Below are 71,083 nucleotides of genomic sequence, written 5' to 3'. Positions count from 1 at the left end.
AAAGCTAATTTATAAAACCAAAAAATTTAGAATATGGTTCGGGTTTTTGTCAAAATGAAACTAAATATTCCGTCCATACCTTATATCCACACAATGAAATTCCACAAGTTTAATTATAAACAAAAACTGCAATAGATAAGTTATGTTAGCAATTAATGAAATTCATTGTAATTTTAAGTTTCTCGTTCCTTCTAAAAGATTATTAATTAATTAATAAATGCGTCAAGTTTCAAATCCTTTCATGGAACAAAGATATAAGAAAAACTAGTCATATATATATTGCAAAAATGTAGGTACCAACTTTAGAACACGAAGTCTTATACATGGTACATACATATATATAACCTAGTACCGATCGATGTCGAAGACATCCATTACACATCCAATATCAAACCCCTAAATCGCTATGAATAACATAGATATATAAACCACGCATGCATGCACTGATCATCACAGTTTCGGATTCGCTTTTCGCCCGTCGAAGACCTTGAGCACGAATCTGGTGTTGGGAATGGAGAGCTTGTCGTGTAAAATAGATCCGATGGTGGCAATCAGTTTCCTTTTAACCTGAGAATTGATCTCGCCCATGGATACGATCTCCGCCAATGCCGCCGGTTCTTTGTTACCTCCAAATGTTATGGCTACTGACCCTTTCACAAGAATCATCACAAACTGTATATTTTTTTAACACATGAGTGTACGGATACACACACACACACACACATGTATAGTTCATGTAGAGATTGATTAGAAAACGTACGTTTTTCGGTATTCCGACGATCTGAGAAACAGCATCCGTTAGTTCGGAAAACATGGAGTCGGCATCCACTCCTCCCTCGTGGATGTTAACGTTTGTGGAGATATCAAGGCAAGGCATCTCGTTCGATTATGCAATGTTCACTTATGTGTAGGAGATACATGTGTATATATAAGCCAACTTTTTATAGATCCCTTATATTATATATTGCACAAGTCATAATGTCATCACGTTTCTTTTTTATTAATAATAATAAATATCTCAGGGTTCTCTTTTCCTTTTTATTTATTTTTTTCCTTTTTTTTTTTTTTGCTTGAAAAAAAATCTAAATAGAGTTGACACCGAAACACACTTATATAACTATATAAAATCAATATATATAATAAAACGCGTGTGTATAACTAATTGATCATGGTCCATGCACTTGATGTTTAAGTTGTTAGTTTCCCACACTTTCTTGATTTCTCGAGGTATATGTGGAATGTAATAATACATATCGGTGGGATATTTTTATTTTTTATTAATTAATTATTAAGAAAGAAAAGGGGAGCTAGGGGGACATTGGTTGGCCCCCGTTTGACCACCTTGTCCTTGCAAACACGCAATTCATTATTATTCTAAAACTTTTCTAAACCGGATTCCTTTTGGTTAGGCCAAAAGTGGAATGTAATATTTACCTTCCTTTTTCCATCAAATTACAACGTGTTTTATGAATTGGCACGTGTGTAAATCGAGGTTGAGTTTGGATTGGAGAGACGATTTGAAAGACGATGAATTTTAAATGACTCTATATCTCGGTGGATAATTTGGGATCATGCTATATTTATAAATGAAATTACACTTTAGGTTACAAAGTATATTTGAAATTACAAAATAATCTTAAATGTAATTTTGAAAGATTTTTTTTAAATAAAATATAGGGATAATTTTTTAATGTCAAATATATTTTATAACTCAATTTATAACTCTTATTGTACATATAATATTTTTCTATATTTTGTTATTTTGGATTAAAATCTTTAGTTTCAGAAAAATTTTGAACTTTTATGGAGGATTATGAAAGCTATATATATTTAGCACTCCTTTGATAATAAAATTAATTATATAGGTCACAATATATGGCGGTCAAAACCTGATAATGTTATCCCCCTTGACGAAAATCAAATATCAGAAGATTAATATTATTGTTTGCACATAAAAATTGACAAATTTTGTGTGAGTTGCGAAGGCGTGCTAGACACGTGTGTGCCGAAATAAAATAAAAATGAAAAATAAAATCTAACTTCTAAAACCAAGCGAATGTGAGCCCCGATTTCATCGTCGGTCTCAATTCTACCGGTTAAACGCCAAAGAACATAAGGAATAATGAAAAAAAATCATTAATAGCAATTGAAACTTCAAAATTATTACTAAAAATTTGAAAATGACAAGTGTTTGTCATAAAACAAAATAAAAGATGTTGCTGGAAAGCTCGAGAAACTACGAAATATGACTGAAAATATGTACTGGAAATCTAGAAAAATACAAGAACAATGATGAAATTTTGAAAATGTGCATAAATATGCTGAAGATTTCAAGCTTTTGGAGCTTGGAAGTGTTGGATTGTTGGTTGTGCTTGTGTTCTGCATGAATGCACCTTTTAAATGTTGGTTCCCGACTCAGTTCCTCAACTGCTTACCTCCACTAGCCCCACTACTTGCAGCATTAACATCCCCATTAACAACCTCACTAACTCTTAACTACTTTGACTTGGTCTTCTTCTCACTCTTTCTTAGCTTGGTTCCCCAAGTGACGAAGCCCAGTGCCCAACTTCATCATCCTACTGGAAAAATTGCAAATTTAGTAATGTATGTTAGTCACTTTGCGATTTTGGTTCTCTATGTTTTCACATTTCAGTTTTAGTCCTGCATGTTCTGATTTTTGGCAATTTCAGTCTTTTTTATTCGAAAATGCTTACGTGACACTGTACACATCAGCTCCACATCAGCACTGAATTGGTGCCATTTCAGCGCCACGTCGAAAAAAGGACTAAAATTATCAAAAAAATAAAGATAGCGGACTAAAACTGAAATATGAAAATATAAATGACAAAAATCGCAAAGTGACAAATATACAGGACCAAAAAAACAATTTTCCCCCATCCTACTACTTGTAACTGTTTTGACTTAGTCTTTTTCTCTTTCTCTGCTTGGTTTCTCGAGTGTCAATCCGATTCCCCGAGTGCAGTAGTGGGTCTTGAAGTTGTTGACCAAATCTTTGAAGTTCTTGTATCTTTATCGGGCTTTAATTCACCGATGACTACACTACAACAAATATGCTAATTAACCACACTAAAAAGACAACGGTTTTATACACAAACTGTTGTCTTTTGACATTTAACAACGGTTTTTCAAAAACCGTTGTTGTTGGCCGTATTTTAATTAAAAACTACAACGGTTTTTAAAAAACCGTTGTCTTATATGTGTTAAAGACAACGATTTTAAAAAACCGTTGTCTATCAGCGGGTTTTTTATGGCCTACGACAACGGTTTTAATTAACCGTTGTCTATGTGCGTGCTTTTTGAGCTCTACGACAACAGTTATTTGTAACCGTTGTCTTTTTGTATTGCTTTATGTAGTCTAAGACAACACGTTTTTTAAACCGTTGTCTTTGTTTTTTTTAAATATATATATATATAGAAATGATACCCTGCACCCTAGGTGTGCAGGGTAACATGAGTACCGCATACGTGGCGGTCCATGATTGGTCAGCCAGTTTTTGTAAAAAACAATTGTGTGGTTGTGGGCGCGCCACGTAGGCAGGTGCCCACAGGTGTGCAGGGTAAGGGTGTGCAGGGTATCATTACTCTATATATATATATATATATATATATATATATATATATATATAACCTACAGCGTGTCTACACTCTTTAAGGGAAGAATGAAAAAAAGAAAGAAAAGAGAAGCCCAAACCCTAGCCCCAACCCGTCGCCCCTCCGACCCAGCTCAGATCCGGTGCCTTAGCCACCGATCGATCGCCGAAAACATCTCCAGCTTCGATTTAAGCCATCTCCAGCTTTGATTTAAGCCATCTCCAACTTCGATTTAAGCCATAAATCATAAATTTTGAGCAAGGAATCGAGCTGCTCGAAGTCTTGTTCGGTGACCTACTACACGCGTTGTTCTTAATCTTTCTTGTGCGAGTTTGCTTCGATTTTTGGTTGTAAGTTGCTCTTAACCAAGCTATTTCGAGCATAGTCCAGTCTTTCTCTGTTCCATTTTTTTCTATTTTTTTTGGGTTTTTTTTCCATATCAGTTGAAGATCTTTTGGTTTTGTGTTCTTGGGATGCATTTCTTCGTCGATTTGTATGAAGTAAACTTATAAGTTCTAAACCATAATTTCTGCTGCATTCGCTAATGCCGCTAATGTGTCTGCTGAGAAGGCGTAAGAGCACAAAAATGCCTATTTTAGTCGTGTTGGAGAGTGTTTTTTTTACTGCAAAATAACTTTACATGGATCCAGGATTCTTTGTCAAGCTGGAACTCTGGACCAGAAAAGGTAAAGGGGAAATCTTGGTCTGTCTATGAGGAGAAAACGCGAGGGTCGACAAAGGACAGCAAGCGGCCTTAACTGGAGCAGCGAGAATGGTTTTAGCCAACAATCAGGCTTCTGGTTATGAAATTATTGCTGATCCTCATGTCCTACCCGATTCACATATCAATTATATCAAGACCCAAGATATATCCCCTGCTTTCATTTGTAGGGAATAAAATGAAAATTTAGCAACTCTTACTGCAGGTCTGGTGTAGCTTCTATCACCCGACCCCAAACTCAATTAGGTACAAAACCAGCTCCATCCATGGCGGCCTTTTCGTCCAAGGGTCCTAGCACCATCACACCAGAAATACTAAAGGTTTTTTGACATCAAATTAACTAACTTAATAAGTACTTCCCTTTCATATAAAAAGGGGGTGTGATACATTTTCATGTTGTAATTTCAGCCTGATATCACCGCTCCAGGAGTGAGTGTACGTCATAGCTGCCTACACGGAAGCTCAGGGACCAACAAATCAAGATTTCGACAAACAACGTGTCAAGTTCAATTCTAATGGTATGATGGTAAGATGGTTTGTTAATATTGTGGAATTTTATACTAACTTAATAAGTACTTCCCTTTGATTTGGATTTTTGTGCTACTCAGACGACAAGAGACAATTGAGTTTCTAATATAAAATTTTTTCCTTACATCTTCAGCTTTGATTTAAGCCATAAATCATAATTTTTGAGCAAGACTTTACTTGTTAATGCTAATGGTATGATGGTTTGTTAATTTTGTGAAATTTTATACTTTACCGGCTGAAAAGGACACTGATGAAGTTTATGCACAGATTACATTGCTGCCAGAAACAGATGTAAGAACCTATCTTTTTTTTGTGTTTTCTTTTATTTTTTATGTGATATTCAGCAAAATGCTTTAAGGTTAAAATTATGAAATTTACATAAGTTTTATGGTTGCATATTCAGCAGACTGGGCCAAGAAGCTTTGATAACTCCCCGGAGGAGCCTCCTAAATCTGCAGTGCACTCGTTCTGCAAGGTTTTGACTGCATCGGATACAAGTACCCATGGTGGATTCTCCGACTTGTATTTGAAAATTTTATGATAGCAATGGCATCAGTAGGTTTGCTCTATGACTAGATTTATGAAGTCTCACATAGTTTAGTGTTACTTCTGTTGTGATTGATATTCATGTTTATGTATGTTACGAGTCTTCTTATTTTTCAAAGCAAGGTTTGCTTTTGTTTTCTTCATTGTCATTCGTTTCAGCATTTAATATGATTGCTGCTGTTTCATGTTCACTTAGCAGCTCATGGCTTCCTTCATGTGCAAGATATTGGAGGGGCACAAAGGTACCTTCACTCATATTAAGCATAAGAAGGTACAACTAATCAAGTTGATAAGATTTTCAATCACTTAAAATTGGGATTTTGGAGCAGATTCTTTTTATTTTTTTGGTCAAGTGAGTATTTATTATGTTGCATAGTCTACATCAAAGATTAAGTTTGGTAAACACATTCATCTAGATTTTCTGCTTTCTTATACTATAATAATATTTTTTACACAAAAGGATTCCTCAAGATATTGTTTATGACCTTGTGGAGATCATCATTTTGTTGCAGTATATATGTTCATGGAATCTGGAGCAATAAACATCCAGGCTTTCTCTTACCATTCATGATTTTTGCCTGAATGACAAAAGCTATCATGCACCTTGGAAGCTGGTATTACTCAATTTACTGATATTAACTGTACCGAAATATTTTGTTACCCCTATGATCTGATTTTTAACTAATCTGATTGTTAAGATGCTTGGTTATTATCGCTCTAAAAAGCTTCCAAGAATGTTCTCTTCAGAAGCAGTGAAGTTAAATTAGATGTTGTGAAACCAGACCCATCATGGTCAGAGTTTCAGGAATACTTCAAACAAGAGGTTTCTTATTTTCATTCTAAATATGATTCGAGTTAATTTGTTATTTCTATTATATGAGGACAACTCTGTTCTTGATTGTGCAGGACGGAGAAAAGAGGTTGCTAGCATTCACCAAGAGAGGGACAAATATTCACTCAGTAAGTCTAATATAAAGTAACTTGGCTTCTGGAATTGTTCTGCTTGAGAAAAGATTTAAACCTTAAAGACCTACTTACTAGGTATTATGTGGTGTTCGGTACCTCGTTTAGCTGTTGCCAACTCTGCACAAAGAAGTATATGTCTTACCTTCCCACACCCTTGATAATTTTTAGAAACGACTAGTACAGCACACACCTTCGATTTCTAGACCACATAGCCTCAAGGAAAGCATATATGTGTAATGCTAACAACGTTGATTTCTATTTTATCTAGTAAAATATCAAGATGATTAAAAAGTAGGGAGTTTATTTTTATCATTAGGTTTCGCCATCACATGACAAAAAAATTATCAGAAAATTACATTTCTCCTACAAGAATTGATTCATAGAAACTTTCACGATGAGCCGAGAAATATGAGAGTTAAATGTGTTAACCACTGTATGTATGCCTTTTTTACTGCTTGTATATAATTCTTTATAATAAACGGGCTGTGATCAGGTATTTATTCAAGAAAATCTAATATCTTTTTTTAAAAAAAATAAGAAAATCTTCTTTAAGCTAATAATTGGCAGTCTTTAACGATTTTCTTGACTATAAATCCTCCTGTATGCAGGAATTTTCCTACAGAAAGGGCGATTGGGTTGTATTCGGCTCGGAAACAAGCGGTTTTCCTCTGGAAGCGCTGCTGGATTGTAAAAGCAAACCACTCGATGGAGGAACCATTCGAAATTCGATGGTCGAAACGTATGTTAGATGTCTAAATTTGTCAGTGAGTGTTGGCATTGCCTTGTATGAAGCGTCTAGGCAGCTAAATTACGAGCATATGCAGACAAATACAGGTTAACCACTTATATAAGCAGACAAAAAAGATTATATGCAGGCTTGTACTGCCTGTTTCCCATGAAGCAAAATCCATGTTGAAAAACACATTTGGTTTCGAAAACCATATAATAGACAAATACAGGTTAGTCATGAGCTTTTTTTAATTGGTCTATTAGCAATTTAATATACTTTATGCCTTAACTTCACTCTTTTCAATCTCTATGCCACTACAGCTACAATGTCTGCAAGGTTGAAATTAAGTTGCTTGGAATATTGTAGATGAATTAACTTGTGGCATGTTTATTTTTGGTTTCAGGGTCGTGGAACTGCACTGAAAGACATTCCAAAGAGTATTCATTTTTCATTAATTTCCTCATTTCTGTACCATGCAAGCACTACTCCTCATTTCTGTACCATGCAAAAGCATTAAGATCAAGAAAGTTAATTTGATCGATCTTGTAGCTGCTTTGATCTTGAGGAGGTAAAGACATGTTTCGAATTGCAGGTGTCAGATGAAGGGGGGATAGCAAAGAAGCTGTGGAAAAAGTTCAAGAACGAGAGGGCTTTAGCTCTTTACAGCCCTTTTTCAGTTTGCTTGGCTGCCGGAACTTTGGACCCCAAGTCTTTTATTCATTGCATCTCTCAAGATGTCTATTTTCTTCAGGCTTTTGCTCACGCGTAAGCCACCATGTCTCTTTATGTGTTTTTTTTTTTGAAAAGAAATCATCTGTGTTGTTCTGACTATTTGTTTCTGCATATATTTTTGGATTGGATCAATTTGGTGTATATGTGATTCGAGTGTCCTGCCGTTTTGGGCAGTAGGAAGTAGGAACTAGTTTTGTTGGTTGATTTAGGACAGGGGAAGGTCATGATAAATTATGCTTGGAATTCGAAAATTTTTCGTTGAAGGTGGTTGGATCGAATAGGAAAGGATTCTCTGGAATCTGAATCATAGAACTATAGTGAAATATATGATGGATAAATGTCTTTGAGAAAGTAAGAAGGATGGTTCGATCCTCTTTATCTTTACTTATTTAGCCAGGAGATCCATAAATTGAGATAGAACATCTTGTTTCGGGGGCAGACAACTGTTTTCAGATTAGTATTTGATCTGGTGGCCTCTATGTGTGTGTATCTTTTAAATGGATTGACTTTGAACATCTACTGCAATTGGTTGATTGAGTGAAATAAAGTGAAGGAAAAGAAATTTTGTTGAATTGAGGGGGAAGCATTTGTTTTTATGTTGATAAACTTTGCGCATTTGCAGGTACGAATTGGCAGAGCAATATGTAGATGACGAGGAGGACAAGGAGCGCCGCCAGTCAAATGATATGAATATTTGTAGTTTTATTTACGCTGATTCTTTATATTGCCACTACTCATTTTCCTAACATCGACAGGAGGAATTTTTGTTTTATGGATTCGTATTGGAACTTTACCATCAAGTCTTCCCAGCATTTTCGTTTTATGGATTCGAATTCCAGAATTTTGACATTTTTTCTACTACCTGAATTCGTCAACTTGTGCAAATAGTCGGGATGCAAGGGATAATGGTGGATGTTAATCTAGAAGGAATGTTCCAAATTAATTTATATAGATTAGTTCATAAATCGATGTATAGAAAAGTTTCGAGTTAATTTATATAGATTAATTCATAACTCGATGGATATATTTTCTAGTGTAGATTGATTTAGAATTTAGAATTAGAATGTTGATTTGTAATATTGAAAAATTGTATATTAAAATTTATTTTAAATTTTAAATTTTTGTTTCATTTATATTATTAAAAATTTGTATATTAAAATTTTTTTTTTGTTTTTTTTAGTATCCGTTGTCTTTGTAATTTCAAAACTGTTGTAATTTTCGGTGTTGTTAAAAGTTCTATATACGACAACAGATAAAAACCGTTGTCGTTTCAAGGAAAAACAACATATAAAATCCGTTGTCTTTTGAAAAAAACGACAACGGATAAAATCCGTTGTCTTTTGAAAGCAACGACAACGGATTTGTCGTTGGGTGTATTTTCGACAACACCTTAAAGTACAACGGTTTTTTGACCCCTACGACAATATCCGTTGTCGTATCCCGTTTTTGTTGTAGTTCTATCATTAAAATTCTTAATTATGATAAATTAATGACACAAATTAATTTATGGGTCAAACAATTATTAAATATAATTAAAAATATGGGATTCCGTTTATATAGTAATCTTTTCATTACATCGTTGTGTGATCGCACCAAATTATTATTAATCTAATTTTTATCTCCATGCTTTTATAGCATCTATTAATAATTAGTTACAGGGAATATGTGATCTTCATGTCGTTATCTTCTCCTATATATAAAGAATTTGTCATGTAGACATCATCTTTTTCTACCCAAATTGTCTTATGTGATATAGATATTTCACTTTTGTTTTTTTTTCTTTTGTTTTTATTTCGATATTTCAAATTGTAGTTTAATTTCTCGATAATTTTTACATCTATGATATTATTACTCTTATTTGAATATAAATCAAATTAATTACAAAAATATTATACAAACACGTAATTCATGCATCAATGCACTAATAATATATATTATTTTATTTTACCCTTCCCGCATTGGCATGAAAACTCGATCCACTCCACCTTATTTTGGGAACACTAACATGAAAACTCATTGTAAATGTAATATATATTTGATATTTATATCCCTTATCAAGTGTATAAATTATAACAAGGGTGAGTGTCAATTACATTAAGACTAAATGAAAGATGAGTAAAAAAAATGATTCATGAAAAAAAAAAAAAATCTAGATTAACAAACTTATTGAAAGTAAATACTCCTAACTTTTTAATGTTTCGTACTTGGGTCAAACCGTTAAAGATATTTCTCATACTTTTATTTGTCGAACATCGAACCAAGCAACTCATGCTAACTAACAAGGACAGCGGGTTTTATGTGTAAAGGGAAGGTTATTCCCTTTCTCTCTTTGGTTGTCAATGTAATTTTTTCAGACATGATGCAATGAAAAATAAAAAGTGAATCAAAATGGAAAAACTTGGGATGCATTTTTTTTATTTATCAACGTGCTCTAAATGATTGTAGTTTGTATTCTTCTGATTGTTTGTGATAACTGATAAACGTTTATCCTTTGAGCATAGACTATTCAAATAGTTAATTTGTCAAAATGGTCATTTTCAATGTCAGGGCATGACCATTAATCAAGTGGGTATGCAAGAAATTTCAAAGCTTGAGCTTCAAAATCAAAATGTCCATACTTCAATTGTGTAAGTGTTAAACAGCCGGTCTTTTTTTTTTTTTTTTTTTTGCCCAATAAATGCATTTATACTATATTATATTAAATACTAAAATGGATTAAGTTTCTAGAAACTCCATGAATGTTACATTTCGTAAAGGGCACTGAGCCCAATAAATCAGTCCAGGTGTAAACCGGGGACCAAATGTTGCCTACCCTTTAAGCCCAGTCCAAATTGACGAATTTTGTGCCTAAAAGGCCCTACATTGATATGAAATTTGGTTTAAAAGAGAGGCAAATGCAGTAAAGACATGGTGTATTTATGCATCGTATTTTCAAATATGTTACTTTTTAGTTCAATACCTTTTAGTCTAATTTTGAAATTGTTTCAAATACTGAATAATACACACACGTTCATAACAATTTATGATTGGCTTAATACTGATGAGAAGACATCTTTTTTCCAAGCAAAACAACATAAAATATGAATTATATAGTACGTACACAATCTTTCAACATATATTTTATGAAAATATTTGGGGCTAATTGCATCCATATCCCCTGTGAAAAGTCTAAAAGACATAAAACCCCCTATGAAATATTAATAGGCTAATGCATCCCCCAGATTTTTAAAATGTAGCACATTTCACCCCTATGTTATACAAACTCAGGCACATTTATACCCTCTCATAGGAGTTTTTATGTTAATTTTTTTAAAACATAGAGTCTAATATGCTATTAATTTTGCACAGGGTGTTTTATGCCTTTTAGACTTTTTACAAGGGATATGAATGCAATTAGCCCAAATACTTGACAATACCATTAAAGATTATCGTAACATACGTTTTTGTTCATTATTATTATTATTATTATAATAATGCATAAACTCCTTATAATAACCATCTTGGTCAAATTAATGGATGAACAAAAATATTTTTTACTACTTATAACTATCATCTTTTAATTTTATTTTTCAATTAAAAAATAATAAATATTCATTATTTTTAAACATAATATAAATTATTTATACACGCAAATTTTCGCGTGCGTAGATTACTAATTATTATTATACACATTAACTTTAGTTGGATGATCATGGCCAGACCTGAGAGGAGGCCCAAGAGGCCTTTACCTCAGGCCCAAGTGTGTAAAGAAGCTCCAAAAAATTTTATTTTAATTTTTAAAATCTAGCTAAACTAAATTCAGTTTAGTCCCTCAATTTTCAATTGTCTCGAATTGGTCCTCAGTTTTTCGCTTGTTTTCCGAATTTGATACTTCCGTTAATTATTATGAGAGTAAAAATGGACTGAATCTCCCATATGATGGTCATGTGCTCAAATGTTTATCCAAAGCCTCTCTTCCTTTCTTTCCCTAAATTCGATTTTCATTTGGAAGCCCTTATTTTTATTTCTTTTTTTTTTCCAACCAGCGTTGGGCAAATCAACAACCCTTCTCTGAAATTGGTTTTACTATTTTTTTTCATCGAATCCTAATGTTTGTTTCTTTTTGTTATATTAGATTATATGAATTTCGCTACTTTAAATTATTTGATTTGATATTCTATTCTCTCTTATTAAATTTCTTTCAAAGTTAGTCAGGTTTTTATTCATTCATCCATATTTTATGACTAACTCCAGAAACTAAGCGAAAAACGAAAGATTAATTTAGGATAAATGGAAAATCAGGGACTAAATCAAGAACATAGCATAAAATGAGGAGACTGAATTGAATATTATCCCATCTATTAATTAGCATTAGATAACTATTTCATGGGAAAATATTAATTTTATTGAAACTGTCACTTCAAACATAAAAAAGTATGATTCATTATTTCTCTTACACTTCCATTTAAATATAAAGTTTTGTAAAATAACTCAGATATTATTTTGTTGTGAATACACATAACGTATAATATTTAAATGATTGCTCAGAGCATTTTTATCATACCATGTACTATTTTAAAGGTTACACTTACATAGTTTTTGAAATTTTATCTTTCAGTTTATTTTTAAAAAAATACATAATATATTCGAAGCATACCCCATACCATTGATTGAAAATAAATATAATTGACAACATCCAAAATCAGAAATACAATCATCAATCACCTATTTAGTAGCTAGCCGCAACTCATGTTGTACGCAACAATTATTTTGCACCCCACTTTTATTCGAAGACACAATCATCATGAGCTGCAAAACACCAAGATAAAAATAGAATTACACAATATTACTAAAACAATTGTATATTCTGATTTACACTATAATTTGATACATACTAAATCCCATAAATAATTCGAACAACAAAATTATTAGAACTCAAGAACTTTCCATTTCAATTGCACAAAAGTTTGTACAAATACTATATATATTCTAAAATAAAAACAAATTAGCATATACCAATTCCGATCAAACTAATTAATTAAATTTAACAATAAAATAATCAAATTTGTCTATATTTTTAAATAACATTATGCAATATTAGCTTAACATTATTTAAAAATCCATGATATATTATATTAAATAAGATAACAAAATCGAGAAAGAAAATTTTATGTTACATGGATTTTGAAACATTGGAACACCGATTCCCTTCCAACAAACGCCTGTCGAACGATAGTAGATATTGAGAACGTAAGATGTCCAATGGTACGTATGAGCGGGCTCATGGCACACACCTCCTGGTTTAATCGGGTCACAATTCACTAACGAAGAACATGCAAATTTCAAAAACCATCGGTAATCTTGTTCTGAGGCAGCGAGGTTCGCCACGCACCATACTGTTGGCTGAAATAAAAATTGAAAATAATTATTTTTAATGTTAGTATAGGATATATTATCATCCAACGGATACATATTAATGAATATATGACTAGCAAGCTGCAAAAAGATTTTTATACATTTCTATGAATTTTTGGATGATGTATAATTCAACAAATCATCATTGAACTATAACAACTTACTCGTGCTAACTGGGCATTGCATCTCCGTGCGACTATCACGAAAAAGATTGAAACAAGAAACAAATTGATATTTTGCTTTGCCATTTTTTTTTATCCGACTTTGTTGGTATTGCGAACTAGTTATATAGCAGCTGTGAAATTTTCGAAAAATAAACGATATTATATTTCAATGAATATGGCATTAATTTACTTTAACCATATATGAATACGTTTATAATTAGGGGTGGTTCGGTACGGTATATCGCATATCGTACCAAATACCGCATATCGTACCGAAAATTTACGTTTATAATTAGGGGTGGTTCGGTACGGTATGCGGTTATATTTCAATGAATATGGCATTAATTTACTTTAACCATATATGAATACGTTTATAATTAGGGGTGGTTCGGTACGGTATATCGCATATCATACCAAATACCGCATATCGTACCGAAAATTTACGTTTATAATTAGGGGTGGTTCGGTACGGTATACCGCATACCGTACCAAATACCGCATACCGTACCGGAAATTTCGATATCGAAATTTTCGATACCGTACCAGAAATTTATATCGAAATTTCGGTATGACATAAATCCATACTGATACCGTACCCAATACTGAAATTCTGTACGGTATCGGTATGATACCGTGTATACCGATTTTTTTATACTATTTTTTTTTTAAAAAAATATCGGTATAATATCGATACCTTGTATATCGATTTTTTTCGGTATACCGAAATATCGAAAATTCGAAAATCTTATACCGATACCGAAAATTTCGATACGGTATACCGAAATTTTCGATATATTCGGGTTTTTTTCGATACGGTAAAGTCGGTATGACGGCATTTCGGTATTTTTTTGTCAGCCCTATTTATAATATTATAAAAACTATTTTAGTTTTAAAATTTATTACTAGATGATTATTATATATCAAAAAGAATTTTCCTTATTTAAGTTTGATTACAGAACAGAAGTGCAAATTGCTCAAAAATCCCCAATGCAAACATGTTTTGCTCTGCATTCCCTAGCCATTTTTTTGTACCACAATTTTTGTTAATTTGTACCACATCTTGTATGGTTTCGTACCACATCTTGTATTGTTTTGTACCACATTTTATGACTAAGGAACTCAAAGCAAAACATGTTTGCATTTGGAGATTTTTGAGCAAATTGCCATTACAGAATCTCCTGCACACATATTGACATTTGAAAACTATTACAAGACTATCGATTATATTAAAAATTTAGAAACACGAATTAATTAGTCCATAATTACTAAAATCAATTTGCTAGTGAAAAATATTGCAACAAATATTTATTTTTATCGGAATGAGAACCTCTACTGCATTGTATTAATATTGCCTGAAATAGTACACAAAATATATATGTTAGCAAAAGAATAAATCCCAATTAGTCTTCATTATGATCGAAATCTTTCCAATTAATTGAGAGATAGTCAAAGATTTAGTTATATAATTGAATTTATTTTTGACTAAATATATATAAATTATTTAACTATAATGAGAATATTATCTAACCAAAATTTTCAAGATCACAATTATCTTTAGGAATTTATTTATTTATTTATTGAGGATAAAACATTATATAAATCAACCCAACAAGTCATGCTTTACAGAGTGAGCTAATAAACTCGAATATGACTCAACAAAATCAACTAAAATTAAACAAGATAGTCCATGAGGGCAGCTCCAACGCTGTGCCATTTTAGCGTAGCAAAGGTGCTCCAATGGGGGCGCCAAATCCTGCGCCAAAATGGCACCCTCCATTGTTTGCACCAAATTTGGCGCAGGTTTTTTAACCTGCGCCAAATTTGGTGCAATAATTTTATTTTTTTTAAAAAAAATTTAATATCTTTTATTTGTTTTTTATAAATTTAAATATTAATTAAATATTTTTTTGTATTATTTTAATAACTAAATATTAGAAAAAAATATTTAATTTATAATCCTTTAATATAATCAATAAATATTTTATTTTTAATTTAATTTTTAACATTTAAATAATTATTTTATTTTGAAATACAAATGCAAATAATTAAATTATAAAATCATAAACTTAAGTTTTATTATTTATATTTATTAACGATAAAATATTTTATTAATATAAATCTTAATTTCATAATTTGTAAAAATATATTGAATAACAATAAAAAATAATATATGTAAAATAAAAGAAATATTTCGAGAATATTTTTTTTGGTGTAAGATTTGATGTAAATGAGTTGGAGATGAATGTTGTATTTGATGCAGAAGTTGCATTATTTTAGTGCAAAACTTACACCAAAATAATGTTTATGCTTGAAGATGACCCGAGAAGCTAGGAGATGAGCCACATTATTTGCCTGACGACGACAGTTTTGTAGAATACATGAAGCATTATCCGCAAGCGAACAATAATTCCGAATAAAAGAGAAAATCGCTGCTTCTGGGTGCAATAGGAGAAGGATTTAAAATCGGGGTGAATTGGTGTTCAGTCCCTAAATCCAAAAGCAAATTAAGAATCAGTCCCTTGTCAGAAAAAATTTGTTTGCACTCCCTGAGCCCACATTATTTTTCTCGGATAAAATTAAGTACAAAACATTAAAAATATGGTACAAATACAAGATATTTGAGCACTAATTATTCAAGATCGAGTACAAAAAATACAATTTTGAGTATAAAATCTAAACAATCTTTATTAATGTGAACTTGCAACATGTGTTTGAGTACTCAAAAATCATATATTTATACCAGATTTAACACATTGGATACTCAAAAATCACATATGCGTACCATAATTTCAATGTTTTGTACCGATTTTATCCAAATAAGATAAATGTGCTATTAATATCAATATTTTTTAGTACTCGAAAATCATATATTTATACTAGATCTAACACATTTGATACTCAAATATCATGTATTTGTACCATATTTTTCATGTTTTGTACCAAATTTCATCCGAATTATAAATTACCGTTAAAATGGCCTCAGACATTGCTACAATCCATCTGGATAATAATCTTCCGCCAATGATGGTGAATATCCAACCGAACCCCTTCTCGAACGGCCATCAACTCCGCTCCAAAAGGTGAGAAAATCTCATCCATAAAATTGGACAACACCTTGATTATCCCGAGCAACAACACCCACCCCAATACCTGAAAAAATCTTCCGACATTAATTTTGACACAATCCAGATTTGATCTTTGCCAAACTATCGGTTGGGATGATAGATAGATTATGTGATCTTTGTGATAAGATACACTTTGTTCCCACATCCAGCTTGCTCGAGAAACCACCTCTTCCGGCAAAAAAAATCTGTTCTCAAATACAAATTGATTCCTATCCATCCAAAGACTCCATGATACCAAAGCTACCATGGACAAGTCATTTTTCTCCCCAAATGAACAAACCCAGCTCCAAAGATCCATGAAACATCTTCCAGTAAACTGAGATAAAAAGGGGCCAAATAGATGTGGCAGACCACATGACCACGTTAGCTCTCTTGCAATGCCATAATTTTTTGATTTTCTAAATGATGTGTTGTGTTCGTAGGTATAAAATATCACACATAAAATTAAGTTTAATCGACGAGTCAAAAATCACATGACTCAAAACTTATTTAAAATCTCGTTGAACAAAATGATACTAATGTATACAGGAACGTCTGAACCTTTTCTTACATGCAACTCGAAATTATAAAATATACATGCTCAAAAGAATAACGTATTTAAAACATAATTCGATCCTAAAAATAACATGCTAAAACATTAATTCAAATAAGCATGCATAAAGTATTTCAATGCATAAATTTTATAATATATATATATATATATATATATATATATATATTATATGATTCTGGTCTTGAAGACACAAGTGGATATGAGTTTGTTTTCTGTATAAGTCGATGAATACATTTTTATTTAGAAAAAATATTGCAACTTGCAAACAAAATAAGATCATCAATCAAGAAGTCAATAAAATTAATTATAATACAAAACAAAAAAGAAAAAAAAATTAATATATAGAAGTTACGTGACTAAATGAAAAATTATCAATCACGTACTGAGATAATTTTGATGTTAAGAAAAGACGAAAATTTATTATTCTTGATTTTAAAAAAATAATGAAATTATTGACTACCAAAAACTTCAAAATCTCAAATTTTAAAATCACTTCAAACGTATTAAAAATAGAGCAAAATAATTTACATTGAAAACAAGTAAAATAAGAACTTTAAAAAATTTTAAAAAAATTCACGAGATTTTTACAATAAAAATATTTTAATTTTTTAAAAAATAAAAAATAAAAATTATAATAGGGTTTTAAATAAAATATTAATTTTAAAACAAAAAATGATAAAATAGTTTTAAATAAAGTGAGAATTCAAAGGGGTACGTTACGTAGAATCAAACTCGGATCTCTTCTGTAGACCTGGGAGGTCGAACCAATAGACCAAATACATTAATAATGATTTATGTGGGGCCAAAAATATATATATCTAAAACAAAAAAAATTATACTATATATATACTACTAAAGTTTTTAAAAATTTTCGGGGGGTCGTGGCCCTCTTTCGCCCTACAGTAAATCCGTCTTTGTGTGTGTATGGTCATCAAAAAGGGTCGTGCACACTTCACAGATCCAATCAATGAAAACCCACAACATCTCAAGTTGCACATCAACACAAGCATAAACTCTCTTGCATACACTTCTCCACTATCTTAGTCACTTGCAAACACAAATCAAGTAGGACTTCATTAGCTTGAAAAGTGGCTTCGGTATTGACTTATAAAAGAAAGGTAATGATATAACAAATAACAGAGTATGCAAATATGCACAATGCGAGCTTCTCTTTTTGCACGATATTTTTCTTTTCCTTTTCATACATTGACTACTACTTTTTTTTCTTGCTCCTTTCGGAGACATATTTTTTTTCATGGTAGATCTTCTTCTTCTTTTTTTTTTCTTTCTTTCATGCATTGAATTCTTTGATAATGAACTCAAAAGTATATAAATCATGATAATCACAATGCATAGAACACAACACATCATACTCCCTTCAAAGGTGTAGATTCATATTTAGGCTCATTAGGAAGGTTTATAGCCTATCCAAAGAATGCCGAATTGGGTCTAAAATATGTCATGCGTACACCATTTTTTTCAATTAAGCTCAAAAGGACACTATGGATAAATTTTATTTACACGGTAGGCTTGAAAGACTCAAACATGTCAACAATTCACCTATATCGCTTTCATGTTTGCTCGCATTCTAGATTCACACCTCAAAGAATATGTAGTTAAGTTCTGGCAAGCACTAGCAACCTCTTAAAACTACCACAAGGATCACATTATATTTACTATATCATATACACTTCACAAGCTATGACACATTCGTGCTCTAAAATATTCAATGACCATATCAAAGTATAATTTGCGTTGAAGATCAAAATGATCCAAGGTTAGCAAATCATCTATTTTCAAAAGTTTGCATGTCCTCAATTAAGTATCATCATGAGATAGTGAATCTCAAAAGTTATATTCATCACTAACTATCAGCCTAATATTTATTTTTCTGAAAAAATGAGCTAAAACTAAGAACGAAATTCTTAATTCTATCCCCCGCACTTAAATTTTTCATTGTCCCCAATGTAAGGTAAAATGAAAGAAAAGAAAAATGAAACAAATAATGAAATAAAATAAACAAATTAAATGAAAGTAAATTAATCTCCTTGGGTTGCCTCTCGAGAAACGCCTCTTTTTATTGTCATTGGCCCGACTTCATGGTTCAATTCAATCAGTTTGTTGTGGATCCTCAAGGTTTGTTTCTTGCACTTTATGTACTTGGAAACCGTCATAGAAATGCTTCAGTGAAGTTTTCAAACTTTGAATCTCAACTGCACCATGAGAAAAAATATTAGTAACAATAAAAGGTATAATCCATCTTCAACGCAACTTACCTGAGAATAATCGAAAACGTGAATGGTAGAGGAGGACTTTTGACCGACTTCAAATTCTTTCCTAGAAATTATCTTCTCATAAAATGTCTTTGTCTTTTCTTTGTAGATCTTTGAACTTTCATAGGCATCATTGTGTATTTCCTTTAGTTCTTGCAATTGTAACTTCTTATGCTCTTCACTTTCATACATCTTCATATTGAAAGTCTTGATAGCCCAATATGCTCTGTGTTCCAACTCTATTGGAAGATGACAAGGATTCCCAAAAACTAACCTATAAGGTGACATTTCGATCGTTGTCTTGTAAGCAGTTCTATAGGCCCACAAATCATCATCCAATTGCAAGCTCCAATCTTTTTTAGTTGGATTCATTGTTTTCTCCAATATACTTGATCTCTCTATTTGATACTTCAACATGTCCATTGGATTGAGGATGATATACAGTTGAAACCTTGTGTTTCACATGATATTTTTTCAATAAACTCTCTACTGTTCGTTTGAAAAAAACTTATGATTGTTTTTGGAATCCCAAACCTTGAAAAAATATTATGCTCGACAAAATCTTCTACCACTTTAGAATCATCATGTAACTTCTCAAAACTCGAGAACGCTAACAAACATACATTTTTTAAAAAATATTTAATGAAAATAAATTGCGAAACTAAAAATTTTTACTTAAAAAAATTATTAAAATGTACCCAACAACCAAAAGACATAAGGTTTTAGTTTTGCCAACATGGCCAACATAAAAACAAGATAAGTAAAACTTGTGTTTTCTTTATCTAAAAGAAAAGCATTTTTGAAATAACATGTTTCATAAACTTATCGCACTCATGCATCACTCGTCAGTTCGACCACTTGCTCATCTTCATGCCAGCTATATAATCATCAATAAAGTCATCAATTTCGTCATTACTTGCACCATTCAAGTATAGTGAGTCTAAAGACTCAGCAAGCAACGACGGAGCTACATAGTGGCACAAATTTTTTTTGAAATTTTTTATATATTAATTTTGAAAAATTTTAGGTTAATTTGATCTTAGCCTGGGTAGCTCAATGCAAAAAATTAAATCATTGAAGAGCTTAAAATTCTAGCCCGGATAGATTGAAATTTTTGACTCCGCCATTGTTAGCTAGGAAATACATACAGAAAAACATGTTGTAATTGAAACTTAAAATGGCTTAAGTAAGCATGACTAAACATGTCATAAAAGTTATCATATGAATGCGATGAAATATATGTAATTGTGGCAACCATCGCATGACCACACGTTTTATCAATATTTTTTGAGACCGAATATGTCTGTCCTATATATAAGTTACATGATAAACGTTATTTACATAATATTATATCGATCGGAGAGATTCACGGAGAACATGTCTTAATTCTCATATATATAAAAAGGGGAAAAGAAAATTGAAAAATATACACATGCAATGTCAAATTAAAGAAGCTAATAAGGCAGTGCAATAAATAAAACACGAAGGCTGATCAGTCAGACAAAGCAGAGCAAGCAAGAAGCCCCCACGTCTCGCTAAATTCCATCTCCTTTCTTCCTTTTTCTTCTTCTGCTGTGAATGTGATCAATCTTCCACACTCCCACAGCTCGAAAATGGAAGCTAGCCCCCAACAAACTCCTCTATTCTCCCCAAAGCCCTTCAACAAAAGCATCGTGGGATCATTGTTCGAGGCCACCTCGTCATTTCGAACTCCATCTTTCAAGGAAGACACATACTTCATAGCCCACCTCAAGAACTCCGAAAGAAAGGCTCTCCGGGAGCTCAAGGACCATCTCACGGCATCTCACGCCCCTGATTCCATGTGGGGCGTCCCCTTGTGCGGGTCTGAAGACGAGAGGACTGACGTCATCCTGCTCAAATTCCTCCGAGCGAGGGATTTCAGGGTTCAGGATGCTCTCACCATGCTGCTCAAGTGCTTGGATTGGAGGAAGGATTTCGGGGCCGACGGCATTTTGGAGGAGGATTTGGGGGCATTCCAAGAACTGGAAGGTGTGGTGGCATTCATGCATGGATATGATAGGGAAGGGCATCCTGCTTGTTACAATGCCTATGGGATCTTCAAAGACAAGGAAATGTACGAGAAGATCTTTGGAGATGAGGAAAAACTGAAGGAATTCTTGAGGTGGAGGGTTCAGATTCTTGAGAGAGGGATCAAGCTTCTGAATTTTAAGCCTGGTGGGGTGAATTCCATCATCCAGGTCACTGATCTTAAAGATATGCCTAAAAGAGAGCTCAGGGTGGTGTCTAATCACATTCTCTCTTTGTTCCAAGACAATTACCCTGAAATGGTAGCCAGAAAGGTATATTATATATTCACCCGTTGCCATTTCTTTCTTGAACTTCAAAATCCCAGATTGTACGTAGTTTGTGGGATTTTCTGATAATCAGATGAACTTTCAAAAAGCACATATCTTTGTGTTAGATATATATGTTTGATTTTTTTGGTGCAGATATTCATAAATGTGCCCTGGTACTTCAGTCTGCTGTACTCAATGTTCAGCCCATTTTTGACTCAAAGAAGCAAGACCAAATTTGTGATTGCCAAGGAAGGAAATGTCACCGAGACTCTCTACAAGTAACCCCTGCTTTCGGAATTTAGAATTGAGACTGTAAAATCACAAAGATTGTTTCGGCCTTTTTTACAATATTGTAGTACTGATCATATATGTTATATGATGATAATGTGCAGATTTATTAGACCGGAAGATGTTCCGTTTCAATACGGCGGGCTGAGTCGACCCGACGACGAGTTCGAGGATTCAGAAGCAGCCGCAGCATCGGAGTTCACGGTCAAAGCTGGGGAGAAAGTCAACATCGAAATAGAAGGCATAGAGGTGTGCTTTTGTGTTGTGTATAATAAATTAATTTGGTGTTTTTTAAAATTGTTTGTCTGTCTCTGAGTAGCTGAATAAACATGTCTGTATATCATGTGTTGTTTACTGTTCAGGGTGGGGCAGCGATTATATGGGACATAGTGGTTGGGGGGTGGGAAATATATTACAGCGCTGAATTCCAACCAAATGCACAAGGTAGGTACAGCATCGCCGTGGAGAAGCAGCGTCGGGTCGGCGCCGCCGAGGAGGCAATCCACAACTCGTTCGCGGCCGCGGAAGCCGGGAAACTGGTGCTCTCTGTGGACAACTCCGCCTCGCGAAAGCGGAAGGTGGCGGCGTACAGATACATGGTCAAGTGTTGATATATCTATCCACTGCCAAGTTATATGAAGTAGTTGATTTATAAGTTAATTAATGATGGTATTTGTGTGACAATGGCATGGTATTGGTATGAGGTAAATAATAATAAAATCAGAATGATTGGTGCGTTGGTGGGGACTGAAATGGTTAGATTTTTGTGGTTGTATTGTGCATGTGGGCTTAGTCCACTTTTTCAGAAAAAAATGTTTGTATGGGATATGGTGCTTTTTGTGTCCACATTTACAAATAATTTGGAGTCAGTTTGTGCTTGACTTTTTTGTTTTTGCTCTGAAAATTTCTGAAAACATGCATGGCTATGCCCGTCCCCCCCTCTACTTTATTGAGGGGGAAAAGTCGGATATTTTGACTACAATCTCTCCAACTCTAGTTCCGGAAATTGTGGTAGATATGAGTACAATGTTTTTACCAAACTAACCTTTGATGAAAGAATTTGGAATTTGGATAGCCCATAAAAAAATTAAAACATAATAATAAAAAAGGTTGAGCATATAAATTTTTTTGTTTTTTTATATAAAAAATGGTATTATGAGGGTATTTTGGGAAATAATATGTTGTATGATAAAATTGTTTACTATTTTTGGTGGTCTTTTATGAGATATTCTAATTGATATTTATACGTAGTCAGTACAACACTCTGTATTTACAAAAAAAAAAAATATATATATTTATCATGATTCATCTAGTTAAAAGATTCGTCTCATAATTTACCTATGAGAGCATCTTACATTTTTTATTTTTTTTATATTAGCTGACTACCATATTACTCAATCTCTAGTTGATTAAAATTTTATTTATTCGATCTCAAACTCGAGTTTTGAGCGAGTTATTTACAAACTACATGTGAGTAACAATTAACAGGGGTAGAGGTTTATCCCCCAAATCAGCGCATTTTTCATATTTAATTTTTTTTAATTAGTTCAGTTAAGAGGCTTTTAAATTATAATAAATAACGATTAGAAAATTTTATAAAAGGCTTTGACTTTAAAAAAATTATCTTTTAATGTTAACATTTAAATGGTACGGTGAGTACTATAAAATGCATTCTTTATTAATTAAAATTGAGAAAATTCCTTTTATATTTTATTATATGTTGTCAAATTTTGTTTTTAATATTTCGTAATTATTATTATTTTGGTAATTTTAGTTGGTTTGAAGCCTACGTGGTTCTGTGTTGTGCATTATCACATCAATATCAAGTTTTCATAGAAAAACTATCAAGATTGTCAAATTTTGAAAAATATTATATCAAGATTAAAATCTAACCACCCAAAAGTTCGAAATCAGGGGAAAAAAACATGACTAAAAGTGCAATTTTAACTAGTTTTTAGACACACTCTGTTGCCCTGTGCATGGGCCAGCATGGCTGTCTATTGCCCTGTCTATTTTTACACACCACACTGTTAAAATACAGCATTCATCACTCCATTCCAAGACTTGAAGCCACAGCCCACACGACTTCCAAGTTTTCATCAATATTAAAACACATATAATCCTTGCTTCATTCTTTAAAATTGGCTGAATATGGTAAATTAGAATGGTCCTCTGATACATGCATGGGCTAGCTGAACCTCAAACACACACACCCCAGAAAACAGAGCTTAAATCATTCATTAACTTGTCATGCAGGGCCAGCCAGGGTACCCAAGAAGCTCCTAAATTCTCAATCATATATATGAGTGAAATTGCATCAGCATGAATGAAGGAGCATTCAGTGTTTGGAATGCAGAGGGGTCAGTTTATTGAATATTTATTGGCAGAAAAACAAACCAAATAATTGAATACATCAAGCTCTATAACATGTTTTTGCTTTATATATATTCTACTTTTCTTCGTGTACGTGCTGCAACTATCAGGATACTACTCTAAGCTTCAATGGACTTGATACAAATGAAAAGAATTTCCCCTAATTGCTTTTGTAAGATATACATATACAACATAAAGTTAAATCTTTGATGCCATGACCATCACAGATAACTCTCCCACAACAGACAGGGGTCAACCTTCCAAGTGGCAATGCTTCAGTTGAGAAACGAGTCAAAGAACGAGTCGTCTCTTGGTTCTTCCTTGGCTATCGACTGGGAATTCTCTGTCTGTTGCATATGATTGGCATAGGCACCTGCAGAGTTTCCGAACCCCGAGAATCCGAAACTATCGGTGTCGTGGAGCATTTGAAGTGTGTATGGTGTTTGGTGTTGCATTGTTTGCATTCTCGTCGGGTTCGGGTAGCTTGTCCCGTTGGAATGGGTGCCGATAGCAGAGGGTCTTATTGCGGTTGGGGCGTTGTTGGCGGCGGTTGGTGGCGGCCTGCTCATAGTGTAGCTGCCACTACCGCGTGCTGCGGGGACATCATGGTTGTGCTTCCCCTCGTATGTAGTGATCACCGCCCTTAAGTCGTGGGATGCTCGCTCTACATGTTTCCTAACCGGACAACCATTGTATGTGCATTTGTAGTAGCTCCTGCAGGAATGTGAGAATAGCAGTCATTAAGGTTTTGTTTTCAAATCTGAGATATATATTATATATGTACTTGTCTCAATTTGGTTACAGACTTAGTTAGTGTTTGTGAGAGCTTCTAGAATAACTTCTCAGCTTTTCGTTAACAAAATTTCAAATATTTGTTAACGTAAAAGTTGAGAAGTGCTTTTCTAAGAAGCTCGTCCGAACACTAACCTTAGACAAAGCCAGATATTTACCTAGGATTCGGGTTGCCCTTAACCACTTTCTGTCCATACTTCCTCCATCTATAACCATCGTCAAGAATGTCGATATCACTTGTCGTTTGAACGACGATTCTTGGCTCTCGAACGGTTCTACTACCAGCAGTTGATATCCCTTCATTCTCATTTTCCCCTTTCCTGAAAAACAACATCATGTAAGATTAGAATCCATGCTATTGATTGATTTCAGACATCATCTGATTATAGAAACTTGGTCCTAATCCCACTCACCATCTCTTGGCCTCTGGTTCATTCTCGTCCTCATCTTTCGAGTTACTAAGTGAGGATCCCTGTTCAAAATCATCATCTCCAAAAGAAGCAGATGAATTCTCGGGTGGGGTTGCCACAGATTCCATCTGACCATTCTCAAGAAACGAGTTTGATTGGTTTTGGATTCCAAAGTTATTGTATGCAACATTCTGAACCGAATTATTAGACGACGATCTCCGAGTAGATTGAGGCTTCGGATGATTATGATTCCCTTTGTATACTATTTCAGTAATGTGTCCATCCAAATTCCTCTCCACCTTCTTCTTCGTGGGACAGTTCGGAAACGTGCATTTGTAGTAACTCCGAGGATTGTCGCTTCCCTTGACTTGTTTTTGTCCATACTTCCTCCAATTGTAACCATCGTCGGATCTTTTTTGCTCCCTAACATACTGAGATGGTTGACCATATTGGATCAACTGATTAGGCTGTGGGGTAGATGTATTCTCCAAGCTGCTTTGAATCGTGGATATTTCTTGAGAACCGAAACTATGCATTTGGGATGGTTCTGATTTTAGTGCAGACTTTATTGTAGGAAACTCAGTTCGCTTGTCAAGTAAATGAAACGTTCCCTTTTCTTGCTGTTGTCTTCTGAATGAATCCTGTTAGATAAACGTTTGATTGTTGACTTGTCAGCAGCATTATTAAATATATACAAATTGCTTTGACATTTCAAATTGCATATAGAATATAATTATACATTCAAGACTAAGAAAGAAATTTCATCCTTCTTTCCAATTATTGTACAATCTATTAATCAATTTCACAAGATTTTACCAAGAAAGTGCAAGAGAGAATCAGTCCCGTATTCAAACCTAACAGAGTTGAATATGATCTTATAACATAGAAAACTACTATGTGCCTAATTTTATTGGCAAAAAGAAGAAGCTAAAACCTTCACGGAAACTTGGTAAATCTTGATCAAAGAACGTAAATATACCGTAGAATTGGAGGGAAAAATGGATGATGCAGAATCATGAGAAGGCCTTGTAAGGGAATGGAAAGAGAAGTCAGAAAACTTGGTGTCCTCCTGATCCAGCTTAGCAGCAAAAGCCCCGGTTGTCGGAGAAGGAAGAACCTGAACAAAGACAACATTTCAATACATTAGAAGAGATACATACAAGAAATGAATGAATACTCTTGAAGAAACAAACTTACATTAGCGCCAGAAGAGAAAAGAACAGGGGAATCAAGCAGCACAGAAGGGCTCAAACTCGGAGGAATGGAAAGATAAGAAGAAGGAGAAACAGGTGGCGGAGAAACCGGCAAAGAAGACGGCGGAAACGACTTGTACTTTGGGATTTCTATGCTTTTTTGGTGATCGGAGTTGACCCAGTTGAAAGAAGATTTCTCTTGATTCATGGCCGATGAAGATTGATCAGCAGCAAGAAGATCGGAAGTGAAGTATTGGGTGGAGAAATTGGAGAAGCTTTGGTGATGAGATTGACAGGTATTCAAGCTGCCTCCAGAAGAAGCCATATAAGTTGAATGGATCAAAGATCTTTTGGGGTCAGTGTGGGAAAGAAGGTAGAAAATAAATATAAATAGATTGAACACAAATTAAAGGGAGTTTCTTAGAAGCTTACATTTAATTTTGACCGTGGAAACTTTGCATTTTTTGGTCAATTTTTGTGGGTTTGACCAGCTCTTGGCGGCTGATTCAGACAAGAGGTTTGATCCCCTGCGGACGAGTTCACCTATCCATCCCCCACCTAATTCTAATTTCACACTAACACGTCTGTAAATATATTTTTTTTTATTTAATCGACACAAACATCAAACATGAAACAACCACCTATGGTGTACGCTGTAGGAGATGATTCGTTCTTTTTTCATGGTGACGTGCATGTTCGTTATATATTATATACATACATATTTATGAATTATAGTTTTGACTTTTTGGGTTCGTGAATTGAGATGATGCTTGACCAAATAAGGCAACCCAGGAAGTTGATGCTCAACATGTTTTCAACTACGTTTATCTATGTTTGTATGTTAGTTTTTTTTGTAATCGTACTTCTATATATAATTTTTAATAATATGAGAACTCGTATTTGTTATTTTTCAATGTGTATTGATTAAGTCCAGATTTAATTGCGTTTTTATTTGGTTAAATATGATAAAAAAAATATATATATAAGCAAATCATGGTTAATCATTTTCTTTACCATACTATTGTTTTGAAAACCATATAATAATGGGCACTAGTGCTTAATAATAATAATATATGCTTGAAAAATAAATGCATATATGAACCAATATAATAATAATAGTATCAAATACATAAAATAAATTGATTGATGACTTCTTTTACTTGGCGTAGACGACATGCCGAAGTTGAATTCCACCAGATTGATGAATTTTGTTACCGAAAATAGCATTTGTAATGTTATACATGGAATCATTGTCAACTGGAGTAAACACACACACTTTAATTCAAAAATTAAAATTCATTCAGTAATTTTTTACTGAGACTATAAACATAAAACATGGTATATATCGTCACAATTATTTATCTAGACGAATACTGAATACTCAAAAAAAAAAAAAAAATTAAATACAATCATAAACATAAAACATTAAGGTCATATTTAGGTTAGTAGATTTGCAATGATTGTCGACTTATTTTGATTAACAATATTTCAAATTCATTATATCATATTAAATAATTTCAATAATAATTATATTCTTTAAACACATTATAAATCCATTTCTCAAATCCTCACAAATCAATCCCAACCGTAATATAAGAGAATATAACTATGGAAGGTAACAAAAAATTTCTTTTCTGATAAGACGTCATTTTGGGATCATTCGGAGGAAACTGCAAAACACGGAATTAATGCACGTGGTTCCATAAAATAATAATGGTGGTGATGATAAGTCTTGCACAACAGCTTTATGGGAGTAAGACCATTGGACCTACATTTGATACTTTGGTAGCCACAAGATTTAAATTGGCCACAATTAGTGTATACAAACTTTATTTATGTTATCATTTATATGAACAATAAATAAAACTATAAAAGGCAATGAGAGGCGCCTCAAAAAACGATCTTTATTGTGTATCAGGAAAATTTTGATGTACAAATTATTAAACAAAAAACTATGGATGTACAACCACCTATCAATCCTCCACTGAAACAAACGGAATCTGACTCACATTATATTCCAATTGATGGTCACCAAAATACTTTTTTTTTTTTTTGAACAAAGCATAAAAATGTATTCAAACAAAGTCTGAGTACAGTTACATCATAAATTAAAGAAGGTAATGACCAGCATGATTCGTTGATCTTTTGACAAAGCATCAGATGAAAGGATTATATTTGTGAAGTGCAATTCTTTTAGCCAAATGAGGGCTTCCCTGATCCCTAACACCTCAGCAATCTTAGGATCAGAAATTCCAGGAAGACTGCCATGAATAGCTGCCACTACAGTCCCTTGATCATTACCAAAATACCTTGATATACAAATTATTACACAAAATACAATGAAGTACCTGGGAATGGGAAGAACTAACAGTCAAGAGGTTCACACGTTGGAAATAAGTTGACTTGTGGTAGCTTCAGCTTAAAGAACAAAAGTATGGCAGGCTGCCAAGTCCATTGGGAGTAAGCAAGTCCTCCAGGTGGAGAAGAGTCATGGCTTGTAAACAGCTGATTCTTGGTAGGGACAAAACACCTGCATCCTCGAATATGAACTGTACCATACCGATTTACATGGTAAAGAATGATGGCAAACAACAGCCAGCTTTGATCACCAGACTGCAACTTAATACACTTATCCGAATTTATGTAAAGATCGACCGGTTCATTTGGTTTAAGTTTACCCCATATGTCAATTCTAATTGTTTTCTGTCGCTAGAAGCAGCATCCTTGTTAAAATTCGGGCCAAATGACCACAGAATTGCACTCTCCAAAGCACTTTGCAGGAGACTAAAAATCAGGCCTAAGTGAGAAAATCAAATCTGTCGGGAGGTAGAGGGAGGAGGCTCATGTCTGATAAATTGCAGTTACTGGCAGCTCCTTTTCGATCCATATTACCATTTTGATGCCATTTATGGAAACAACAAACCTCAAATTCACATGCTTCAATTTTCAATATTCACCGTATCCATTGTTAAACCAAGGAAACTCGTTTCCAACAGTTTTTATATTCAACATATTCTATCATATGAAGACAAGCTAAAATGCTGGTAACAAAGAGCAAAACTGAAGAAGGCGACCTCTTACAATTCAAATCTGTGGCATCAACTATACAGAAGAATGTATGCCCTCAACTATTTACACAAATTAATAACTGTGCATTTATAAGTTTTGCTTTTGTTCATGTATAAAACAATATTTATGACCACGTGTTATTTCAGGATAAAATCAACACTAGGGGAATCAGTTATTTTAAGAGATGGAGGTGGACAGAAGAAAAAACCAAAAGGCCTGTCGGGTAGATATAGGATTCATGGTATGATCTTCACCCCCCATTCCACCGTGCGTTAGGAAAATTTCCTGTAGCAAAAATGCTTTGGCAAAAATAACTCTTGACTGCTTTTCATGAATCACTCCAACTATCCTCATCGTCATCGTCGCTGCCAGCCAGGGCCTGTGATATTCTCCAGGTTCATTAATATGACCTTGATTTACACAATACTACAGCATAAATGCATGTTCAAAGAAACAAGAAACCTGTCGGATAGCATTCGCTTTCTCCAAAATTGCAGCAACTTTAAGATTAGTTCTGGGACCTCGAATGCTAGGCTTTGTCGCCAATGCAGGTCTCAGGTTGAAGGACTGTCAAATGAAAATGATATTGAGCAATCATCTGAAAATAACATTATAGATATTAAAATTCATAACAATCAATGTGCACTCACCTTGGTCCTTATTTGCTCCAACAGTGAATCTTTTTCCTCCACTTTTGGTATCTCAGCTTTAATTCGTGGGGTAACTTTCCTTAGCTGCAAAACAATCGACACTGAAAATATGCACTTCAAAGAATCAACATTGTTTTTTTAGAGCAAGAAGGTCAAAGATACTTACTTTGCTTTTATCAAGAGCAGTGACAGTATCAATAAGAGGATTTTGAGGTAGAGGCAATTTCCTTGTTCGATTCTCATTTGTGTTTCCACCCTCCACATCCGGTGATGCAAATTTAATCACTGAAAATGGAACGACGAACTCCGGCTTTACATTTTCTATCTTTTGTATATGGTTGATTGTCTCATGCGTCAAGACACCGGCCTCCAAATTAGTGGAACTGTGCTCAACCTCCTTTTTGCTTGAGGCAATGTCAGGGGAAATTTGATTAACATCTTCCGCATAAATTAAAGCGAATGTCTCTGAAGATGACAGGGTGACCTCTTGCTTCTCATTTTCCGTGTTTGAAGAAGGGCCAACAATCTCCTGAATCAAGGGACTGTGCGCTACCTTCTCTTTATTTGGTATTGTATCATGAGAAAATTGAACCAAAGATCCGTTCGATTCTCCAGGGAATGAACTAACGTCATGGGTGGAAGCGGAAGGGGTGGAGGTTCCTTGAGAGAATTCCTCTTGTTGATTCTCCCCCTGTATGGTAGAAACTGTCTGTTCAACCTTTCCCAGTCTCCACTGAACCGGAGGAAGAGGTGGCAAAGGAGGAAATTCTCCCAGATTGATTGAATTTGCTTCCAAAAAACAATTACCAGTTGGAAGCATAGAACCTAAAGTATGATCGGAATGCTTAGAGACATCAACTTCGTTGTTGCTTGGTGCTGGAAGCTCCGCTAATATAGGCTGATCAGGAAAGCTAACAAGTGAACAATTTGAAGCGGAATTACTGGCTGCTTGATGATCATCAACCTCTAGCATATGCTGGTCAAGTGTAGACCCTGCATGTATTACACCAGAATCCATGAACTCTTGACTGCGTTGGGTAGCTAGCTCGCTGGCTTGTTCTTGTGGTGTTGTTTCCATTATATTGTAAAAACAAACATTGTGATATAAGAGGTCCCTTTGTTGGCACAACTTTTGTTCTGGATCTAAGTTAATATGCTCTGAGGAAGACTGGGTTGTTGCAGTATTGGCCAAATCCATGCAATGTTTTGAACTGCAATCCAGATTAACAATTGTATCTGCTTCTTCAGACTTTGGATGATTGTAACAGATAGTGTCACAAAATATTCTGTTCAAATCTGATGGGGCTACATTTTTTTGACTTACTTCCTCCCCTAAGCCAGATTCCCCTTGTCTTTCCAAGACACAATTCTTGTCATTCTCAAGTTTATCGGGATTCGAATCCTCAAAACAAGGTATACCATCATTTACCAATTGATTGATACTAAGAGTTGAACAGACACCATTTTGGCCAACATTATCAGCAACAGAAAGCACACTAACGGCCACAACTGCAATCCCTGATACATCAGTCCGTGAATTAGGCTCACTCAACAAGACATTATTATCGTTCAATGGCGTAAGTTCGGGAGATGCAGGGATATCTGTTGCTTCTTGAGCACAGGAGCTCCTACATGAGGTGATTCCACCATTTTCTACAATATCTGTCGGCCCTACAAAATTCTCTTGTTTAAAACACAAACTTTCTAGAGCTGTTAAATCATGGGAGGGAGCAACATCTGTGATTCCTGTGACCTTCGATCCCAGAACTTCACAAGACTTGAGAGTTTCAACCGCCAGAGTTTTATTTATTGTTGTCTCCTTATCAAGATTAACAACTTCACTGTCATGAGTATCTAAACCTATCTCTATCCAATCTTGAGAGCATTTTACATGTGATGCTATTATATTTGGTGAACAAATCTGATTGTGAACTGATCTATTACCGCCATGCTCTTCTGTGTCAACGGTTTGAGCATTACCAAGGGATGTTTTCTCGAGTTCCTCGCCAAGAGCAGCCTCCATGATAGATGAGAAGTCATTAGAAGCACTAGCAGAAGCATTTAAGGCCGCATTATCTGACTCGTCAATTGATTTTTCTTCTTTTGGAAGTGCTGAAAGGAAACTATGTCCATCATGACCTGAATTGGAAAAATCAAATCTATAGTTTTCAGACAACTCTAAATCTCCATCATTTGATTCATCCTCGACAAGATTATCAATAGAAATCATCTGTGATACATTACCTTTGTTTGGAGGAAGACTAGTTCGATTACTTGGCAAAAAAACTAGGTCATCACCTAGATGTAGGTTCTCTTGATTCGAATCGTCAGTATGCTGCTTATGAGAAGAAATGGCAGCAATTGTGGCGTCACAAGAATTATCGGAGATAGTAGTATTGCATGATTCATTCTCACTATTTGATCTCTGAACTGTGTTACTTCTGGCTGAGGAACTTGGGGAATTATCGTCTAGTTGAATTTTGGAGTCAAAGACACTGAGAGAACATCCTGGATCTACAGCCAGTTTTTCTTTCTCTGCTTCGCCACTGGCAAGGGACGAGTTTTCATCGCACTCAGGTTCTGACAGGTCATCCCGATCAAGGTCATCCACTTGCACGAAATCAAAAGACACTGCAATTGGACTATCTGTGGTAAGACACAAATTTGCACATGCTGTATTCCCATCAATTGATTTATGCATCAGATGAACTCCTGAAGAGGAAAGCAGGGAATCATGTTCCGACTGCAAACTGAAATCAGAGAAGCTGGGAGAACATGCTGCGTCAGAGGCCGGATTTGTCTCAACTTCTTTATCTGAAATATTTAACTTTTCACCTAATTCAGGTGCCTTTAAGATAATTTCTCCCAAAGTGTGTTCTGAATTAGAATCTTCTAATGCAGGATTCAAACCGGAAAGGTTCTTATCAGAAATCTGCTTTACAAAGTCAGGACAGTGGTTGGTGATAGAACGTGCGCCAGTGCACGTATCATCAGAAACTGCAGATTTGGTGTGGTGAGCCATAGGACAATCTTCATCTGCAGTTTTCTGGAAAAATGGTGCTTTGATGATCTCAATGTCAGGTGTATAGGCAGCAACATAATGTTCAGATTGTGTGCTATCAGCTGAAGTATTTGGAAAGCACAAAGTAGAGAAACTAGAAATCTCTTTGCCGGATGAATGATTCTCATCATCAGACACAATAGAGTTTCCGGTAGATTGAGAATCTGTCGAATGAAAGTGTTGTTCCTCAGTGGCAATTACATCAAAAGTCGGCAGCTGTCTATTGATACAAGAGCTAATATTAGTTTTTTCTCTCAATTCAGAGTCTGTATCAAGTTCTGACTCAATGGCTGTTGGTGCATCCACGAAATTGTCTATCTCACTGACAAAATCATCAGTTAGATAACCAATTAAGCTGTCATATCCTTTACTTTCTCCATCAACAAGCATATCCTTTTCACTAGTTACCCGATCACAAGAGTATGTGACACTATCTTCTACAATCCTAGAATATGAATTGTCTTCCTTCAAAATTTTACAAGTGGAAACCTCATCTTGCTCATGCATGGATGGTTTCAGCGTAATATCCTCTCTCTGTGGAAATGGAAGACTTCTTTTCCTCTCCACATTGTCTCTGTCTGCATTCATTCCAAATTGAAGTACTCCAGAACTAGCGTCATCATGATCAGTCGTTGGCAATGTCATCAAGGATGATGAATTCATGGTGATTTCATGAAGCACTTTATGCTCCGGAGAAGCAGTTTCTAATAATTTTTCCATGTAGCTCTGCCCAGTTTTCAAGTCAAGTGGGAATCCGTTCAGCCTTCTCTTTAATTGCACACGACGTGCAGGACTGCTTTCGCCATTTCCATCATGATCCTCCATGAAAAGTTGATGAAGCCTGAAAAATTTAAGATGAATATGAGATGTATTTTAAATTGAAGTGTAGCAATGGCAAATTAAAATACAATTGTCTCACTTTGCATGTGAAGATGGTAAAACTTCAGGGGTTCCTCCATTCCTCCTGTATGTCCCTTTTCTCTGTTTGTCATGCAAATTATACAGTCAAGTAATGGACAGTTCTGCAGGACTGTAAGATGTAAGAGGAACTGTTTGGCAGAACTGAAGAAAAAGAGAAGCAGGGGGCGCAAAGAAAGATTCCTAATGGTGTTACATATTATGAAATCATCATGCTCGGTACTTTACCACTTAAGGCTATCATACGTGATTACTATACTATTTAGGTGTCCGTATAAATGTACAAGAAAGTAGTGCATGTAAAATAAAAGAAAATTAATCTGGCATACTTATTCTCTCCAAAAAAGAGCGAGTTTCCAAGATATCCAGGTCAAAATACAGAGTGTAGGGACCGACCTAGGATATGGAACAGGAGAATCCGAGGTGGCAAAACAAAAATTTTTGGAAGAATTATTTATTAAAATTTCAATTTTTTGCTGATGACTAACCCCCTTCACCCTTCCTCTAAACTCACCTGAGTATAGGTGATATATACAGGGGGCTATATGTTGTACAAAAAATCAAATGAATTTTTACCACTAAAAAGACAAACGAAGTTATTGGGTGTTGAAACTCCTAGGTAAACTTCAGCAGTGCTGATGCTAAAAGCTGCTATCAATTGTTTAGGAATTACCTTGGTTTTGTGGATCTTTTTCTCCTTCTGAATATCAGTACTATTCCTTTCAATGGAAGATGCCTCTATTTTGAAAAATGACGGATCCGTATAGCGTTTCAGGCATGCCCCAGCTCCAGCAGTATCAAATCTAAAGGTTGGTATCAATGAGATGGTCATTTTGATGGAATACAATAGTCAATCAATCTAAAAGAATCAAAAGCTCATACTTGTCTAAAAGAAATAACCGAGGAGGACCCCTGCATTCTTCATATGAATCCATTATAAACCGAGGTAAATTTTCCTTGGTCACTATATTATGGTCCATCTGTAGATTAGGATGCCAATCAACACCTGCATCGTAATGTTTAAACCATAATGTTTACATTCAAAGCATATCCAGGCCTCTTAAGAGCAAAAGATGTGGCGCGAAAGAAGACCAAGTCCCTTACAAATTAGTATCCTTAGAAAAACTAAAATTCATATAACTCTCTAGAACTAGAAGATGGAGGATGTTATTCTCGTATTCACTCTCACACAGAGCTCAGAAAGGGGAACCCATGGAACAAGGACGGAAATCCAGCAGCCAGCTCTGGAGATTCGCCACTTCAATGAACCGTTCAGTCAATCATTGCATAAGTTCCAACAAGAAGAGTCAAATGAACAACCACACAGCTTGGATTTTCTCAGAAGTACATAACCAAAATCATCAGAGTGTTGACAAGGACAAGCAACTACGAAGGCCCCATAACCAGGTTTACTAGCAAGGGATTAAAAGTATAATCAGAATAAGAGCTTGTTCTAACCAGCATTGTTCATTATTGAAGAATGATCTGTCCGGGAGAGAAATGCCTTCTCGATGGCCGGAAACTCAGCCTCAAGCTGTTGAACTCGAGATAATAAGTTGTGCCCTCTTGTAGCAGTCACCATCACTTCGTCATGTAGTTCATGAAAAATCACCGCCGCAAACCTTCAAAGAAAAATTCAAAATGATGATAACAACAATCAGATTCATTTCTCACTATATGTCAAAGTGAACTGTGGGGTGAAGATCAGTTGGTGTGACTGATGGTGGGTTATGTAACATTAAGAAATAACACCATTCATGTAAAAAAATGTCCAAAATACATGAAAGAAGTCGATACTATTCCTATCTGCATTAAAAAAAAAAGAAAAAAAGAAAAAGAAATGAAACAAGGAAAAAGATGAAAGTTAGAACTGCACAACCACTAATACTAAATGGACTGCAGGCTGTTACAAAAAATGGATAACAGTCTGAAGTAAGTGGAATCACAAAAGCTAAAAGTATCCTCGTTTCATGTGAGCAGGCGAGATTTCATATGTGTGGAAACACACAATAACTAGCTTTGGTACAACTGACTAACTGAGAAGCTAAATTCACATTGAAATAATAGTAAAGAAGCCATAGTTGGTCCCAAAGGTGGCTTGGCTGCCTTTCCTAACCGTAATAAATAAAAAGGATGGCATGTCCAGCTGATTGAGAAAAACACAGCATTTTCTTTGTTAAGATATTTCTAGCAAAGTATTTGACAACATAAATTCCCGCAAGCACATTAAAGGTTTGAATGAAATTCAGGGGGAAAAGATCGTAGGCTGTAATCCAGATTTTTAAAAAAAATTAAAAGGACCCGCAACACAAAAAAGAAAAGAAAAAACGAAGTTGCAAACCATGATTATGGATAACTTGACATAGATCTCAGCCCACAGGATTCCCCGAGCACACAAGTTCAACCTCAAGAACTCTCGATTCCCCACATTTTAATACAAAAAGGCAAAATTCAAACACAAAGAACATCCAAACCACGAGGCTAAGATTTTTTTCAAAAAAAATAACTGACTCGGAGAGGTCCCCCAGCTGGCGGAGGAGGCCGACGAAGCCAGACATGGCCACTCCTTCGAGCAATGCCTCCGGATCATCCTTATCGGCGGCAGTATACAGCTGCGGATCAGCTAAACTGTACTCGGACCTTATCTCGTACCTGGCAATCGGCATTTTCCTATCTTCAAACCCTAACAGGATTTCAAAATCTTCAAAGAAATATCAAAATTCCAGTTTCTTAAGCATCTACGCACATGGAAGATGTATGCATGTGGGGCGGGGAGAATGAGAATGACAAGAGGAGAAGAGAAGAGAAGGGGAGCCCAGTTATTTTCTGTTGACTCCGTTCACTCTGTCACCTTTATTAACTAGCAACGGTGTTCATAAATAAATAATAATATCATTCAAAAATAAATAAATAATATATTTATACACCGCTCGCCTCTTAGAATAAAATAAATAATTAGATAAAATAATAATTCTAATTATCAAAACGTATATCGAGAGTTTATCTAATTTCCATAGAAACATATCAATTAATTTTCATCGTCATTAAAAAAAACAATAAATTCAAGACCCTGAGGTTTGGGATATGATTACTTAAATTTGAGTAGCAAAATGGAAAAGAGATGCAGTAATTTAATTCTGATGAAAATTGAATAAGAAGTACAGGAATGCTCGATTAAAATTTATACTATATTTTACGTTTAAAAAACTTCAACAATACGTCACTTGTTAAATTAATAGTGTAGAATATGTACATACAAATATGCAACATGCAATATAATAGTGTAGATATGTGCATACAAATATGCAATAAGAACAATACATGCTTACTCTCAAAAAAAAAAAAAAGAACAATACATGCTTTTTATATTTAGTTACATATGTAATTAAATAATATAATTTTTTGGTTAACAGATCATGATAGTGTTTGGTTTGCTACTTTTTGTTATAGGCTGAGAATTTTTGGGAGATGCGGAGGAATAATTCATAATTGGGGATTAAAAATTCAAAATAGGGCCATGGCCCCCGGGTGCCGCGCATGATTGGATTGTCTTAATAAAGAGTGATTTACGACTTACAAGTTTTTTTTGTTCCTTTTTCTGTTTTCTTTCTTGGATTTATACAGACACACACACTAAACTCTGAATATAAAACAATTATTTTATATCTGTATTGTTTAATTCTGGATATAAAACAATTATCACGTGCATCTAAATTATTATGGTCAAGTTTTTTTTTTTTTAATGTATATGTTTATACAGTTGGCATATAAAGGCGTGATCTAACCAATGATTTAATAATATTTAAAGCGTGGGGTTGGAGCAAAATAAGGACATGGTTTCCATTAAAACAGTAATCCCGTGTCCGCTAATTGTGGAGGAATATGGTATGGATGTCACGAATCTAAAAAGTTGTTTTCTTGGACATACATATATGTAATATGTTTGTTACCAAATCAATATATATTTATGTATTATTTATATTTAATAATAATGTGTTGATGTGGTCATACATTGTAATCACGTAATCTTCACTTTAAAGCAGCTTTGGTTATTTGCATGTTAAGTTTTCTACCATTATGCCTACCCATCCTCCAAGTCCAAGCCAATCATTGGTTATGTGTGCAACTTGTAATATCATATATTTAGGGAAGAGTTTTTATTTATTTAAAATGAATTTTAGTTGAGATTATTTTGTAGTTGGTGAGAAGCTAAAGTAAAAAATATTTGGAAATAGAAGTTGAAAGTTAATATAAACTAAAGTTTAGTGTTTAGAAAATAATTGCTTCCAAGCTTAATTTTTAGCTAAATGACAACCATACTCTTTTGATTATTTAATTTTTGATACTCGCACTATAAAAAGTGAGTTTATATATTATTATTACATTATGAATTTTGTATCAAAAATATTTTATTTTTTATAACATGAATACTTGAAAAAATATATATAAGATTAATAAAAATATAAATATAAAAAATGACAAAATTTGTATAAATATACAAAATATTTACAAAAATTTATGAAAATGATATATGTATATATATTTAAATAAATGTTTGTAATAATAATGTAGAATTTTAAAAAATATTTTTTTTAAAAAAACGCTTGTAATAATAATGTAAAATTTAAAAAAATATTTTTTTAAAAAAAATGCTTGTAATAAAAATGTAAAATTAAAAAAAATAAAAGCATATGTAATATGATAAGTTTATTAAGGGTATAAATGTCAACTTGTAATATAATATATCTTAAACAAAAAAGTAGAAGCAAAAAAAAAATCAAATTTTAGCTTATTACTTTTGAGTAAAAGTTGTAAAAGTTAAAACAGAATTTAACATTTGCAAACACTAAAAAATACTTCTATATAAATAGAAGCTAAGCAACGCTTTGCAGAAGTTTTACCAAACATTCCCTTAATCTTCCATGCTTTTATTTTTTTTCTTTTCTCTTTTTTTTTTTTTTACATATTTTTACAGATTATGTGTGCAACTTGTATATCATGTTGTGTAAAATAATAAATATCTAGTGTAGGGACATAGAACGGTCCAAATTAACATTGTAATAATTAATTGGAAAAAATTATATTTGTTGAAAATATATATAAATATATATTATTATTTATTGTTGAATTTTGAAGGTTGAAAGTTGAAAATTGAGTTGTAAAATATTGAAAATTAGTGTGTGATGATGTAATTAATGATGTATTAATTTTTGACTAATCTCCAATTGAGATCTATAAATAGGTCTCTCCATTTGTGTAGAAAAACACAATTGAATTGAGAGAAAAATATTGTGAAGTGTAGAGTTTGATATATTTTGAGTTTTGGAGTTTTTACTTTTTACCATAAATTTTTACTTTTTCACAACACGTTATCAGCACGATCGCTCGAAGGTTCTCTATATTTTCCCACGCTCCAAAATACAAGAAGAAATCAAAAATATTCAACAAGTAAGAATTTTTATTTTACTGTTTATATATTTTTATTGTGTATATATTAATATATAATATCATGTTATGAAAAAAATAGTTTTTTTTTCAAAACTTGTTATAAATCCTGGGAGGATGTTAAGACGATATCCCACACTCTCGGTAAGGGATACGACAAGTATAAAAGCCTCTAAGGTTTTTAAACAATAACGTGATATATATTTATTATGTATATATATTAACTATATTAATATATAATTTCATGTTATTATATAAAAGGTTGTCTATGACACTGACCTTATAATAACGTGATATGATATATATTATTGTGTATTTATATACTAACCATATTAGTATAATTTCACAATATTATATAAAAGGTTGTCTACGACACCGACCTTATAATAATGTGATATGATATACATAATTATTTAATTATGATTATCATTATATGCATTGCATCATTATCACGAATTTTTATTCAACACATACTCGATTTTTTTCTTACCCCCAACGGTCACAAACGATCACAAACGGCTAGTTTTTGTCCTATAAATATGTTCACTCAAACTCATTTTCAATCACACCAAATTCATTCTTTCTCTCAAAATATTTTATCCTCGGTTTTTTCGAAGATGGAGATGATGACATTTATAAGGATATTTTTCATAACGACTATGATCATCATGCTCACGAGTCTTTTACTCACCAGCGATTTTCCAACACATATTTTTTCTCTATTTGCATACGCACTTGTAATTTACGTTCTTCCATTATTTTGTATTGTCATATTTATGGAAATTAACTAATAAAATGCATTGTTATTTTCTAGTACCACCATGTCGAACTTGGCGAAACTCGAATTCATTGCACTTGATATAACCGGAAAGAATTATATGCCATGGACCCTCGATGTAGAAATGCATCTCGAGTCATTGGGTCTTAACGAAACTATCAAAGAAAATAACATATCATCCTCACAAGATAAAGCAAAAGCGATGATATTTTTACGCAGACATCTTGATGAGGGGTTGAAATGTGAATATTTGACCGAAAAAGACCCAATGATTTTGTGGAAAGGGTTAAAAGAACGTTTTGAGCATATACGGGAAGTTATACTTCCGACCGCACGAGATGAATGGAATACTTTAAGATTCCAAGATTTTAAAAAGGTGAGTGATTATAATTCTGGGATGTATCGAATTGTCTCACAGCTGAAATTTTGTGGGCATAATATTACTGAGATGGAAATGCTTGAAAAGACATTTTTCACATTCCACGCATCAAATATAACTCTACAACAGCAATATAGAGTGCGTGGATTTTCAAGATACTCAGAACTCATCGCATGTTTACTCGTGGCGGAAAAAAATAATGAATTGCTCATGAGAAATCATCAGTCCAGACCTACTGGTTCAACGGCATTTCCTGAAGCAAATGTCGTAAGTAAAAATGAAAACCAAAATCAAAGATATAGACAAGATTTTGGTCGAGGTCGTGGACGAGGACGTGGGCGTAGAAATGATCGCGGTCGTGGTCGAGGCCGTGGATTTGAAAATAAAAGAGATAGTTATTTCAATAACTCATCTCAAAGGAACGTCACGAACCACCCACAAAAGAGGCAGCATGATAATACGGGTGAAAATGAAAATCATCCAAAAAGAACTGAGAGTGTTTGTTATAGATGTGGCACTCCAGGACATTGATCAAGAACTTGTCGAGCCCCTGAGCATCTGTGTAAGCTCTATAAAGATTCAATAAAGGGGAAAGAAAAAGAGACCAATTTTACTGAAAACATTGACCATGCAAGTGGTTCAATGAATTTAGATGCTGCCTACTTTTTGAATGATTTCGAAGATATTGATTAAATGTACTGGTGGGAAAAGAATGTAACAATGTAATTTTTATATTGTAAAACATATTATATTTTGCATGTATTGTTTTATTCTGCAATTAAATTGTAACATATTATAATTTGCATGTATCTTTCTTAATTCATTTTATTGCATATTGTTTTTGAAGATCATTATGGAAAATGCTATGATCAAAGATGGAAATAATGCACTGGAAGTTTGCATACCAGATAGTGGTACAACGCACACTATTCTCAGAAATGAAAAATATTTTTTGGAATTAAAACCAACAAAAACAATGGTGAATACAATATCAGGTCCTGTAGACTTGATTGAAGGATGTGGCAAAGCACAATTTTTGTTACCTAATGGTACAAAATTTTTGATAAATAGTGCTTTATATTCACCACGATCACAAAGAAATTTGTTGAGTTTTAATGATATATATTCTCATGGTTATGATACGGAAACAATAACCGAAGGAAATGAGAAATATATGTGTCTTACTACATATAAATCAGGAAAGAAATATGTAGTTGAGAAATTATCAATGCTCCATACTGGATAGCATTATACACATATAAGTCCAATCGAATCAAATATGGTTATTGGAAATTCTTCAATACTAACAAATTGGCATGATCGATTGGGACATCCTGGTTCAATAATGATGCGAAGGATTATAGAAAATACAAGTGGTCATCCACTGAAAGACCAGAAGATCTTTCAGAATAATAAGTTTCAGTGTAAAGCATGTTCTCTGAGGAAACTTATTATAAGACCATCACCAGCTAAAATCCAAAAGGAATCACCCATATTTCTTGAACGTATTCAAGGTGATATTTGTGGGCCAATTCATCCACCATGTGGACCATTTCGATACTTTATGGTATTGATCGATGCCTCTAGCAGATGGTCACATATGTTTATTGTCCACTCGGAATGTGGCATTTGCAAAATTGATGGCTCAAATAATAAAATTGCGGAATCAATTTCCCGAATATACGATCAAGAAAATAAGACTTGATAATGCTGGAGAATTTACTTCCCAGACTTTTAACGACTATTGTATGTCGATGGGAATTACTGTTGAACATCCTGTAGCTCATGTTCATACACAAAATGGATTAGCTGAATCATTGATTAAACGTCTGCAATTGATTGCTAGACCAATGATTATGAGAACGAAACTCCCTATTTCTATATGGGGACATGCAATTTTTCATGCTGCTGCATTGATTCGCATCAGGCCAAGTGCATATCATAAACACTCCCCATTGCAGCTTGTATTTGGCAAAAAACCAGATATTTCTCATTTGAGAATTTTTGGATGTATGGTGTATGTGCCTATTGCACCACCTCAAAGAACAAAAATGGGACCTCAAAGAAAGAATGGTATTTATATCGGCTATGATAGTCCATCAATCATTAGATATCTTGAGGCTCAGACAGGCGATGTGTTTACAGCACGGTTTGCTGATTGTCATTTTGATGAAAATAACTTCCCAATGTTAGGGGGAGAAAAGAAACACATCGAAAAAGAAATCACATGGTATGTACCATCATTATTACATTTGGATCCTAGAACTAAACAATGTGATAAAGATGTACAGCAAATTGTGCATTTGCAAAGAATAGCAAATCAAATGCCAGATGCATTTGCAGACACAAAAGGGGTAACAAAATCATATATACGTGCTGTAAATGCCCCTGCTCGAGTTGAAATTTCAAAGAAACAAAATGAAGACATTCATGATGTCATAAAACGCCTGAAGCGTGGAAGGCCAGTCGGTTCAAAGGATAAAAATCCTTGGAAAAGAAAATACATAGAGAAAAATGATGATCAGAAAATAGAAAATGGTGTTCCAGAAGAAACACACGATGATGAAAATATTCTATCAGAACCACAAACTGACGAGAATCATGAAATCTCTATCAATTATATTAATACTGGAAAAATATGGAACCGAAAGAATGTACAAGATATTGATGAGATATTTTCGTACAATGTGGCATGTGACATCGTAAATGAAGATAATGAACCAAAATCTTTTGGTGAATGCAAAACTCGAAAGGATTGGTCAAAATGGAAAGATGCCATCCAGGTTGAATTAAATTCGCTAAATAAACGTAGTGTTTTTGGACCTATAGTCCTTACACCTAAAGGTGTTAAACCTGTTGGGTACAAATAGGTTTTTATTCGAAAGAGAAATGAGAAAAATGAAATAGTGAGATATAAAGCTCGACTTGTTGCACAAGGTTTTTCTAAAAGACCTGGAATTGATTATGAAGAAACATATTCTCCTGTTATGGATGCAATTACGTTTCGGTATTTGATCAGTTTAGCAGTGTCTGAAAACTTGGACATGCGTCTAATGGATGTTGTTACAGCTTATTTATACGGATCACTTGATAGTGATATATACATGAAAATCCCTGAAGGATTTAAGATGCTAGAAGCACAAAGTTCAGAACCCAGAGAATTTTATTCTGTGAAATTACAAAGATCATTGTATGGGTTAAAGCAATCCGGCCGAATGTGGTATAATCGGCTAAGTGAACACTTGATGAAAAAGGGATATGTAAATGATCCAATATGCCCTTGTGTTTTCATCAAGAAAACAACATCGGGATGCGTGATTATTGCTGTATATGTTGATGATTTAAACATCATTGGAACGAATAAAGAAATTCAAGAAGTGATGTTATACTTGAAGGAAGAATTTGAAATGAAAGACCTTGGAAAAACCAAGTATTGTCTTGGTTTACAAATTGAACAAAAAGAATGTGGAATTTTTGTTCACCAGTCTAATTATACAGAGAAGGTCCTTAAACGTTTCAATATGGATCAATCAAATCCTTTAAGTACTCCAATGGTTGTCAGATCATTGAATATAGAAAAGGATCCATTTCGTCCATGTGAAGATGATGAAGTTGTTCTTGGTCCTGAAGTACCATATCTAAGTGCCATTGGTGCCCTTATGTATCTTGCAAATTGCACTAGACCAGACATATCTTTTGCAGTAAATTTATTGGCAAGATTCAGTTCATGTCCAACGAAGAGGCACTGGAACGGAATTAAACATATATTCCGTTATTTACGAGGAACGACGGATTTGGGACTTTTGTATCCAAAAGATACAAATCAGAGAATAATTGGTTATGCTGATGCTGGATACTTATCTGATCCACATAAGGCACGTTCCCAAACCGGATATGTATTTACTCGTGGAGGCACTGCAATCTCTTGGCGATCACAGAAACAAACACTTGTTACAACTTCATCAAATCATGCCGAGATTATTGCACTACATGAAGCAAGCCGTGAATGTGTCTGGCTTAAATCAATGACTCGGCATATCCAAACTTCTTGCGGATTATCAGTGGACAAGAATCCAATCACACTGTATGAAGATAATGCCGCATGTGTTGCCCAAATGAAAGAAGGATACATCAAAAGTGACAGAACTAAACATATTCCTCCTAAATTTTTTGCATACACTCAAGAGCTGGAGAAGAATAAAGATATTGATATCTGTTACATTCAATCAAGTGAGAACTCATCCGATCTCTTCACAAAGGCACTTCCCACGACGATATTCAGAAAACACATTTATAATATTGGGATGCGCAATCTACGAAATATGTGAAGAATCATTCATGTTGACATCAGGGGGAGTTTACGTGGCTGCACTCTTTTTTCCTTACTATGGTTTTTGTCCCAATGGGTTTTTCCTAGTAAGGTTTTTAACGAGGCAGTATACAACACGTAATGTAGATAATCATTCTATCATGATCATCATCACAAGGGGGAGTGTTGAAAATATATATAAATATATATTATTATTTATTATTGAATGTTGAAGGTTGAAAGTTGAAAATTGAGTTGTAAAATATTGAAAATTAGTGTGTGATGATGTAATTAATGATGTATTAATTTTTGACTAATCTCCAATTGAGATCTATAAATAGGTCTCTCCATTTGTGTAGAAAAACATAATTGTGAAGAGAGAAAAATATTGTGAAGTATAGAGTTTGATATATTTTGAGTTTTGGAGTTTTTACTTTTTACCATAAATTTTTACTTTTTCACAACAATATTTATAATATAGTGTTTTACATAAAATGTATGTACTATTGGTGGCTGCTTATTAAACGTCCTGGCAAACTATACAGCATTTTGTATACTTAAATTACATACCCTAACATGAATTATTTCAATACCCTATATTCTATGATGTGGGCATTAGTCCGTGTAAGTTCATTAATGAAATCAGAATTTCGCTTCACAAGAAAATAATTGTGTATTGGCATTGAATTATGGGAAACTCTGCTTCTCTAATTTTTATTATTAGCACTATTATTACCTTCAATTTTTTAAAATTGTATTGATTTTAAATCAAATCGAATCTTACTCGTTATAGAAGGAGATATCTTGTCACTTATGTAAATTTAAAAATTAAAATAAGGAGTAAAAAAAACTCGAGATTTTTTGCCGAAAACAATAGGTAGAAGATCAAATGGACAAAATCATTACACATCAATCATAACATATATTGGGCCGTCCAGTCCACCTCCAAATGAGGCTGTCAATAAGCCCAGAACCATTTCTTGGTGGAAGCTTTTGATTTATTGCTATGATTTATTTATATAACCAACTTCAAGATTTGGGCTGTCGTTTGAGGATTTTTTTGAGTAATTTTTGTTGCATAGATGTTATAGCTGAGGCCTTGCATGGTAATTATACTATTTTAAGGTTATATTTGGTCGAAAGTATTTAGATCTTTTGGATATTCATAATTTCCATGAACAGTAAAGTGATTCAAACTTGATTTTGTTTTGTTTTTTTTTGTTTTTTTTTTCCAATGACATATAGTTTAACAAATTTGAATTGTGTTATAAATGTTGCAATAGATGACACGTAGACGTTAGATCCTACAAATGATATCAAATAAAATGACATGTCTTCGATGAGATAATTTCATCTGGTAAGACAATTAAAACATGATATACTCGAACTTACGGCTGACATATCGAACCAAAATACAGAATTATAGGGATATCGTATCGAAATTTTTTCGACATACAAACATTTTTTCTATATAACGATTTTTTTGGGTATCTGTACGATATCAGTATGAATTTTTTTCATACCAAAGTTTCGAAATTTCAGTATCGATACTGATATGAAATTTTTCATACCGATATTTTTTGTACGGTATACCTAAAATTCACTCCATACGGTTTAAATAGTTTGAATGACACGATGTCCTTTCTTTTATATGTACTAGCATATTTGCGCGCACACACACACATACGATGTGTGTGATGAAAATTTGATTTTTTTTATTAAACTTAATTTCAATAAAAAAAATATAATAAATTTATGGTAAAAATAAATAAAAGTTTTTTAGGTTAAAAATCCATAAGAAGCATTTAAAGCATCATTGATTTTATTAGTTATTTCGCACTTCATTTTTTTCAACTAATTTGAAATTTGAAAATATATAAATAAATAGAAATTATTATTAATTTTGTTTTGCCATACCAAGAGACTATGCAGTTTTTCTAAGAGGGCCTCTTATTTAATAAATGGGAGTATATATATATTAATTAAAAAGTCTATTTCGAGTGAAGTTATTGTTAAAACTTGAGAGGATTTAAAATCTGTTAACACGTGTGATATAAAATTCATAACATGATGATGGGAGAATCTGAAATCTATACATTGCAAATACTTGGATCCAACTGCCTAGAAATTTTTAGGGCAAACATAGAATTGTATTATAATATATATACATATATATAGAGGACTTTTCAGCTGCCCAATAATATTTTTCCACCTCGACCAAATTTTAGTGGTCGGGGACAAGTTGGATATCATTGGTTGGTCAACTGAAAATTTCTCTGTATATATACTATGCATTTAATAATTTCCTTGCATCAAGAATTAAACTAACCATTTAATTTTTGAGTCGGGAGGAGATTGTCACAATTGAGTCTCGAACTCGATACCTCGTCTCTACACGTCATCGATAATAAACCAGTTTTTACTAACAAGTAACAAATGTGATGATGTCGAAATTTTACCTCGGGTTCGGTCTGGTAGAATGGATCTTCCGAATTTCCAATGAGGCAGGTCGGGTCGGGTACAACCAGTTCTGCACAAACAATAACTAGGTTAAGGGGCGCCGAAAGTTTTTTCGGCATGACCCCTCCGATGCCTAAGTCAGTGTCTTGAAGGCAGAGGGTATAACTAATGCGAAAACTGAGAGATATGAGTGCGTGAATGTAAAAGTGAGTAATCAATAATTAATATAACCATAACAGTACCTGTATTTATAGGAGATAATAGAATAAGTTACCTAGTCGAATTATAACATATCCTGGACTAGGACTCTTCATCCATTGGATCCTTCTTAAGTTTATCTCTATCTTGTGAATATTTGAGAAGATCCATACTTATCTCACATATATCAGAGTCCTACTTGAACTTGAAAAAGATGCGTGCGGCCTACTAGGCCCAGCCCAGGTCGGCCCATAAAATACCAGTCCTGGTCATATCTAGTAGACCCACTATAAACGGGCTCGGGTTGAAATATTTTCTCGGGATAACAATAGTACCTCCCTAACTGGTCTAAAAGAAGAATGAAGTTAGGCTAAGAATTTAATCCGGACCCCGATTTATGCATGTGTCATTCGACCAGTTCAGAATTTAATTCATGCAATGTGTTTCTTTTGAACGGTCCAGATCAGGATCCGCGTGATGTGTTTTTAATGAACGGCTCAGATGTCCTCTGACGGTTCTTTTCTAGAAACCAAAAAAAACATGGCTTGTCCCGTCCTGAGCCATAGATCATGTTAAAAATCAACGGTCCAGATCGATTCACCACCTTTATATATACTAGGCGGTAAAATTTTTGTTTTTTTCACCTTTCACTCTTGTACTGTTACGCTGCAAAAATTTCAAGAGCTTGCCCGACCCGGACTACTACGTCTGTCTTGTTTGTGTCACTCCCGAGCTACAACTCTTTCACCTGTAAGTCCTACCGTCCTTACACTAGGTTGATTAATATGTCCTCCCCAGACGAGACTTCTGTTCGGGAAATAGTAGCCTTTTTTGAAGCATCCAATCTCCCTCTAACAACCCCGAGCCCTCCGATTCCAATAATCCAAGCTCAGAGCTGGATCTGTCGGAGACTCGTATAGAAAAATTAAAGCGACTGCACAAACTCAGATCGGATGAAGCCCGATTATCCGCCAAAGGGAAACAATGGTATGAAGTCCTGGCCTTCCATCTAAGTCCAGACCTAGGTCCCCTCATTAGGGAGAAATCGGGAATGCCCGATACCTATGATCTTATAATCCCGGGCCGTAAAGACCGGGCTCACAGACCCCCCCTAATTTCTTGAGCTTCAGCCTAGATCAAATTAAGATGGGTTTAAGATTTCCAGTCCCGAACTGCATTTCCTATTTATGTCAATACTTTTGTGTGTGCCCGAGTCAATTATCCCCAAACTCTTTTAGTTCAATTCTATCATTAAGTGTACTTTTCTGTTTCTTCCGAATTCCCTTAGACATAGGAAATTTCATTTACTTTTTGCAAATTAAGAAAACCGTCCCGGGCCGCTTCTATATTTCCATGCGACCCGAATACCCCTTTTTGAAGGGTAAGCCTAGCTCACACAAAGGCTGGACAAACAGATACTTTTTTGTCAACCCCAACCAGCCATGGGAATGCCGGTCTAACTGGGCTATGAACTTTACCAGTCCTGAACCGCCAGCCCTGCCTACTCACAACTTTACCAATTTTATCAACACCATGTCCGCGCAAACTTTTGATATTGAGAGCCTGATTGAGGAGGATCTGCTCTGTCATTATGGCTTCAGTGGGAAGGGAGTAGAGATCCAAGGGGATGTAGGTAGTACCCCTGTACCCGTGCTATCCTTATCTTAGACTGATTCCCCTTATGCCTTTGATTTACCGTATTTTTATTTTATTATTATTATTATTTTTTTAGACGACAGGATCAAATCTGCCGCTATGCCTGCCAACTTCAAAGCTGCACTGAAGAACTTGAAGAGGAAGAAAACAGAGGACGGTGAGGCCAGAACTCATCCCGAACCTCCTCCCACTGAACAGTAAAAAAAGAAAGCTTCCAAAACCAAAGAAAAACCCGGCACTAATCTTCCCGAGCTTGAGCAGCCGTCCATTGTTTCCTCGTCCCGAGCCCGTGGCAAAGAACCCATAATAGAGTTCGGGTCCCTACCTGACGTTGAGCCTCAGGGAATGCCCGATCAGCTCGGGGTCCCAGAGATGTCATTTTTTTCGAAACCCGACCCCCAAGGGTGCCTAGGCATAATGCAGAACCTGATTTCCCGTTCTGATTTAAAAATCCTTCAAGGAGTGCCTACCTTGGAAGCTGAACAGAACTTCGCTCTTGCATCCCTGCAGGTATATTGCATTTTTCGATCATACCTTGTATACTGAGCTGTCATGTACCGAGCTAGGTTTTACCCTTTGTGCTTTCACAGGCTCTAGCTTGGGGAGAGGAGATCACCAGCCGAGCTTTCAAAGACCGGGAGGAACACAACCTGAACCAGGAGGCCTTCGTTGATCGGATTTCTGAGCTCACACGAAAAACCCGGGAAATGAAGGCTGATCATGAGGAAAAGGTGAGCGAGATGAGGGTGGAGATTGAATCCGCACGGGATGCTCTGGAAGCTGCTCATAAAAATACTGCCGAGCTGGAAGTGGATAAGATTGAGCTAAAGAACCAAGTACGGGCCCTGACTCGGGAACTTGAGGCTGCGAATGAGGTCGGGAAAAGAGAATTCTTGAATTCCGCTAATTTTGCTAACGTCATAGCTGAGAAGGCGGATACCTTCTTTGATGAGGGTTTCAAGGGGTGCTTAGCCCAGTTCAGGGCTAATGGGTACTCAGAAGCCGAGCACCCCGCCCTTTTTCTAGATTGTACCAAGGCTCTTGATGACATGCCTGATGAAGACTCGGAGGAGGCCGAGCAAGAGAAATCGGAAGATCCCGATCAGAGCTCAAAGTCACAAGACGCCCCCGCCCCTTGATTTGTATATTGTTTTAAAAACATGATCTAAATGGTAGACCCTGCGAGGTCATTGATTTCGGTTGTTGCCCAGGTAGGGCTGATACATTGTTTACTCTTTCACATATGAATGTTTCTTCCCAGTTCAGGTTTATTTAAGAATTTTCCTTTTCTAACATGATTTTACTTTTATAAATGTGCATGCAAATCCAGCCACAAAACTTATCAAGTATAAATCCTTTAAGGGTCCGACCTACACATATACCCGGACTGGTTGAATTCTAGTTGAGTCAAACTTTACCGTGTAAATTACTGAAAGCCCATACTAAATATACCCGGACTGGCTGGATGACAAAACCACACCCTTAAAAATTTCAAGGACTTATCCTATATGCACTCGGACTGGCTGAATCAAGTCATAATTAATCCAGCGTATCCCTAAAACCCGAGCTACATGTACCCGGACTGGATGAGTGAGAATTGAATTCCGACCTTCAAGGGTGCCTGGACTAGTTGAATGCAAATTAGTACCTTTTCTAAGATCTTTAAGCTCTACTGTGACCCTCGAGCTTGAATCATACTTGGATTTTCAATGACCCACCAAAATGTGGATGTTAGTATTGCTAATTACTAATTTTAAGTATCAGACCTGCCTGGGCTTTGAATTCCACTGATGTGGGCCACTGAGTTGGACTTTGGGTACCAGACCTGCCTGGGCTTTGAATTCCACTGATGTGGGCCACCGAGGTGGACTTTGGATGCCAGACCTGCCTGAGCTTTGAATTCCACTGATGTGGGCCACTGAGGTGGACTTTGAGTGCCAGACCTGCCTGGGCTTTGAGTTCCACTGGTGTGGGCCACCGAGGTGGACTTTGGATGCCAGACCTTCCTGGGCTTTGAATTCCACTGATGTGGGCCACTGAGGTGGACTTTGGGTGCCAGACCTGCCTGGGCTTTGAATTCCACTGATGTGGGCCGCTGAGGTGGACTTTGAATGCCAGACCTGCCTGAGCTTTGAATTCCACTGATGTGGGCCACTGAGGTAGACTTTGAGTGCCAGACCTGCCTGGACTTTGAATTCCACTGATGTGGGCCACTGAGGTGGACTTTGAGTGGTAAGTTCCATAAAACAAAATTGACTTTTGCATTCAAATTGTTCCAAAAATTGACGCTAAACAGGACTGACCATAAAGTAAATAAACCAGGACTGACCATAAAGTAAATAAACTAGGACTGACTTCTGCAAAAGATTGAGAAATAAATAGCAAAAAGAGAATGACTAACTGGTTATCCAGCTTAGGGCGCTATAGCATGATGAGGCCCGAGCTGAGCTATTAGGGATAGTATTTTTTCAAGTGTTGAGCATTCCATGGCCTTTTACCCCTCTTGCCTTGGGCATCTTCCAAGTAATATGCAGCTATGCCAGCTTTTCCTATCACCTTGAATGGGCCTTCATACTTGGCCTCTAGCTTTCCTCTTTCTCCTGGATGTTGTATCTTTCGCATAACCAGATCTCCCTCCTGGAAAACCTTAGGGTATACTCTTTTGTTATAGGCCTGGGTCATTCGTTTGCGATAGGCTGCGAGCCTAATTGCAGATCGGGAAACTGTGCTCCTCAAGTAAGTCCAAATCCATTGCTCGCAGTTCTTGATTTTTTGGGCCGTATGCCATGATCCTGGCACTCTCTTGTCCGATCTCTGCTGGGAGGACAGCTTCAGTCCCATATACCATGCTGAAAGGGGTTTCACCCGTACTGGATCGAGTTGTAGTTCGGTAAGACCACAATACTGAAGGGAGCTCGTCTGCCCACTTGCCCTTGGCTGCATCCAATCGTGTCTTAAGGGATTGGACTATCGTTCTGTTGGTAACTTCGACTTGTCCATTCCCTTGAGGGTATGTTACAGAGGTGAAAACTTGTTCGATCTTCATTTCCTGGCACCATACCCGAACTTTGGATCCACAGAACTGTCTCCCATTATCTGATGCCAACCTGAGAGGGATTCCGAAGCGGCACACTATATTTTTCCATAGAAAATTGAGCACTTCATTTTCTGTAATTTTGGCTAAGGGCTCGGCTTCAACCCATTTAGAAAAATAATCGACTGCGACCAACAAAAATTTTCTTTGTCCTGTGCTAACAGGGAATGACCCCACAATATCCATTCCCCATTGATCGAAAGGACAAGCAGCCACCACTACCTTCATGTATTCTGCAGGCCTCCATTGTAGGTTAGCATGTCTCTGGCAATTATAACAAGAATTAACCAGATCTGCCGAGTCTTTCCGCATGGTTGGCCAGAAAAATCCTGCCAAAAGTGCTTTTCAAGCTAGGGCCAGACTGCCCAGGTGACTACCACAAGACCCTTCATGAATTTCTCGTAAGACATAATTGGCCTCATCAGGACCCAAACATTTTAACAAAGGCTGAGAGAAAGATCGTTTAAACAAAATTTGATCGATCACGACAAAACGGAGAGCCCTTGTAACACCCAGAAATTTTAATACGTAAATTCGCATGCATAATTAGGAGAAATTAATTTTAAAAATAAGGGTTAAATGAATTTATGTGTTATTATGTGATTTATATGCATGATTTAATTTATTTAAGCATTTAACCCATAATTAGTGATTTTATGATTTTTAGTATTTTAAATATTTGATCGCGTAGACGGGACCGTGGACGGACAAGATGAGAACTTTCCACCCAAATGATTTTATGAGCCTTTTTAGAGCCCTAAAATATTATTTTGAGTTTTATTATCTCAAAAGTTTTAGTATTTGATTTTATATAATTTTAGGAGTCCTTTTTATCCAAAATTAGCCAAGATAATGACTTTTAATCACTTTTAAAAATTCCCTTAATTTTAATTTCGGAATTTTTATTAATGTTTCAGATTTTTAAATATTTCTTTTAGAGTTTTGTGTTAAGTTATATTTTATCTATATATTTAATATCCTTAATAATATATTAATTACCCTATTTTCTTAAATATCAAAACCTAGACTAAGTCTAACCCTAAACCCCACACACACACGCCTCCCTTCACCATTAGCCGACCCATTCCCCTCCATATTCATCTTCTTCACCTAGCAATCCTTGAAGAACTCCATAGCTCGTTTTTGAAGGTTCAAGGCTTGTCGTCATCGCCCGTCGTTCCGGAGTCGTTCACGCGGTCTAGCTTCGTTTTAAAAATCAAAGGCATGTTTAAATACTTTTCTTGGCCACCATATAAGCTAATTATCGTTTATGTCAGATTTTTAATGGTTTGAGGTTGCTTTGTTGGTATCTCATGATATTTCTTCTCGTAGATCAAATTTGTGCATGAATGCTCATCTACCTCTACATGCTCACGTTTTTCTTCTAACATGGACTACTGATGGACTGCTGGCCACGTCTAGGGTGATGTCTTAGGGTCCCTAGGATTGAATGGCTTGCCTGGTTCGAGCCATGCATGGCCTAGAGAGGAGCTGGTTCAGAACAGGTCCTAGGGTGCGCAGGTTGAGCGATGTTGGGAGATTGGGTCGTTCTCGGTCCATAAGGCGTGTTTTAGACTGATTCCAGTTGGGTTAGAACCACAAGACATAGGGGAAGGTAATCCAAGTTGTGCTCCGGCCAGTGGTGGCCGGAGCTGGGCGGCCGAACGGTCGGAAGTCCGGCGTCGCGCGCAGGACGCGAGCAGATTAAGGGATAGATGGTTTTGCTTCGTTCTCCTTCGTTAGGGATCGGTTTGGGCTGGTTTTTAGCTTGTTGGAAACATATTGAAGAGGGCTAGGGGTAGGTGGTGGTGCTCCGGCCAGGGGACGGCCGGAGCACGGCGGCAGCAGCCCCGGGAAGCTGCTGCTCGCACGGCCAAAGGTAATGAGAGGAGGGGGGATCGGGTTGGGGGGTTCTGGGTGGTTCAGGGTCGGGTCAGGGTAGTGGGTCGGGTCAGTAGGGTCTAGGATCGGGTCAGGTAGGTCCGGGTCCGGGCTAGGTGGGCCGGGCTCGAGTATTTTAATTTTAAAATGTTTAATGTTTTAATTGGTTTATGGGCCATTTAATTAGTTAGAAAATTATTTGGGCCTCCAAATAATTTTATTTGGGCTTTTTAAATTATTTTTAAGTTAACCCAATAATTTTATGGGCTCGTGGGCCCATCCGAATTTTTGGCCTAGTCAGTGATTTTATTGGGTCAGTCTAGGAATTTTTATGAATTAATTAGTTATTGAGCCTAAATATTTTTATTTAAGCCCAATAACATTTAAGTATTTTATTTTAGTAAAAATTATAATTTTTAAAGTTATTTATTTAATTATGGGCTTTAAGTTAGTTAACAGGCTTTAAGTCAGTTAAGAGGTTTAGTAGAGAAACCAGCAGTCTGGACCAATCCATGAAAATAAACTAAGTCCGGAATATATATTTAATTATTTTTATGCATGAAGTCTATTTTAAGTAAAAGTATATTTATTATTAAAATTAATTAAATATATATTACGAACATATTTTAAGTGCATGCATACATGAAATATTTTATGATGTGTTTATGATTAAGATTTGAGCATGAAAAATATTTTATGGAAATTGAAGTGATGTGACAGCATAGAAGTGGTTTTACCACTGACACAGAGGTAGTTCTACTACCGGCATAGAAGTGGTTTTACCACTGGCACAGAGGTAGTTTACTACCAGCATAGAGGTGGATTTATCCACCGCCACATACGATGGTTCTTTAGACTGATCAGTCGGCACAGTTATTAGTCACATTCATGGATATGATCATACACAGTTTTTATGTTTATGACATGCTCAATTATGTTATGTATGATGAAGAAAGTTATGTTATGTATAAGATTTATGATTCAGCATTTATGTTATGAAAAATGTTTCCATGCATGCTCATATACATGTATATGTATTAGTATTTACGTGATGCATTATTTTAACCCTTGTTATAAAGGATTAGACATGTTGAGCCTCTAGGCTCACTACGCTTATATGGTGCAGGTGAGTATGATGTAGCTCCTACCGGTGGCGAGGACGTATGAGCGAGCATGGCAGTGGCCCCGTGACCGTCTCGCTAGGATTTTATTTATGCATGAGTTATTTATTCAGGATATTTTTATGTTTTCAATGGTTATGATTAACTATTGACTTTTCATGATTTTAGTAGACATAAGTTATAAATTTTCACTATAGACATTATTTTATCTATTGCATGACTCAAGATTTTATCAAATAACTGTTTATTATTTTTATTAAGCGAGTTATTATTTGAAATATTATTTTTAATATTTATACATATATGTATGGGCGTATATGTATATAGTATAAAAAAAAAAGTTTTTCCGCAATTAGTAGTACTAGGCGTTTCAATTGGTATCAGAGCACGGTCCTCGGAGGGTGTCCATCTGCCACGTGAAGCTCAGAAATCCTGCTACTGGTCTGTAAGTTTTAAATGTTTTAATAAAATTTAGAAGGAGCATATGTATTAATTTTAAGTATTTCATGTTCAGTAAGACTTTAGAAACCCTTAGTTATGCATTGCGATTTACGTAAAGAAATATGTGGTGGTACAGAATGCCTCCCAGACAGATGAATAGACGCGGAAGACCTCCACCTCCACCTCCCCCTCCGCAGAATCCTCTTTCAGCATTGGAGCAGGCCAATGCGAATATGATGGCTGGGATTACTGCTCTGTTGGAGCAGCAGGCGGCACGTCCGAGGCTTTCACATGATGAGGATGTGGCTGAGCGGTTCCAGAAGAAGGGACCAAAGGAGTTTACAGGCACCACTGATCCGCTCATTGCTGAGGGGTGGATTCGATCATTGGAGTCTATCTTTGACTACATGGGGATTACAGACGCTGATAGGGTCAAGTGTGCGGTGTATATGATGAGAAGGGATGCAGCCTCTTGGTGGGAAGGCGCTGTTAGGGGCGTGAACCTACCTACTTTGACGTGGATAGAGTTCAGACGTATGTTCTTTGCCAAGTATTTTACTGAGGATGTGCGTAGCCGCATGATCCGGGAGTTCATGAGTCTCAGCCAGGGGGACAAGTCTGTGGTGGAGTATATCACACAGTTCGAGAGAGGGTGTCGCTTTGTATCCCTTATTGCTGACAGTGCACCGGATAAATTGAGACAGTTTGTTGATGGGTTACGGGCTGACATTAAGCATGACGTCCGCATGTTGGATGTCGCTACTTATGAGGCTGCAGTTAGTAGAGCATTGCGCTCTGAGGAGGGGAGAAGAGATATACAGAAGGAACAGCAGCGTAAGAGACAGCTCCAGCTGGAATCTTATCAACCATCTTCGCAGCCACCTACGAAGAAACAGTACACAGGGCCATCTAAGGACCTTAACCAGCAGAGTCAGCAGGGTCAGCAGCAGCAGCAACAGAGGGGCGGGGCCCCTAAGTCAGGAGGAGTACCACTTTGCCCGAAGTGTCAGAAACCACATTCGGGTCTGTGCCTGAGTGGGTCGAATGTGTGTTTCCATTGCAAGGAGCCGGGGCACATGTCCATAAATTGTCCACGGAAGAAGAACACCACAGGGAGGGTGTTTGTCATGCAAGCAGCTGGGGCAGACCCAAACACCTCTTTGATCTCCGGTATGCCCTAACCTAGTCTTTTAAGGGAACTTTGGTGAAGTTAAAAATATTTTGTTTATCAGAGTGCGCAGCAGAAGCATTACTTTTGGGATACCGAAACTTAGGAACTAGATATGTGATAATGAGTTTAGTGAATTGGATTTTGAAGAACTCCGTTATTAGAATTTGATCCGTCGAATTTCGAGGACGAAATTCAATTTAAGGGGGGGGGGGGGGGGGGGGGGGGGGGGGGGGGGGGAGAATTGTAACACCCAGAAATTTTAATACGTAAATCCGCATGCATAATTAGGAGAAATTAATTTTAAAAATAAGGGTTAAATGAATTTATGTGTTATTATGTGATTTATATGCATGATTTAATTTATTTAAGCATTTAACCCATAATTAGTGATTTTATGATTTTTAGTATTTTAAATATTTGATCGCGTAGACGGGAACGTGGACGGACGAGATGACAACTTTCCACCCAAATGATTTTATGAGCCTTTTTAGAGCCCTAAAATATTATTTTGAGTTTTATTATCTCAAAAGTTTTAGTATTTGATTTTATATAATTTTAGGAGTCCTTTTTATCCAAAATTAGCCAAGATAATGACTTTTAATCACTTTTAAAAATTCCCTTAATTTTAATTTCGGGATTTTTATTAATGTTTCAGATTTTTAAATATTTCTTTTAGAGTTTTGTGTTAAGTTATATTTTATCTATATATTTAATATCCTTAATAATATATTAATTACCCTATTTTCTTAAATATCAAAACCTAGACTAAGTCTAACCCTAAACCCCACACACACACGCCTCCCTTCACCATTAGCCGACCCATTCCCCTCCATATTCATCTTCTTCACCTAGCAATCCTTGAAGAACTCCATAGCTCGTTTTTGAAGGTTCAAGGCTTGTCGTCATCGCCCGTCGTCCCGGAATCGTTCACGCGGTCTAGCTTCGTTTTAAAAATCAAAGGCATGTTTAAATCCTTTTCTTGGCCACCATATAAGCTAATTATCGTTTATGTCAGATTTTTAATGGTTTGAGGTTGCTTTGTTGGTATCTCATGATATTTCTTCCCGTAGATCAAATTTGTGCATGAATGCTCATCTACCTCTACATGCTCACGTTTTTCTTCTAACATGGACTACTGATGGAATGCTGGCCACGTCTAGGGTGATGTCTTAGGGTCCCTAGGATTGAATGGCTTGCCTGGTTCGAGCCATGCATGGCCAGGAGAGGAGCTGGTTCAGAACAGGTCCTAGGGTGCGCAGGTTGAGCGATGTTGGGAGATTGGGTCGTTCTCGGTCCATAAGGCGTGTTTTAGACTGATTCCAGTTGGGTTAGAACCACAAGACATAGGGGAAGGTAATCCAAGTTGTGCTCCGGCCAGTGGTGGCCGGAGCTGGGCGGCCGAACGGTCGGAAGTCCGGCGTCGCTCGCAGGACGCGAGCAGATTAAGGGATAGATGGTTTTGCTTCGTTCTCCTTCGTTAGGGATCGGTTTGGGCTGGTTTTTAGCTTGTTGGAAACGTCTTGAAGAGGGCTAGGGTTAGGTGGTGGTGCTCCGGCCAGGGGACGGCCGGAGCACGGCGGCAGCAGCCCCGGGAAGCTGCTGCTCGCACGGCCGAAGGTAACGAGAGGAGGGGGGATCGGGTTGGGGGGTTTTGGGTGGTTCAGGGTCGGGTCAGGGTAGTGGGTCGGGTAAGTAGGGTCTAGGGTCGGGTCAGGTAGGTCCGGGTCCGGGCTAGGTGGGCCGGGCTCGAGTATTTTAATTTTAAAATGTTTAATGTTTTAATTGGTTTATGGGCCATTTAATTAGTTAGAAAATTATTTGGGCCTCCAAATAATTTTATTTGGGCTTTTTAAATTATTTTTAAGTTAACCCAATAATTTTATGGGCCCGTGGGCCCATCGGAATTTTTGGCCTAGTCAGTGATTTTATTGGGTCAGTCTAGGAATTTTTATGAATTAATTAGTTATTGGGCCTAAATATTTTTATTTAAGCCCAATAACATTTAAGTATTTTATTTTAGTAAAAATTATAATTTTTAAAATTATTTATTTAATTATGGCTTTAAGTTAGTTAACAGACTTTAAGTCAGTTAAGAGGTTTAGTAGAGAGACCAGCAGTCTGGACCAATCCATGAAAATAAACTAAGTCCGGAATATATATTTAATTATTTTTATGCATGAAGTCTATTTTAAGTAAAAGTATATTTATTATTAAAATTAATTAAATATATATTACGGACATATTTTAAGTGCTTGCATACATGAAATATTTTATGATGTGTTTATGATTAAGATTTGAGCATGAAAAATATTTTATGGAAATTGAAGTGATGTGACAGCATAGAAGTGGTTTTACCACTGACACAGAGGTAGTTCTACTACCGGCATAGAAGTGGTTTTACCACTGGCACAGAAGTAGTTTACTACCAGCATAGAGGTGGATTTATCCACCGCCACGTACGATGGTTCTTTAGACTGATCAGTCGGCACAGTTATTAGTCACATTCATGGATATGACCATACACAGTTTTTATGTTTATGACATGCTCAATTATGTTATGTATGATGAAGAAAGTTATGTTATGTATAAGATTTATGATTCAGCATTTATGTTATGAAAAATGTTTCCATGCATGCTCATATACATGTATATGTATTAGTATTTACGTGATGCATTATTTTAACCCTTGTTATAAAGGATTAGACATGTTGAGCCTCTAGGCTCACTACGCTTATATGGTGCAGGTGAGTATGATGTAGCTCCTACCGGTGGCGAGGACGTATGAGCGAGCATGGCAGTGGCCCCGTGACCGTCTCGCTAGGATTTTATTTATGCATGAGTTATTTATTCAGGATATTTTTATGTTTTCAATGGTTATGATTAACTATTGACTTTTCATGATTTTAGTAGACATAAGTTATAAATTTTCACTATAGACATTATTTTATCTATTGCATGACTCAAGATTTTATCAAATAACTGTTTATTATTTTTATTAAGCGAGTTATTATTTGAAATATTATTTTTAATATTTATACATATATGTATGGGCGTATATGTATATAGTATAAAAAAAAAAAGTTTTTCCGCAATTAGTAGTACTAGGCGTTTCAGCCCTTCTCTTAACTTCCTTTGCTTTCTTATTATCACTCGGTAATTCTTTCTTGATTAGATATTTGTGTATATCATATCGCCAGTCTCCTTCCGGTACCTGAGCTATAATTTCATCCAGAGTTTCTAGTTGCGAAACAAGTTCCCGACCTGCGACAATGGGATCAGATCGGTTACTCAGAGCACTGGCTAAGCGGGCCAAGTGGTCTGCCTTCATATTTTCAGCCCGGGGATGAGCTCTAAGTTCAACTCAGTGAACCCTTCTTTGGCTTTGTCTAATGCTTTGATATATCTCAACATCTTCTCATCTTTACATTCAAATCTTCCGTTGCTCTGTTGGATTGCTAATTGGGAGTCGAAATACAGATTAGCTCGGGAGATGCCCAAGTTTCGTGCTGCTTTGATCCCAAGCAATAATGCCTCATATTCTGCTTCATTGTTTGAGGCCTTGAAGTCTAACCTGATTGAAATATTAGTTTCTTCCCCCCAAGGCGAGATGATCACAATTCCAGCTCCGCATCCGGACTGACATGATGACCCATCTACGAAAATCTTCCATAATTCTTCTTGTTCTAGTTGTACTGTCTCCGCTAAGAAATCAGCTAGGGCTTGAGCTTTTATGGCTGTCCGGGGCTCGAATTTGATGTCATACTCACTCAATTCTGTAATCCATCTGATAAGTCTCCCTGATGCATCTGGATTAGCTGCAATTTTTCCCAAAACGCTGTTGGTGAGCACCGTGATGCGGTGTGACAAAAAATAAGGACGCAATTTTCTCGCAGTGATAACTAAAGCTAAGGCTAGTTTTTCCTGCGTTAAATAGTTGAGTTCAGCTCCCTTCAAGGCATGACTCACAAAGTACACAGGCTGATGATTTATTCCGTCCTTCCTAACTAGGACTGAACTGGCTGCTCGGTTGGTCACCGCCAGATATAAGAACAATTCTTTCCCTTGGATAGGCTTATTCAGCACGGGCAACTGCTGTAAGTAAGCTTTCAAGTCCTGGAAAGCTTTCTCACTTTCATCATCCCATTCGAAATTTTTCATTTTTCGTAGTGCCTTAAAGAAAGGGAGGCTTTTATCTGCTGATTTGCTTATAAACCGGGCCAGTGCTGTAATTCTTCCTGTTAATCTCTGTACTTCCTGTATATTCTTGGGGGAGCTCATAGTAATGATGGCTTGGACCTTTTCGGGATTAGCTTCGATTCCCCTTCTTGTAACCATATAACCCAGAAACTTTCCAGCTCGGACTCCGAAAGTACACTTGCTGGGGTTTAGCTTAAGCCGATAGTGCTTTTAAGTCTGAAAAGTTTGAGTTAGGTCGGTAATGAACTGGTCCGCAGTACTGGTCTTGACCAGGATATCATCTACATAGACCTCGATATTTTTCCCAATTTGCTGCTCGAATACTCTATCCATCAACCTTTGGTATGTAGCCCCGGCGTTTTTGAGTCCAAACGGCATGACCACATAGGAATAGGTTCCTGTTGATGTGACAAAACTGACATTGTCTTTGTCCTCTTTTGCCAAGGGAATTTGGTGATATCCTTGGTAAGCATCCAAAAAGCTAAGTAATTCATGCCCTGCAGTGGAATCGACAAGCTGGTCTATTCTAGGTAAGGGGTAGCAATCTTTAGGGCATGCTTTATTCAAATCTAGAAAATCTACACACATACGCCATTTTCCCGTAGATTTCGGGACTAAGACTATGTTAGACAACCAGGTCGGGAAGTGGATTTCTTCAATATGCCCAGCCCTGAGTAGCTCGTCCACTTGCTCCTTTATTACTGCATCTTTTTCAGAACCGAAGTGCCTTTTTTTTTTGAATAATAGGGCGAAAACCCTTTATTACATTGAGCTTGTGCTCTGCAATTTCCCGATGGACCCCTACCAGGTCTGAAACTGACCACGCGAAGACGTCTTTATTTTTTTGCAAGCATTCCAGTAGTAGTTACTTCAACTCTGCTTCAAGGGTACGGGAAATTTTTACCATCCCCGAAGGAGGGGAGATAATTATTTCTTCAATTTCTTCTTCAGCGGTGACATATGTGTCTTCTATCAAGTTGACTTTTTCCATGCCAGCAAATCCAGGTCTGTCAACATTATCAGTCTTGGCTACTTTTTGCTCTATTCTGACTTCCTCCACATAACACTTTCGTGCAATAACTTGATCACCTTGCACCTCACCGACCTGATTACCCACTGGGAACTTAATTTTCTGATGCAGAGCTGATGCGACGGCCATTAAAGTGGTCATGGCAGGTCTACCCAGTATAGCGTTATAGGCAGACGGAGCGTCTACTATAATAAAGCTCACAATCCTGGTCTTGCGACCGTTGCCTTTCCCAAGAGTTAGGGGCAGATGTACTAACCCCACAGGCCGGATTGCATGACCCGTGAAACCAAAGAGTGATGTGACAACGGGCTCTATTCTATACTGTCCCAGGTCCATTTGATTGATAGCTTCTTGAAATAAAACATTGACAGAACTGCCTGAATCCACAAATATCCGGGCCACATCGTAATTCGCGACCATGGCCCTTATTACCAGTGCATCATTATGGTTGTTAGCAACCCCTTTTAAATCTTCCGGCCCAAAAGAGAGGGTCGGGCCAATGTTGACAGTTTGATTGTCAATCTCCATATTTACTAATTTTCGGCTGCTAGTTTTCCTAGCTCGATTGGAATCTCCATCAGTAGGGCCTCCTGAAATCATATTGATAATTCCCCGAGCAGGCGGAGCCGGTCTTTGATGAGCTCGGTCATCCCTAGGCTGGTCCTGATTTGGGCGATTGAAATATTCCTGAGGAGGAGTAGTCCTGGCTCTCTGTCTTGATCTTCCTCGTTGTTTCCTTTTCGGACGGTACCCCTCTTGTCGGATCAAAATATTTTTTATTTCAGAATGTTGTTGTATTATCCTCTCAATCTCCTGATCTAATTGTCGGCAGTCTTCTGTAGTATGCCTATATTCATTATGAAAGTGACAATATTTATCTGATTGCCTGTTTCGGGGTCCATTTTCCGTCCACGGAGGCCTTTGTGTGAGTTTTCGATCGTCACAAATTTGTAGGGCTCGGACTTTACTCATGCGTAAAGGAGTGAAAGAGGTGAATTCTCCCAACAATGCAGGTCGGAATGGCTGTCCCATCCCTGAATTATTGTTTGGAACCCTATTGTTCTTTGGACTTTTTGGTCGTTCCCTCTTCACAGCTGCCCGCGAAACCTGTATCTCTTCCATGTTGACATATTTTTCAGCTCGGGCAAGTAATTCTTCATATGTTTCTGGCGGCCTCTTTATTAGAGATTTAAGAAAATCTTTTGTATCCAGCCCTTACATGAAGGCACTGATGAGCAGGTCTGGAGTAGCCATGGGTACCTCGAGAGCCAAGGCACTAAACCTGCGGATGTATGCTCTCAAATTTTCATGTTCTCGTTGCTTGGTTGCAAATAGGCTGAAAGTAGTGGTAGGATGCTTTTTGCTGCTAGCAAAGTGATGCAAAAAGGATTTGCTGAAATCCTTGAACTCCTTGATCTTCCCAGGACGTAGCATATTGAACCATTGTTGGGCTGGTCCTATGAGAGTAGTAAGGAAAGACCGGCACTTAATCTGATCAAAATATTTATACAACAGAGCTGCATTTTCAAAGCGTGCCAAATGGTCTTCAGGATCCCCTTTGCCATCATACTCCCCAACATGAGGCAATTTGAACTGATTGGGGAGGTCGGCGTCCAATATCTCCTGAGTAAAAAGAATGTTTCTGGTTGTGGTAGCTAGGTACCCGGCCTGCTTCTTCCTTAACTGCTCCATCTCCTCCTTCAACTTTTTGATCTCCTCGAGGTGGGCATTATGATCGGGGTGCGGAGGATTGGCCTCATCCCTTTCCGCCAAAGCCCTCTGAACAGCCTGAGTCACTAACTCCTCTAGATTTGGGTGATTTCCATTCTGACTAGCCATCGAAACTCTTTTTCTTCAAATTCCCACAGACGGCGCCAATTGATGATGTCGAAATTTTACCTCGTGTTCGGTCTGGTAGAATGGATTTTCCGAATTTCCAATGAGGCAGGTCGGGTCGGGTACAACCAGTTATGCACAAACAATAACTAGGTTAAGGGGCGCCGAAAGTGTTTTTGGCGTGACCCCTCCGATGCCTAAGTCAGTGTCTTGAAGGCAGAGGGTATAACTAATGCGAAAACTGAGAGATATGAGTGCGTGAATGTAAAAGTGAGTAATCAATAATTAATACAACCATAACAGTACCTGTATTTATAGGAGAAAATAGAATAAGTTACCTAGTCGAATTATAACATATCCTGGACTAGGACTCTTCATCCATTGGATCCTTCTTAAGTTTATCTTTATCTTGTGAATATTTGAGAAGATCCATACTTATCTCACATATATCAGAGTCCTACTTGAACTTGAAAAAAATGCGTGCGGCCTACTAGGCCCAGCCCAGGTCGGCCCATAAAATACCAGTCCTGGTCATATCTAGTAGACCCACTATAAACGGGCTCGTGTTGAAATATTTTCTCGGGGTAACAAAATGAAATATTCACTCTCAAAAAAGAAAAAAAACAAAACAAAACAAATGAAATGAAATATTCTCAAAGTATTTTTCATCAAAGAAATCAGTGATAAAGATAATTAATGCAAGGGATTCAATTTATGATTATTTCGTTCGGGAAAAAAAAAATTTATTCACCCTTATCCCTCGAAGAGAGATACGACGTCGAGTTACACTAGAGGCGTCATTAGGTCAGGTCAGCGTCGCAGTCCAAAATCATCTCCTTCTCAGCCACCGTTGATCCATATAAATGGCGACGAGAGCGCTGTTAATCCGGCCGAATTCGGCGGTGCTACGGGTGGTTGGCAGACTTTCATGTCTGCAGGGAACGACGTCCTTGTCAACGAGGAGGAGCTATCATCTGTCCAGCCGTAGCTCATCTTTTCCGGCGGAGCTTCCTCTTTCCTGCTTAGGTAGACCAACCAGAATCACGCACTGCCGTCGGAGTTTCTGTATCCAGGCAACTGACAATCCAGCTTCCATCGAACCTCCTTTGATTGAATCAATGGAGAGGAAGGTTGGTCACTGAATTTCGTGTTAGTTTTTGTGTTACCGTCATTTCTTGCACAGATGATATGAGGATCGAAAAAACGTGCGATATTATTTACCCGAAAGAGTTGGCTTCAATTTACCTGACTCGTGTGTAAAGATTTCGGCATTTAAAAGCAGAAACAGCATACCTACCAAAATGTAGAAAAAAACGGTTGACTTGTAGCACTCAGATGACAGTCAAATGCTCTATTTTGCAACACTTTCTTATTCTTAAGTTAATAGGTAGTTAAGCCTTTGAGGTTCACGAAAGCGACCACAAAGACATTCGTCTCTGATCTGATTATTTATGCAATTTGAACAGCTTGTTTGTAATTGTTAGAGCATTAGTGTAATAGAACTATCAGGAACACGGAACATATGTACTGTCGCATATACATAGCATGATGAATGCAGTTGTCTCCTCAAGACCTTAGAGAAAATGGCGTTGCTATCTGTTTAGGGGAAGATGTGTTGTTTGAATTATTTTGGTCTTGGAATACTCATACTCTTGACGTTTTTTGCTCTAGAGTGGACTTTTTGGTCCAATTTTGCACCAAAAAGAAGCATCATATGGAACGAAGGGAGAGGCAAGAATAACCTTTTTCTCTTTAAGTGAGAGATGGGTGGCTAGTGATCAGATACACTGTTCATTCATATAATAATTTACCACGAATCAAAGAACTGAACAAGCCTAAGTTCTCAAGAAAGTGTGGTGAATTGAATTCCGAAGTGATTAAATAAAATGTCAACAACTGCAGAGTTACATTAAAATGATTCCTTTGGCTTTAACTTCTCTCTTTTAGTCTTTTGCTGATTCTTTGTGGCTACAAGTTTGAAATTATTGGATATTCCCAACTTTCCTATCAAGAAAATAATGAAACTTCATTTTCCCCTTGCCGAACAGCTGGAGTGGGGTTTTTAAGTCATAGCTATCTTCTTCTAGAAATCGACTATAGCGTATGATGAGATTTTGTGAATGTTACAGATCAGATATCACACAAATACGAATATACATTTTTAGCAGGAGAGAAATACTTAAATTTTCATTCATCTACCGATTGCATGCTGGATATTGGTTTGTGGTGAACAATTATATGTATTTACTTTCTTTTATGTTTTTACTACTTCAAATGTCTTTCTTATGACTGTTGCAGATCAAGGAACAGCTTAGTGCAGAGTCAGTCATTGTGAAGGATGCTTATGGTGATGGTCGCCATGTTAGGTTAGCTCTTTCCTTCACTCTAATACCTTTGATCACTTTTGTTATGTGGGGATCTTTCAATATCTGTCCCCCTCTGCTTATTGTTAACTTGCTACTGCCTACTTGTGATACTGAACAAGGTTAATTTGAAAAAGGACACAAGTCAAACATTTTATTTATTTATTTGTAACCTTCATCAACCAGAAATACATAATTCAACATATTGGACAATGTTATTTTAGTAGGCAGAGATCAGTTTTAAAAAAGTAAGTTTGACCGAGGTCATTTTTAAAATTATTCCTATCGATGGTATATCATACTTGGAAGCTGCGGTCCTCTCATTTGATTGGGCGCATATTTGCAGCATTGAAGTAATCTCTACAGCTTTTGAGGGTAAATCTGCTGTGAATAGGCAGAGGATGGTGTACAAAGCAATATGGGAAGAACTTCAAAACACAGTACATGCTGTTGATCAGATGACTACCAAAACTCCTGAAGAAGCATCAGGGAAGTGATGAAATGCACAAAATAGTTGTTCTATCATCTTAATTATATTATGATGTACCTGCACAGAATTGAGAAAGTTATGTGAGTATATCAATTCAGGTTTATCTGATGAGGCATTATGCTATCTGTTTCGGGCCCGGAGGAGCGCGTGTTGTTGATCATATTTTTCCTTTGAGAGAGAATAATTCATACCAACCACGTAATTGAATATATGATCATTCATTTTTTTCTCTTTCTTGATTGATCTGATGGACATAATCCTTATCATGGATACCAATGGCATTGAAGATTATCAGCAAAAGCATTTAAAATATTACAAATACTTTAATGAATTCCAAGGGATAAAATTAGATAGTTAATGTCATTTCATGTCATATTCCCAAGTTGCTTGAAGTTGGTTTGCATGCAATGATGTATTTGAAGGTGATGACCACTGCCAAGCAATGGTCATATCTCTTTACATGCACAATCCTCGAGTTACAAGGCATGATAACAACTTTGGAACAGATTATAATTTTCTGCATTCTCCTCTTGCCTCTCAATTGAGGACGATGACAGGATATAGAATATAGTCCTGCCCCGACCTGGCTACATATGTTCTTGATGAGGGAGAATTCGTTTACAAGAAAACAAGTGCATGTGCTATCTATCTAAATCTAAATGAAGTCAATGACTTGCTTCCAATGTAACCAGGCTGGATTTTAACTTCCAAGCTAATAATAACAGTATTGACGTGGCTTGAATAATATCAGAAGGTTAAAGGTCAATAAGGATACTAATATGGTGTCCCTTTTCCCTCCCCTGAAGGCATGAATCGAGGTCGTCTGAATAATCTTTCACGGTTGAGATCGATAGGCAAGTAATATGCATTTGATGTCGATTTGGCAGGCTATGCCTCGCCCTAAATCAAAAACTATGTATGACAAATAGAAATATTCGTCTCTGTTGTGTGTTAACTCTTTCTCGATCAAATCAGGCATAGCTTGCAGCATAAATCTAAAGCTCAAACATAATCTTCTAATTATGCCATCACAACGCATATTAAATATCCACGAGCCTAGCTCGTAATAGCCCACATTTTACTTTTCAAAATCACTCCAAAAACAAAACAAAAAATAATGGAGTTTGCATATACATTGATAAATATTTAATTCTTTGTGGTTAATTTTGACGACAATTTTTTTTTGGGGGTGGTTTAAGCAAATTTTACAGTTTTTTTTTGCAAAAATATGAGTTTTAGAGTCCGTTTGGGAACAGTAGACATTTTGGAAAAAAACACTTATTTTTTAAAAAAAGTGTTTTTTTTAAAAAGTTACGTGTTTGGTTACAATAGACGTTTTAAAAAAAGCATTTATTTAAGCCCAATTAAGTGCTTTTTTAAAAGCCAGAAATTTTGATTTGTTGGCTTTTTGGCTTCTGCTTATGTTTTAAATTTAAAAAGCACTTTTTTAACATTTATCCAAATACTAAAACTACTTTTGCTTTTTTTAATAAAATCACTTTAAAAAAAGCTGAACTTATTTAAGTGCTTTTTTAAGCCAATAACTTTTGTTTCCAAACGGGCTCTTAATTTCTATAGTTTTTGAGTTTTTCGCAAAAAAAATTTAGCTCATGCGAAGCTGAAATCCTGGCTCTGTCATTGGGTGATGGTGTTTTTAGTGCTGCCCAATTCAGGGCTGATGAAGTAGATGTAATCCTACGCAACAAGAAGGAAAAGAATTGATGGGATCTTAAAGTTGTTGGTAGTTGGTCGGAGAGATCATGCATCATACACAACCACCATTTGACGGCCATTGCAATTTGCACATGCGTACGTTTTTACATATTAAAAATTAAAATTTGAGAAATCTGGTGCCATTTGGATGGAGATTGCAGGTGCAGAAGAAGCACAGATTTAGATGTGTGATGAAGGGCAAGGTCACTTTGAGCGTGACCACGAGAACTTGGTCGTTGCGTTGGTGGTGATACTTGATCGAAACGACGTATGGCATGATGGAAATCTGGAGCTAGCCATATGGAGATGTGATAATAATCTTGGTTTTCTGTAATGCTTCCACGTTAACTATCACAGGATATAGACAAGTTGATAAGACTTGAGGTGACGTGGGAATAGATTTTTCAGAGTTGCGGGTTTCCCCACTGAAATATTAATATTGTGGGGTATGCTCTTGGGGGTTGGGCTCCCTCTTTCACGTCCTGCCGCTCGTGCACATCTTTCGATTTAACCTCCGCATAAGTAAATGGATTTCTGACTCATTTTATATAAAATGAGGTATCCTTCAAAGTCAAGCCTTTTGAAAAATGAAATGCTTCAAACTTGAATATTCTGCGTGTAGAACGTGTGATCGATTGAACCGCATCATTTATTAGTTTGATTTGATCAGTTTACTATTCAACATGACACGTACGGGAACAGATCCCACGACTTCCATCTTGACACCTTTTTCTTATTCCAGGAAATAACCACCGGACCACTTTTTTAAATTTTATAATATAACTAATAAATATATGCACACGGTGCGTGCATATAAATTAAATTTTGTGCAAATTACTCAAAAATCACTAATGCAAACATGTTTTGCTCTGCACTCCCTAGCCATTTTTTTGTACCACATTTTTTGTTAATTTGTACCACATCTTGTATTGTTGTGTACCACATTTTATGACTAGGGACCCCAAAGTAAAACATGTTTGCATTTGAGGATTTTTGAGCAAATTGCCCTTAAATTTTTATCGTGTATAACAAAATTTATATGAAATATAATAAGAATTGAGTAATTTTATATTTAATTTTTTTAAAATTAATTTTTGATTATTTATTTTATTTAAAAAGAATTATGATAGTTATGTGTAAGAGTATTTTGGAGACAAAACAATGATATGACATAACCTACCAAAAATAGTTACTAAGTTTAAATTATCTCAATAAAATCTTATATAATCTATAAATATCATATCTTATCTACTTTTTAAATTTATTAAAAATTTCTAAATATTATTCTTTATCCAAAATTTTGAATATTTAATTTATAATAATATCATCCTGAAAGAAACGAAAATTAATTAACACCAAAAAATTATAGAATATATGCACGCATCGTGTGAAAAAAATACTAATATATGTCTAGGATGTTATTTATTGGATGTACAAAACTGAAAATGCCACCGCAATGATGCTCACATATGCCTACATAGGTGTTCATCTTCTGAAATATATATACATGTAATTTTCTAACAATTGATAAGATACACCAAATCAATTAAACAGTATAATCCATACAAAAAAAAAATGAATTAATTGCATAATATCAATTAAAGATTAAACAGCATCTGTAATCATTCTTTTAAACGATTATAATCCATATCCATATACATATGACATATCCATATATTGATTGATGTATATGGTTTGACACATGATGAGTTGTATACAACAATAAATTGTAAAATTTTTAAGAATAAATGCATAATTTTCAAGTTATCAATCACATTAATCTCAAAATCACAAATTGTATCACCTACTTTTGAATGTTTAATTCGTCATATATTTATAATTTATCTATAATTATCACATCTTATTTATTTTTTAAATTTGTTAAAAATTACTAAATATTTCTATTTGTCCAAAATTTTGAATATTTAATTAATAATAGAGAGTAAAACGAAAATTATAATATACCACGCCAAACAATTGATAAGATACACCAAATCACAATCCATAAAAAAAATGAAATGCACAATATCAATTACAGATTACAGTGCATATCTGAAATAATTTTTTTTAGAAAAAAAAAAAAGATTACAATCCATATCCATATT

The 71,083-nt window shown here is 35.8% G+C and overlaps 7 protein-coding genes and 1 long non-coding RNA gene across 10 annotated transcripts; 2 read left to right on the top strand and 6 right to left on the bottom strand.

Annotated features, from left to right (window-relative positions):
- Positions 1-351: 351 nt before the first annotated feature.
- Positions 352-895, bottom strand: LOC140876274 (uncharacterized). The gene is made up of 2 exons (XM_073280193.1): positions 761-895; positions 352-672 (listed from the first exon to the last, which is right to left on the bottom strand). Exons 1-2 carry the CDS (start codon positions 875-877, stop codon positions 451-453), a joined length of 339 nt encoding a protein of 112 aa, XP_073136294.1. The 5' UTR covers positions 878-895; the 3' UTR covers positions 352-450.
- An 11,511-nt stretch (positions 896-12,406) lies between these two features.
- LOC140887718 (uncharacterized) lies at positions 12,407-13,485 on the bottom strand. Its single transcript, XR_012151992.1, has 3 exons — positions 13,394-13,485; positions 12,992-13,217; positions 12,407-12,623 (listed from the first exon to the last, which is right to left on the bottom strand). It is a non-coding gene; the product is annotated as an uncharacterized lncRNA (long non-coding RNA).
- Positions 13,486-19,266: 5,781 nt separating this feature from the next.
- LOC140866485 (uncharacterized) lies at positions 19,267-19,767 on the bottom strand. The gene is made up of 2 exons (XM_073271486.1): positions 19,348-19,767; positions 19,267-19,284 (listed from the first exon to the last, which is right to left on the bottom strand). Exons 1-2 carry the CDS (start codon positions 19,765-19,767, stop codon positions 19,267-19,269), a joined length of 438 nt encoding a protein of 145 aa, XP_073127587.1.
- Positions 19,768-20,827: 1,060 nt separating this feature from the next.
- LOC140875859 (patellin-6-like) lies at positions 20,828-22,772 on the top strand. The gene is made up of 4 exons (XM_073279676.1): positions 20,828-21,665; positions 21,816-21,940; positions 22,055-22,199; positions 22,313-22,772. Exons 1-4 carry the CDS (start codon positions 20,958-20,960, stop codon positions 22,559-22,561), a joined length of 1,227 nt encoding a protein of 408 aa, XP_073135777.1. The 5' UTR covers positions 20,828-20,957; the 3' UTR covers positions 22,562-22,772.
- A 1,505-nt stretch (positions 22,773-24,277) lies between these two features.
- LOC140881853 (probable WRKY transcription factor 33) lies at positions 24,278-27,071 on the bottom strand. Its single transcript, XM_073287484.1, has 5 exons — positions 26,723-27,071; positions 26,505-26,642; positions 25,529-26,166; positions 25,274-25,435; positions 24,278-25,037 (listed from the first exon to the last, which is right to left on the bottom strand). Exons 1-5 carry the CDS (start codon positions 27,041-27,043, stop codon positions 24,599-24,601), a joined length of 1,698 nt encoding a protein of 565 aa, XP_073143585.1. The 5' UTR covers positions 27,044-27,071; the 3' UTR covers positions 24,278-24,598.
- Positions 27,072-28,859: 1,788 nt separating this feature from the next.
- On the bottom strand, positions 28,860-37,248 carry LOC140881841 (protein SCAR2-like). 3 transcript variants are annotated; one of them, XM_073287470.1, is made up of 10 exons: positions 36,928-37,248; positions 35,875-36,038; positions 35,299-35,422; positions 35,090-35,219; positions 34,418-34,479; positions 32,682-34,339; positions 30,604-32,576; positions 30,438-30,521; positions 30,250-30,354; positions 28,860-30,166 (listed from the first exon to the last, which is right to left on the bottom strand). In XM_073287470.1, exons 1-10 carry the CDS (start codon positions 37,080-37,082, stop codon positions 30,116-30,118), a joined length of 4,506 nt encoding a protein of 1,501 aa, XP_073143571.1. In that variant the 5' UTR covers positions 37,083-37,248; the 3' UTR covers positions 28,860-30,115. The 3 variants fall into 3 exon arrangements, 2 of the variants coding, with proteins under 2 accessions (XP_073143571.1, XP_073143557.1); XR_012150069.1 differs by having other exon boundaries at positions 28,889-28,998; positions 29,067-30,166; positions 30,604-34,339; XM_073287456.1 differs by having other exon boundaries at positions 30,604-34,339.
- Positions 37,249-61,756: 24,508 nt separating this feature from the next.
- Positions 61,757-64,415, bottom strand: LOC140866463 (uncharacterized). The gene is made up of 3 exons (XM_073271455.1): positions 63,837-64,415; positions 62,416-63,752; positions 61,757-62,273 (listed from the first exon to the last, which is right to left on the bottom strand). The coding sequence occupies exons 1-3, from the start codon at positions 64,413-64,415 to the stop codon at positions 61,757-61,759; spliced, it is 2,433 nt and encodes an 810-aa protein (XP_073127556.1).
- Positions 64,416-65,150: 735 nt separating this feature from the next.
- Positions 65,151-67,493, top strand: LOC140875135 (protein BOLA4, chloroplastic/mitochondrial). Its single transcript, XM_073278693.1, has 3 exons — positions 65,151-65,542; positions 66,711-66,778; positions 67,122-67,493. Exons 1-3 carry the CDS (start codon positions 65,276-65,278, stop codon positions 67,270-67,272), a joined length of 486 nt encoding a protein of 161 aa, XP_073134794.1. The 5' UTR covers positions 65,151-65,275; the 3' UTR covers positions 67,273-67,493.
- The last annotated feature ends 3,590 nt before the right edge of the window (positions 67,494-71,083 follow it).

Source organism: Henckelia pumila, chromosome 1 (genome assembly GCF_033568475.1).
Source record: "Henckelia pumila isolate YLH828 chromosome 1, ASM3356847v2, whole genome shotgun sequence".
NCBI classification, from domain to species: domain Eukaryota; kingdom Viridiplantae; phylum Streptophyta; class Magnoliopsida; order Lamiales; family Gesneriaceae; genus Henckelia; species Henckelia pumila.
The sequence above is the reverse complement of the archived record's forward strand: the minus strand, read 5'-3'. Positions and strand labels throughout refer to the sequence as shown.

What these genes read in the sequence shown, in the direction of transcription:
- LOC140875859 (XM_073279676.1), top strand. Translation starts at nt 20,958, where the DNA reads ATGGAAGCTAGCCCCCAACAAACTCCTCTATTCTCCCCAAAGCCCTTC. An exon ending in CTGAAATGGTAGCCAGAAAG is followed by an intron (nt 21,666 to 21,815) that starts GTATATTATATA and finishes TTTTTGGTGCAG; the next exon opens with ATATTCATAAATGTGCCCTG. An exon ending in GTCACCGAGACTCTCTACAA is followed by an intron (nt 21,941 to 22,054) that starts GTAACCCCTGCT and finishes GATAATGTGCAG; the next exon opens with ATTTATTAGACCGGAAGATG.
- LOC140876274 (XM_073280193.1), bottom strand. Translation starts at nt 877, where the DNA reads ATGCCTTGCCTTGATATCTCCACAAACGTTAACATCCACGAGGGAGGA. An exon ending in TCGTCGGAATACCGAAAAAC is followed by an intron (nt 673 to 760) that starts GTACGTTTTCTA and finishes AAAAATATACAG; the next exon opens with TTTGTGATGATTCTTGTGAA.
- LOC140881841 (XM_073287456.1), bottom strand. Translation starts at nt 37,082, where the DNA reads ATGCCGATTGCCAGGTACGAGATAAGGTCCGAGTACAGTTTAGCTGAT. An exon ending in AAAAGATCCACAAAACCAAG is followed by an intron (nt 34,480 to 35,089) that starts GTAATTCCTAAA and finishes CATGACAAACAG; the next exon opens with AGAAAAGGGACATACAGGAG. An exon ending in CTGCTCTTGATAAAAGCAAA is followed by an intron (nt 30,522 to 30,603) that starts GTAAGTATCTTT and finishes ATTGTTTTGCAG; the next exon opens with CTAAGGAAAGTTACCCCACG.
- LOC140866463 (XM_073271455.1), bottom strand. Translation starts at nt 64,415, where the DNA reads ATGGCTAGTCAGAATGGAAATCACCCAAATCTAGAGGAGTTAGTGACT. An exon ending in TTAGTGCCTTGGCTCTCGAG is followed by an intron (nt 63,753 to 63,836) that starts GTACCCATGGCT and finishes TCTCTAATAAAG; the next exon opens with AGGCCGCCAGAAACATATGA. An exon ending in ACCCTTGAAGCAGAGTTGAA is followed by an intron (nt 62,274 to 62,415) that starts GTAACTACTACT and finishes CAAAAAAAAAAG; the next exon opens with GCACTTCGGTTCTGAAAAAG.
- LOC140881853 (XM_073287484.1), bottom strand. Translation starts at nt 27,043, where the DNA reads ATGGCTTCTTCTGGAGGCAGCTTGAATACCTGTCAATCTCATCACCAA. An exon ending in TTTTTCCCTCCAATTCTACG is followed by an intron (nt 26,167 to 26,504) that starts GTATATTTACGT and finishes TTTATCTAACAG; the next exon opens with GATTCATTCAGAAGACAACA. An exon ending in GAACCAGAGGCCAAGAGATG is followed by an intron (nt 25,436 to 25,528) that starts GTGAGTGGGATT and finishes GTTGTTTTTCAG; the next exon opens with GAAAGGGGAAAATGAGAATG.
- LOC140866485 (XM_073271486.1), bottom strand. Translation starts at nt 19,767, where the DNA reads ATGGACATGTTGAAGTATCAAATAGAGAGATCAAGTATATTGGAGAAA.
- LOC140875135 (XM_073278693.1), top strand. Translation starts at nt 65,276, where the DNA reads ATGGCGACGAGAGCGCTGTTAATCCGGCCGAATTCGGCGGTGCTACGG. An exon ending in TTGAATCAATGGAGAGGAAG is followed by an intron (nt 65,543 to 66,710) that starts GTTGGTCACTGA and finishes TGACTGTTGCAG; the next exon opens with ATCAAGGAACAGCTTAGTGC. An exon ending in GGTGATGGTCGCCATGTTAG is followed by an intron (nt 66,779 to 67,121) that starts GTTAGCTCTTTC and finishes GCATATTTGCAG; the next exon opens with CATTGAAGTAATCTCTACAG.